The following is a 71,412-nucleotide window of genomic DNA, read 5'->3' as shown; positions in this document are numbered from 1 at the left end:
GGCGGAGGCAGGGAATAAACTTGGGGAGCGCAGATAGCGGTGATTACATTAAAATTAAAGCACATACAATTGTTTTAATTAAGCTAACAGAAGGAGTTGTGCATTCTCAGCAAATTTCAAGAACAAGGGCTGCAGTAGCTTCTCTCTAACTCCATAAACCCATCGGGATCTCTGTAGTTTTCACGCTCAAGTTTGGCCTGAGTTGTACAGAAACAATTAAACCTTTCAAACCTCTCATCTGCTCCTGCTAAAGCCCCCAGTAAAACCGAGCAGGATCAGCTGAGTGCCCTCCTAACACCTTTAGGAGCCTCCCCAGCCCCTTCCCCTCAGGAGCCCGAGGCAGCCCCTTCCATCTCCAGCAGGTCACAGCCCTGAGGGTCCCGTGAGTCTGAAATGTCACCAATCAAGACTCAGCAGAAAAGCTACAAAATCTCCTTCCTGCGGGGAGAAGGCACCAAAAACTTGTTTCAGGGAGGTCTGGCTTAGACCCAGGTCTAGCTTTTAACAAGTGCGTCATCCATTAAGTCATGTACTGCATATCAGGAAATGGAATTGAAATACTGCAGAGGAGAAGAGATGCATTAAAGCAACTTCTGCAGCCACACATGGCCCACGGAGGGAATAAAGCTGAACCCGGGTGGGGAGGAATGTCTGCTGTCCCTTTGGCACGGCACGGGAGGCTCCAGTACCATTTACAGTAGCAGGAGATTAAATCACGGCACTCTTCCTAAATTAATGTTATCAAAACTCATCTGAGCCTGTCCAAAAGCCAACAAAACTGCAGCCACTGCGGAGCACAACCCCTGCCCGGCAGGACCTCTGCTCCTCTCTGCCTGGAATCTCACAACAGCTGGAGATGTTATCTCCTTTCCCAACAACAGCAGCCCCTCAAGCCCAGCTGATGTGCTCCAAACACTCCAGCGATTTCAAACAACTCCTCAAGCCCTCCCACATCCTTCAGCCACATTACAGAGGCTTGAGCTCAGCAAACACTTGTTAGGAAAAGAGCAGGTGACAAACAGCAACATCATCAGCTGTGTGTGTGTGCAGGCTGCTTTTCCCTCCAGGATCTCCTCAGGGTTTACTTTCACCTCCTCTTTCCCCCTCGCTCCTGTTTGTTGTGCAAGAATGTGTCCCGCTGCCTCCTTGCCAAAGATTAGTCATCTGTGACTTCAGCTCAGACAAGACATTTTGGCAGCTCCTGGGTTCTGTAATGCCCCTTTGAGTGCAGCTCTCAGCACTGAACACTTCTGCCCTCGTGCTTATTCTGGGTGCTTATTCTTACTTTTACAATCTCACTGTGTAAGGATCCGCTTTTCCTCCCCTTACACCTTTCTGTTCCCAGGGTTTCTCATTCCCACCAGGATATCGTGCTCAAAAATACAAAAGAATTCTTTAAACGCTCACTTAAATGATTTGTTTTGGCGAAAACCCCGCTTTTATTAGAAACCTGAACACGGCGGGGAAGTGAAATTACTGTTAATACATCCCACATAAAAAAACTTCTTGAAAAGCCATTGCACTGCTCTGCAAATCGATCACTTTCACAAACCACATCCTATAATCACAGTCATGTTCGACTTCCACAGTCAAAGCCTGGTTTGTTCCAGGCTGATGGAAACACACAGCCTAGGAAACAGTTTACTCTGGAGTTTGCTTTTTTTTTTTTCCTTTTCTTTCCTGGATTTTCGATGAAAACTTTTGGTGGAGTGAAAGATAAGCTGCAACATTTAAAGTGTCTGAATACTCAGCTTCTCCTACAAAAGTCTCGACCTGAGGACACTTGTTTGGATCCCACAAATCCCTGAAATCCTAACACCAGTGTCCTGTGGCTGCATTTAGAAGTTTGGGAAGTGAATTTGTCGCATTCTCCCCTGCAGGACCGAGCACCTCTCCCCTCCTGTCCCTTGTCCGGATCCCTCCTCTCTGGCCGTGCTGTGGGAGTGCAGCTGCACCCTTTGGCTCCAAGGACCCCAAAACCTGGGGCTGAGCCTGGGGGCAGCTCTGGAGCCTGCTGGAAGCTCCCAGCACAAAGTTCTGGCACGCTGCAGGGCAGCAGAGCTGTGTGCCTGCTTTTCCAGCACAAACTGCCTCCCTTCCTGTGAGTGCTGGGGCAGGCAGGATGGCATGGGAGCAGGAGCAGCACCACGCACAGGGATCAGCCAGAGGGGCTGATTTAATTCCTGCCCGTGGAAATACAGGTCCTGTGAAATGCCCTGTGCATGCACTGGCTGCCCCAGCACCTGCTCCGTGCTCACCCTGACCCTCAACAGCAAAAGTTCCCCAAAAAATCCCAGGAACAAAGCAGCAGGAAAACCAAATGCTACTTCTCCTTGTGCCAATCCACCTGCTGCTCAAAGGCTGCTGCTCCTCATTCCACCCCAGCATCAGCTGCTGGTGGCACCAAAAACTCCAGGCTGGCGTGGGAGCAGCCCTGCAACCCTCACTGGGCAGAGGGAGCCAACCCAGCCCAGGATTCCCAGTATTTGCCCAACTGGGCCCAGTGCAGTGCAGCCAGACACAGAGCTGTAAATTCAATCCTCACCAGGCGTGTTGTCATTATTATTATTACTATATTCAGCTTGGAATTACCAGCAGTGGCGGGGACACGGGATTGCGGGGCAGGGATGAGATGAGATGAGATGGGAGAGCCTGGCTGGCTCTGCTGGGAAGGGATGGGATGGGATGGGATGGGATGGGATGGGATGGGATGGGATGGGATGGGATGGGATGGGAGAGCCTGGCTGGCTCTGCTGGGAAGGGATGCCTGGGGAAGGGAGGAAAACAACGGGGCTGTGCTGCATCTGCAGCATTTGGGGCAATGCCACCACGAGGAGCCCAAACCTTCCCATTCCGCTGAGCATCCCCTGCAGACCTTCCCGGGGAAAGGACGCGCACATCGCAAGGCACAGCAGGAGGGGAATTCGGGCAGAGGTTAAAGACCTTCGGAGGGATAACTGCGGAGCGCAGAAGGGTCGGGAGGAGCAGCAGGCAGCGCTCGGAGCGGTTATTCATTCCCCGGCTGACGCCACCGAGCCCAGCCGGGCACACGTTGCCAAGAGAGCACCAGCAGCACCTCAGCCAAGCATACCCTGCTGCCCTCGGAAAGCAGAACAAAGCGGCGGCCGAGCCTGTTCCCACATTCCTGCTCCCTCGCAGCCCCTCTGTAACCTTTTCTCCTTAAAAGTCATTCCCCAGGGCTCCTCCGCTGCTCCGGCCGCGACTCAAGTTACGCGGAGCTGCCTTGGGGAGAAGGATCTGACCTTCAGCGGCAGGCAGCGAGCAAGGGAGGGGAGAAAAAATTTAAAAAGAGCACACGATGCGGGGAAATGAGTGCGAAGAAATAGGAGAAAGGGAAGGACAAGTGGCGCTCGCATCTGCTGTCCTGCCAAGGAGACGGGAGCGGGCACAAAGCAGCTCCGAGCGGAGCAGCCATCACCAGGGGGTGTACGCGGAGCACCGGCGGCGGGGATGGAAAAGCAAACAAGTGTAAAGGTAAGGCTGAGCCACGGAGACAAGTGTGGGGTGGGGACGGAGCTGCGGGGACAGAGCTGCGGCACCTGCGGGTCCCCTGTGGGTCCCCAGCGGCACCTGCGGGTCCCCAGCGCCCCCGCCCCGCTCACTGACCCCCCAAACCCATCTACATTCGCTTATCAGTATTTTTTCCTTTCACTGTCATGAGCTAAGCTGAAACAATGCAGCTCTTCGCTGCCTTTCCAAATGCTTTTTTTTCCCCTGCTTCGCATTTTTTTGGCAGGACGCTCAGGAAGAAAAAAGCCCTCCCGCTTGCACCGTGCCGATGAATGAAGCTACAGGTTCATCTCGCACCCCTCCAAACCATCCCGGGCGCTCAAACCCACGCACCCGAGCCGAGATTCGCCGCTTCGGCAGGAAACAACAGGCGAGAAGAAGGCGAAGGGATGGAGCGGTGCGCTTTGTGCGACGCGGAGTTGTCATGCGAACTTCCAGCCCTTCCCCAGGATAAAATATCCCGAGGGGGGAGGAAAAAAAAGGGGGGGAGCAGCTGGTGCATGGAAAGTTATGAGCACAAACAGATGCTGCAAGCAGATGCTCGGGCGCTCCAGCCATACCTATCGAATTATTTTAGGCGCTGAGAATAGCTCCGTGAGAAACGCAGGAGTTCCCCCTCTTCTCCAAGCCGACGCTTTTATCGCGGGGGTATCGCGACAGCGCCCGTGCCGCGCATCGCCTCCGCTGGTCGGGGAGAGACGCGGGGAAGGAGGCGAGCCTTACCTGCGGCGGCCGCGAGGGAGGTGCCGATGCGGAGAAGGGGTGAGAAAGATCCGTGGCGAGGCCGTGCCCGGTGCCCGCTCCGCTCGCACTGCGCTCCCGCCCGCCCGCGGCCCCTTTTTGCGGGCGGCCATGGCACGTTTAATACGGCCCCGCCGGACACGCCCCCCGCGCGGAGACAGCCAATCACAGCGCGGGGCGGGGCTCGGGGGGCGGGGCCTCGCAGCGGGACCGGGCAGCGGGACCGGGAGCGGCGGGGCCGGAGCGGAGCGGGGATGCGGTCGGGATGCTCCGGAGCGCTGCACGGAGCCGCCGTTCCCGCTGCTAAGAAGGCTCTGGGTCTCCCGGTGCCCGCTGCGGAGGATCCTGGGATAAAGCACCGGCTCCCTGGATCTCCGGGTCCCTGGGAGAAGGCACCGGCTCCCGGGATCCCCGGGAGAAGGCAGCAGGTCCCTGGATTCCCGGGACCCCGGTGCGGAGGGTCCCTGGATCCTCGGGGCAAAGGGTGCCAGGAGAAGGCGCTGGGTCCCTGAATCCTGGTATCCCCGGTGCGGAGGGTACCGGGAAGAAGGCACCGGGTCCCCGGGTCCCCTCTACGGAGGGTCCCGGGAGAAGGCACCGGGTCCCCGGCTCCGCGATGCAGAGGATCCGCGGGTGCCCGGTGCAGAGTGTGCCAGGAGAAGGCACCGGGCCCCCGCTGCGGAGGGTCCCCGGCTCTTCGGGTACTCGGCGCAGAGGGTGGCGGGAGAAGGCGCCGGGTCCCTGGATCCCCATGCGGAGGGTCTCCGCCCAGTCCCAGGACCCCCGGTGTCCGGTGTAAAGGGTCCCGGGAGAAGGCGGCGCGTTCCCCGCTGCAGAGGGGGCAGGAGAAGGCTCCAGCCCCGCGGGTTCCCGGTGCGGAGGCTCCCGGAGAAGCGGCGGTGCCGAACGGGCACGGCCGCGCTGCGGGCAGGCAGCGCCGCTGCGGGTTCGTTCCCCGGCTCTGGGACGCTCCGGTTGCGCTCCCGAGCACCCGGCACCTGCCGCCGGCATGGCCTCACTCTCCCCTGGCAGGGATAAAGGGACTTTATTTTTGAGGGACTTCAGCGGGAGTTTGGGATGGTCCCGTTGGGAGCCGGCTGCCCGCTCGCTGCCGTTCCCGGCTGGTGGCCGAGGCCCCGGGTAGTGAGGAAAAAGAGCGGAGACAGAAAAGTTTTGTTCCTTTTGTCCCTTTCTTTATTTTAGTGAAGGGAAATAAAATACTAAGGTGCAGGGGTGTCCAATCCCAAACTCCTTAGCAGGCAGAAGCCAAGCAAGCAGAGCACAACACCTCTCCTAAACCGAAAATCCTTCTCTTTAACTAAACGAAACATCCCTTCCAAAACAAGAGCTTTGATCCCCGGACTAAGATCTTTTGGAGCAAGGGAAGGACGAGGCTGGCTGCAGTGCGTGGGATCCACGGCTCTGCTCCCTGAGTCACCTGTGGCAGCTCGGTCAGGCTGGCCAGGCTTGAAATATGCAGAAATCCAAATGGTTTTTAACAGCTTGTCCTCCCTACGGTGGACGTGGCCTAAGACAAAGAAAATAAGGATGAAATGCCTGGCCGGGAGCCTTGCAGGAACAAAAACAGCCCTGTAAGCACAGCCTGAAGTTTGGCAAGCCCCGGCTCTGCTGGACAGTGCAGGGTGTTGGGTTCCAGGGCAGGTGTCCGCAGCAGGACACTGTCCCTGCCCTGGGGAGGGACAGCAGCTGAAATCCACGGGTGGTGTGCTGGAAAAACAAGGTGACCGCTGAGTGCAGCGGGGCAGAGCCCCCCAGGCTTTAGGAATTGCCACAAACACCTTGAGTTGCACCCAGCACTGCGACAACACCCAGAAATGAGAGCTGGGGATGCTCCTGGGACAGGCAGCGGCCACCAGCAGCAGGGATGGACTGCTCCAGGCAGCTCGGCCTCCAGAGAGCTCCTCACAATGTCCAGAGCAGGCTGTAAAGATGATTCCTTACTTTCCACAGCAATGCCAGCACCCTGCAGTCACTCCTCGTTGTTTAAACTCTCCTCCTCCTCCTCCTCGTCCTCATTTGTTTGCTGAGTTTCCAAATCTGCCATGAGCTCTGGGTGGAAAGCTTTGCCCAGATGCTCTCTCCTGGCCTGGCAGAGGTGCAGGATCAGCCTCCCCGCGCTGCTGCTGCTCCATCCCAGCGATGCCGCCCCCGGCAGCGCCGGTGTTTGCCGAGCTCCCGCAGCCCCGGTGAGGAAGTGCCGCATTGTTGCAGCAATAAACACAACGGCCGAGGGCAGCTGGTTCAGCAGAGCCACGTTTGTGAGGGCAGGAGGAGCAGAATTGGCGTGCTGGGGAGGGGGAAGCAGGGACAAGGCTTCTGCTCCTTGGGCAATCTGGAGAGTTGGGCAATCGCTGGTTGTGACTTGTGCTTGGGTGGTTTTGTTCGTGTGAAGGGGGAAGAGAAGCCCAAAACTTATGGGTGATGGGTATGTGTCACAGACGTCTTTTATGAAGGATTTTTCCTCCTGAGAATCTGAGAGGCCTCAGGAACAAAATGTAAACATTGATTATCTGCTGCTGTGGAAAGCAACAGATGCATCTGTGATTGGTCTCATGTGGTTGTTTCTAATTAATGGCCAGTCACAGTCAGCTGGCTCAGACTCTCTGTCCCAGACAAAAACCTTTATCATTCTTTCTTTTTCTATTCTTAGCCAGCCTTCTGATGAAATCCTTTCTTCTATTCTTTTAGTATGGTTTTTATATAATATATATCATAAAATAATAAATCAGCCTTCTGAAACATGGAGTCAGATCCTCACCTCTTCCCTCATCCTCGGACCGCTGTGAACATGGTCACAGGTATGGGAAGTGAAATCTATAAGGGGGATGACTGCAATTAATTTATCCATTTGGTAGAGGAAGATAATTAAATCCACAGGGTTTGAAAGACACGGGCACAGTTCATGTACCTGTGCCAGAGAAAAAATATCCCTCATGTTTCTCTTTGTGTACATCCCATGAACTGCTAAAACAGCAACAATTTGAAGTAGTGTTTTTATTTATTATTCCTGTTGGAATACCAGGAGTTGGAACTAGAGTTCCACCATTTGCCCATCTATGTGTCAGTGAAACAACGAGCTGTGATGCACTCCTGCTAAGAGATGCTCTGCTGGGGGGTGGGTGCAGCAATTCCCTGTGCAAAACCTCCGAGATATTCCAGATTGCAGCACGGCTTTGGAGCCTCTTACTCAGCCTTTACTCATGATAAAAAACGCAGCCCTACTACAGATTTATCTGCCCAGATGAGTAAGGCTTACTCAGCCATTCAGCATTTCACACCAGGCAGGGCAGAGCAGATCCATCACCACATTTTCACAGCCTTCTCAGAGTCAGGGCAGAGAGCTCTTCTTTGAATGAAATATCGATTCCCAACCTATTGCACAGATAATGAAAACCATAACGGAGCTGCCTGCCTTCCAAACTCCCAAACAGGGAAGCTGAAGTTACAAGAGAAGTTTCTAAAAAACCCTTTCCTGTTGTAACAAGCCAGGACAAAGAGGGTGAGACAGCTGAAAACTTAACCCTCAGTGCTGAGCGAGGGGTTCCTTTTCCTTCTCTCTGTGAATGGTTTTCCACTCTGAGCCTTGCCTCAGAAATCTCTCACTGAAACATTGGAAAAGCCACATGAAATGGTCATGGGCTGAGAGATTTTCAAGGCAAGACTCTTTATCTGCAGGGGAAAATGAGGGAGAGGAAGGGCTCTGGGAGGGAAGAACATTCAAGAATTTTCTCCTCTTTTTCTGTCACAGTTCTCCCCTTGTTTGTCACCACAGCGAGGGGTTCCTTTTCCTTGTCTCCATGAATGGTTTTCCACTCTGACCCAGCCTTGCCTTGGAAATCTCTCATTGAAATATTAGAAAAGCCACATGAAATGGTCATGGGCTGAGAGATTTTCAAGGCAAGACCCTTTATCTACAGGAAAAATTAGGGAGAGGAAGGGGTCTAGGAGGGAAGAATATTCGAGAATTTTTCTCCCCTTTTTTCCGTCACAGTTCCCACCACAGCCACCCCTGTCCCTCATCCTGCAGATTCCCCCTGGAAGGAAATTTGGGAGTTGTGCTGCAGGCCCAGAGCTTGGAGCAGAGGCTTCAGCCCCTGTCTCACTCCAGTTATTAAATTGCTTTTTCTGTCTTGGCGCTGAAAGGACCTAATTATCAGATTGCATTAGTCCTCATCTCTTCAAGTGGCCAAATCTGCTTTGGTTCTCAAGGATTTTATTGCCAGCTGAAAATGGCTTAATTGTACTGTGCTTGCAAAGAAAACACGGGCTGGGGGAATCAAAGCTTTCCACAAGAGGAGAAGAAACGCCATAAATAACACGCTGGGGTTTTGTTTTTTTGGGTCTCACCATTTCCATGCATGTAAACTGGCATGGGTTTGCCTTTCTTCCCTAAGCATGAAGTCAACTGGAAAAAATTCCTCAGGAAAAGGTGGTTTCCCCATTCCCAGTAAGCTCCTGGGGTTTGGGCATGAACTGGATCTTTATAGGTCTGATGCTGGGATCTCCAAGGGAAAATGAACCCACCTTGGTAACAGAGAAAATGGGCAAATCCAGGGGAAATTCCACTGAGAGAAGCTTGCACGTTTGATAAGGCTTGAGAGAGCAAATAAAGAGATTTGCAAGAAAAGGGGATCTACAGATGTGTAATTCTGCTGGGATAAAAATGGGTTTGTCCATGGGAGGGGTGAATTGGACATAGGAAATTGAATTTAGGCTTTATGTACCTGAGAAGAGCGGAACTCACACCCCCCCCAACCTCATTTGTAAGTGTATATTTTGTGTTCAAAATCTTCATTTAAGATTTCAGGCTGTCATAGTTGGGTTTATCCTAAAGGCAAATCACCAGCCAGTCACTGTATATTTTGTGTCCACATTTTTAACTGTATATTTTGTGTCCAAAATCTTAATTTAGGATTTCAGGGTGCCTTAGTTAGGCTTATCCTAAAGGCAAGTCACCAGTCAGTCACCACATATTTTGTGTCCACATTTGTAACTGTATATTTTGTGTCCAAAATCTTAATTTAGGATTTCAGGCTGCTTTAGTTGGGTTTATCCTGAAGACAAATCACCAGCCAGTCACTATATTTTGGGAAAAAATAAATATATTTTCATATATATATGAAATGCTTGCTGCTGCAGGAGGGGGATGTGGGGAGCAAGGTGAAGAAATCCTGAATTACTGAATCCCAAACAGAAATCCACTTCTAGCAGGAGCTGTGTCGACCTCCCAATCCAACAGAAACCCACAAATTCTGCCAAGGAAAACTCCTTTCCAAGGCCAGATTCCATGTGGCTCAATTCTCACCAAATTAAGGTGCCTAATTTAAAGCATCCTTAGCTCCCAGCTGAACTCTCAGACCCAATAAAATGTGGTGTTGGTAAAAAGGGAGCTCTGAGCTCTCAGAGCAGGGTCAAAGGCCTTCAAATGTTCAGGAAATGTTTCTGATATTCCATGTACACCTGGCACATTCCCTGGTTTCTCCAGGCAGACAGGTCCAGCACCACGCAGAGACCCAGGATTGGGGATAATCTTGCAGAAATTATTAAATTAATATGCAAGGACCCAGGACTGGGGATAATCTTGCAGAAATTATTAAATTAATATGCAGGGACCCAGGATTGGGGATAATCTTGCAGAAATTATTAAATTAATATGCAAGGACCCAGGACTGGGGATAATCTTCCAGAAATGTCAGGGACATCAATCTGCCGTTGTCTGGGACACGGCAATATTCCAGATTTTTCCTTCTCAAGACATCAGTCAGCTTTGTGCTCAAAGACAGCAGTGGGGACGTGGTTTCAAATTAATGAGGAGGAATTTTCAGGTTCATGAGGAAGAATTTTCAGATTATTGAGAAGGAATTTTCAGATTAATGAGGAGAAATTTTCAGATTAATGGGAAGGAATGTTTAGATTAATGAGGAGGAATTTTCAGATTAACAAGGCGGAATTTTCATATTAACAAGAAGGAATTTTCAGATTAATGAGGAAGAATTTTCAGATGAACAAGGAGGAATTTTCAGATTATTGAGAAGGAATTTTCGGATTATTGAGGAGGAATTTTCATATTAGCAAGGAGAAATTTTCAGATGAACAAGGAAGAATTTTCAAATTAATGGGAAGGAATTTGCAGATTAATGAGGAGGAATTTTCAGATGAACAAGGAGGAGTTTTCAGACTTATGGGAAGGAATTTGCAGATTAGCAAGAAGGAATTTTCAGATTAATGAAGAGGAATTTGCAGATTAACAAGGAGGAATTTTCAAATTAACGAGGAGGAATTTTCAGATTAATGAGAAGGAATTAGTGTGAGTGATCAAAGTGACCAAACAATGACATATTCATCAAGATTTTCCTATTAATTTCCCACTTATCCGCTGCTCTCCCACAGCTGCCATTCTTTGGCTGTCTCCAGGGACAGGGAGTTAATGGTTAATAAAACTCACCAGAGGTGTGAGAACTTGTGGAGCTGCCATGGGGACGTTGACAATTCCTGGAAGGAAAAGGGTTAAGAGCCAGCAGCTCTCACCCACACACAAATGTGGGGCTGCGCTTTCATTCTCTCCCTTTCAGCTCCAGCTGCTCAGTGCCAAATTTCCCAAAATCGGGATGAACGCAGCAGGGTGAGGAGATCTTGGTGGTTTTAAACCTGGTTTAGAACATCTGGGTTTTTTTAAAACCAAGTTTAAAACCTCTGGGTTTTTTTTTTTTTAAACCAAGGTTAAATCCTCTTCTGGTTTTAAAACCTTTATGGATTTTGCCCACGAGCGGGAGCCTGTCAAGAACATCCTTTGGTGTTTTTACTGGGCAGTCAGATCAAAGGGATAAAATCCAAGAATTTGGGTTGAAAGGGACCTCAAAATCCCATCCCACCCCTGCCATGGGACACCTTTCACTGTCCCAAGGTTCTCCAGGCCCTGCCCAACCTGGCCTTGGACATTCCAGGGATCCACAGGTTCTCTGGGAATTCCATCCCAGCCCTTCCCTACCCTCATATTGGGAAGGATTTCCCCCAATATTCCATTTATCTCTGCCCTTCATCAGTATTATTCCATTCCCCTTGTCCAAAATCTCCATCCCTTGTCCAAAATCTCTCTCCATCTCTCCTGTCACCTCCCTCAGACCCTGTTCAGCCAATTTTAGGAGAAAAGGCAATGAGAATTGTGATTGTTCAATTTCAGGAGAAAAGGCAACAAGAATTGGGATTCTTCAGCCAGTTTTAGGAGGAAAGGCAACAAGAATTGGGATTTTTTCAGGCAATTTTAGGAGAAAAGGCAATGAGAATTGGAATTGTTCAGCCAATTTTAGGAGAAAAGGCAAAGAGAATTGGGATTTTTCAGATAATTTTAGGTGCAAAGGCAACGAGAATTGGGATTGTTTAATATTAGGAGAAAAGGCAACGAGAATTGGGATGGTTGAGCCAATTTTAGGAGAAAAGGCAAAGAGAATTGGGATTTTTCAACATTAGGAGAAAAGGCAAGGAGGATTGGGATTTTTCAATTTAAGAGGAAAGGCGAAGGGAATTGGGATTGCTCAGCCAAGCCAAGTCACCTGCTCACCCCAAAGCCCTCGTGGGGCTCAGACAAGTCCCAGCTTTGCCCTGCAGAGCCCGGGGGGCTCAGGGACAGGGGCTGGGCTGTGTTTTGTGCTTTCCTGGCTGCAGCACACAGGGATAAAGCAGAGCCCTGAGAGTGGCACCAGGGGCAGAGCCGTGGAAAGCTTCCAATGGGAAAGGGAGTGGCAAGAGAGAGAACAAGAACTCAGTGGCAGCAGAAAGAGCTGGAAGGATTCTGGAATGGTTTCCGGAAGATTTCTGGAAGGTTTCTGGAAGATTTCTGGAATGGTTTCTATCTTTCCTGAGCAATATGATTGCAAATCTCCCGCCCTTTCTGCCCCTCTCCTCCTGAGCTGTTTGCACCCACACCTCAGGCTCCAAGGACTGGAGCAGCTTCGCCTTCCCAGGTGGGGTTTGGTGGCTCCTGAGGGATTTGCTGTGGGATTTGTGGGCACAGGATGGAGCCTCTGGCAAACCCTGAGTGGGTTTTGCCTTCGCTGGGTCCCTCCCCTCTGGTCTGGGATCCAAAATCCCACTGCAGCTCTGTGGCTCCAAGGAAGCCAAGGCTGATCCCAGAAGTTCCCACCCCTCCTCAGAGCACAAACCTCTGCTCAGAGCTGTGCTTTGGTAAATATTGAATTTTAATTTCATTTCATTTTTGTTTTGGGGGCCAAATGCCTCCTGAGGGACACCCAGCACCCTGAGTGGTTTCCCTGCTGCATTTCTGCTGCTGAGCATTTATTACCACAGCAATTTATTCCCTATCAGGGCAGCCACTCCAGTGAAAACTGCATTTATAAACCTGAAAGAATCTGATTTCTGCTAACACCACATAAATGACTGCTCCCCTCCGTTTCTCACACTTTTTCTCCCACTAGATTAGCTGAGATCAAATGTCCTCAGTGTTTTCCATCACTTTGTACCAGAGCCTGGAGTCTGTGGCCACAACATAAATGACAATATCAGAGTTTATTTTCTCTCCTGGAAAGCAAATAAACTGTGCTAAAAACAGAGAGAATTAGATCACTGGCCATTGTGGAAGGAAAACCACAGCAGCAAACAGGCTGGAGTTTCCTGAGGAGGCAGCTCTGGGCTTCTTGCATCCACTGGGAACTTAAATCCCCATCCCTGACAGGGCTCTGGGCGGCTTTGGATGTGTTTGTGCTGCATCTGCCCATCAAAAATGACTGGATTTCTCCACCAGGTGCACCAGGGATGGTCCTGGAGATGCTGGGGCTGGTGGGGAGCAGTCCCAGCCTTTTTGGGAGCTTTTTTGGGAGCCTTCCCAGCATCTTTTCCCTGCTCAAGAAGCTGAGGAGATGCTGGCACAGGTGGGGCTCAGCCCTTCCCAGAACTCCTGCAGGGCTGGGAAAGAGGAGCACGGATTAAATCAGCTGGCACCTCTCATAATGTAAAACTGAACAGATGAGTACAAACCAAACCAACTCAAGCTCAGAAGTGTTGCTTAAGCTTCCTGAGATTGTTTTGGGCTGATTACTTGGACCAGCCCTCCAAGGCCCACCCGTTCAAACACCTCTGCCACTTGAAAAATCTGTCGTCAGAGGGGAAATTATCCTCAGCCAGCAAAGGCCACGGCTTCCTCTGCCCTGCTATCACCATCTTGCGCTGCTTATTTTGCTTTTCTGGTGCCATTTTGTGCCTCCAGGCCCTGCTCTGCCCTTCACTTACGCACCGGGGAAGGATTCCCCACCCAGCCCGGGCATCCTGAGCTGGAATTGGGGCCAGACTGAATGTCCTGTGCTCTGTCCTGGTGCCAGGAGGGGAAGGATGGTGGCAGGAGGAGGAGGAGGCTCTCTCCTGGTTTTTCACACTGGGAAATGCTGTGCCTCAGCGTGAGTTTCTTTGTAATCTCCCTAATTCTTCAGGAGTTGGCTTTGATCCCCTGGTGTTATTTGAGCTGGTGCCCAAACCCTATTAAAGAGCCTTGTGACAGGGGCTGGAGGGGGAAAGGTTGTGCTTTTTCCCATCAGATGTTGAGCAATCAGCCTGGAAAGCTGATCGGTGTCGCAGCTGGTGGCACTGAGGCCTGGTGACATCGCGCTGCTGTGGCGGCAGCCAGGCCCCAGGGTTCCTGTGGGCCCACAGGGCTGGGGTGGCTCCCCACAGGTGGGATGGGAGCTGCAGGAGCATCCTGGGTCCCTTCCCTGATCCCTTCACTGGTTTCCTTCCTGGATCCTTTCCCTGAGTCCTTCTCTGGATCCCTTCACTGGGTCCCTTCCCTGGATCTCTTTTCTGGTTGCCTTCCTGGATCCTTTCCCTGAGTCCTTCTCTGGATCCCTTCTCTGGATCCTTTCCCTGGTTCCCTCCTTCGATCATTTCCTTGACTCCTTTTCCTGGATCCCCTCCCTGAATCACTTCCCAGGATCCCTTCCCTGAGTCCTTTCCCTGAATCCCTTCTCTGGATCCCCTCTCTGGATCCCTCCACTGAATCCCCTCCTGGTTCCCTTCCCTGATTCCTTCTCTGGATCCTCTCTCTGGGTCCTTTCCCTGAATCCCCTCCCTGGATCCCTTCCCTGATTCCTTACCCAGATCCCCTTCCTGGATCCCTTTTATGGATCCCTCCTTGGATCCCTTCCCTTGATCCCTTCCCTGATTCCTTCCCTGGATCCTTTCCCTGAGTCCTTTCCCTGATCCCTCCCCTGGATCCCTTCTCTGGATCCCCTCCCTGGTTCCCTTCCCTGATTCCTTCCCTGGTTCCCTCCCTGGATCCTTTCCCTGAATCCCTTTCCTGACCCCTTTCCCTGATCCCTTCCTGGTTCCCTTCCCTGATCCCTCCCCTGGATCCCCTCCCTGGATCCTTTCCCTGATCTCTCCCTGTTCCCCTCCCTGGGTCCCTGGATCCCCAATTTCAGGCAGCTGTTCAGGGTCCCCCCACTGCTCTGTGGCTCCAAGGAAGCCCAGGCTGATCCCAGAGGTTCCTGTCCCTCCTCAGAGCACAAACTCTGCTCACAGCTCTGCTTTGGTAGATACTGCATTTTAATTTAATTTCATTTTCATTTTTAAATGCCTCCTGAGGTCACCTGTGGCAGCAGAGGGGACACCCAGCACCCAGCCCGGGCCTGTCTTGATGTGACAAAGGGCAGGGATCACATGTGGGGACAGTCAGAGGGGCAGACAAAGGGACAGAGAGAATGAGCAGGGGCTCAGCCCGTCACCTGTGACTGCACTGGAAGGTGCCTGTGCTCTCTGCCACCAAGGGTGACACAAAAAAACCTGTGCAGAACAGCCCAGAGCAGGGGACAACGGGCTGGCTTTGTGCCCCTGGCGTGGTGGGGTGACCCCAGAGCTGGGGATCGAGTGCCAGCAGTGCCAATCAATTCTGGCTTTTTTGGAAAAAAAAAAATCAACAAAAAACAAACAAAAAACAAAAACAAAAACAAAACAAAAACAAAACAAAAACCAAAACCAAAACCAAAACCAAAACCAAAAACAAAAACAAAAACAAAAACCCCAAAACAAAACAAAAATACAAATCCAAAACAAAAAAAATCCAATCAAGCACAAAAAACCCAAAAAACCCCCAAAAAACACACAAAACATAAAACAAAAAAAAAACCAAAACAAAAAATGCAAACAAAACCCAAATTAAAAAAACTCAAACCCAACCCCCCCAAAAAATCTAAACAAAAACTAAAGAAAAACAAACAAAAATACCGCAAAAAAAAAAAAAAAAAACAAACCAAAAAACCCCAAAACCAAAACCCACAAAACCAAACCAACCCACAAATCCACCCTGCAGCTTTCCAGAACCTTCCCAGCCCAGCTTTCCTCCCTCCCCACGTGTGCTGGGCTCCAGGGAGGGCAGGGGGGTGCCCCGGGCAGGTTTCACCCTGCACAGAGCTCTTTGCTTTGCATTATTCACACTCACATTGCTTCCCCTCTGACCCTTCCCCGCTGTAATTTTTTCAAGCTGAAGAAGTGTCTGCTCTGAATCTCCATCTGAAATGGCAAATTGGCTTTGAATCTTTTTTGGAAGGGCCAGAAAGGAATGAAAGGTTTCCAAGCACCTTTTGTGCTGTTTGGTGTCTGGAAGTGGCTCCTCTCGGGGGGGAGCAAAGAGAAGAAGCAGATCTGGGAGAGTAATTGAATCTGCAGCAGGTAATTTTCTGTCAGGCAGCATCTCAGCCCTCAAAGCTTTTGGTTTCCCAGCACAGAACATCCCTGAGCGGGCTCCGCTCTGCCCTCAGTGTGCTGCAGGTAACTCTGGGAAGGAGAAACCTCCCCAAGGAGCAAATCCCTGAGTAAAATCCCTGATCAAACAAGGCTCAGGAGGATGGGGCAGGGTGTGGATCCTCCCTTGATGTGGAGAGGCTGCTTTCATCATCATCATCTCAGGTAAAATTAGCACTGTGCTAATTACCCCAGCTGGGGGAAGTGCAGATGTTTCAGAGGGTGAGCGTGGAGCTGGACCATCCCCTTTTATCAATGTGAGGAAAGGGATGGAGCTGTTCCAGCCCAAATCCACGTGGATTCACATGTGGCACCTCCTTCTGGAGCTGCTCACCCCAAATCCTGAGCATTTCTCTCCCCAGAGCTTTTCCAAACCATTCTCCCACTTTTTTGTTCCATAGCAAAGGAATTCTGTGGGTTTGGGGTTCTGTACTATCAGGGTTTGCTGGAGGGTGTAAGAACCACTGCTTTACTTCTCCAAAAAGAAGGATAAAATGGGAGGAAAGACAAAAAAGCACCTTCTGACAGAGTGGCTCCCTGTGGAAAAAGGGAGAGAAGTTTAATCAGTGCGGTGAGTAATTGCAGGAACTGCCATAAAACACTTCCCAAATTTCATTTCCCACTTCACACCCCACCACAGGTCACTCTGGAAAGCCTCCCATGGAATTGCTGAAATCACATTTACTTGTTATGAGTAAGGGCAGGGAAGTTTTCCCCCTGGAGACACTCCCTGGGCTCTTTCTGATTTCCCCTTGGAATTCTGAAAGCCTGGGTGCAGAATTCCTATTTTTCCTGCCCCACTCAGAGCATGGCTACCCCAAGGAGGCATTTCCCAGGCAAAACTCCTGCTGGAAAACCCAGCACAGCCACTCCAGAGCAGAGCAGCAGGACTGGGGGTGCTCAGCCTGGAGAAAAGGAGGCTCAGGGGTGCCCCCATCGCTCTCACAGCTCCTGAAAGGTGCCCGTGCTCAGCTGGGGCTGGGCTCTGTCTGCAGCAGCACTGACACAGCCAGAGCACACAGCTCCAGCTGCACCAAGGGAAATACAGGCTGGAGAGCAGGGAAAAGTGTTTGACAGAAAGGGGGATAAAGTTCTGGAATGTTCTGCCCGGGGAGGTGGTGCAGTCCCCATCCCTGGGTGTGTTTGACAAAGCCTGGATGGGCACTGGGGGCCAGGGCTTGGGTGAGGGGCTGGGGCTGGGCTGGGCTCGATGGGCTTGGAGGGCTCTGACAACCTGGGGATTCTGTGATTCTGTGATTCTGTGATTAATTCTATGAATTCTGTGATTGATTGTAGGATTCTGTGAATTCTGGGATTCTGTGATTGATTCTGTGCATTCTGCGGATTCTGGGATTCTGTGATTCTGTGACTCTGGGATTCTGTGAACTCTGTGATTCTGTGATTCTGAATTCTGTGATTCTGTGAATTCTGTGATTCTGTGAATTCTGTGATTCTTGAATTTTGTGAATTCTGTAGATTCTGGGATTGATTCTGTAGATTCTGTGATTCTGTGATTGATTCTGTGAATTCTATGGATTCTGTGATTCTTTGAATTCTCTGAGTTCTGTGATTCTGGGATGCTGTGTATTCTGGGATTCTGTGATTGATTCTGTGAATTCTGTCAATTCTGTGGATTCTGAGATTGATTCTGTGGGTTTTGTGATTCTGTGCTTCTGTGAGTCTGTGAATTCTGTAAATTCTGTGGATTCTGGGATTGATTCTGTGACTCTGTGGATTCTGGGATTCTGTGAATTCTGTGATTGATTCTGTGATTCTGTAAATTCTGTGAATTCTGTGATTGATTCTGTGATTCTGTAAATTCTGTGAATTCTGTTACTTCTGTGCCTGGGGAGGCTCTGGGGCAGCCTCCTCCCTGCCGCTGCTCTGCACCACGGTCACCCAGAGGCCACCAGCAGCTCCTTTCGGCACCTGGGCCAAGCCGGGATCGTGACAGACCAAAAATATCCCGTGCTGCCCTGTCAGGCGAGGCGGGGAGACACCCTGTGATCAAAGATGGGGAAGCAGAGCAACCAAAGCACTGCCCAGTAGCCGCAGCAGAGCAGCTGCCTGACACTTGTGGAGCTTCCTAGAGCCCCGAGAAAGGATGTGAAGGAGGAGGAGGAGGATGATACGGAGGGCTCAGCAGATGTTTCATTGGAGCTGCTCCCGTGCGTGAGAGAACGCACGGAGCCTCTCCACGGAAAATGTGCATGCAGAAGTGGACATGGCACTGGAGATGAGATAATTATTAAGGCATTTCTATCCTGGAGCTTTTCTGTGTGGAGTTTTACACAAGAATAAACGCTAGCCTTGCCTTTCTACACGCACACGCGTTCCCTGGCTCTTGGTCACTGATATGTCCCCAAGTCTGTCCCTTTGGCCACAAATAGCTCATTGCCCTATTTGAAAGGTTCCTGGTGGAGTGCAGCCAGGTTTGCCCGGCTATATTTACCTAAGCTGGCAAATTGGGCCACGGCCCTCCCAGCTCTGCTGCTATATATAAAGGGGAACGACACAAAATAAACCAGCAAACACCCGATCCATTCAAAACCAAAATGTGTTCTGCACTGCCTGACGGTGCTGAGTGTGAGAGCTGTGCCCAGGTTGTCTGGGGATGGTCAGGAAATAAACTGGGAGCACTGGGAATTCACTGGGGATACTGGGAACTCACTGGCAACAGGTTGCCGGGTTATAACCCCGCTGGTTTTGGGGTGACACTTCGGGACGGGCCCCGGGAGGTGCAGAGCGGCCCCGAGGGGCGGCGGGGGCTGAGCGTGGCGCGTCCCGGGCCGCTGTCGCCGCTGTCGCCGCCGTCGCCGCTGTCGCCGCTGTCCCGCGGATGCTCCGGGGACCGCTCGGCGCTGCCGCAGCTCCGGGCGCTGCCGCCAGGTGGCGGCCGAGGGACCGGGACCGGGACCGGGATCGGGATCGGGATCGGGATCGGGATCGGGATCGGGATCGGGATCGGGATCGGGATAGGATTGATCAGGATCGGGATCGGGATCGGGATCGGGATAGGATTGATCGGGATGGGGATGGGATCGGGATGGGGATGGGGATGGGATCGGGATGGGGATCGGGATGAGGATGGGATCGGGAGTGGGACTGATCGGGATCAGGATCGGGATGGGATCGAGATCGGGATGGGATAGGATCAGGATCGGGATCAGCACCTGGATCAAGATTGGGATTGGGATCGGGACCGGGATCAGGATCGGGATTGGGATCATCATGGGGATCGGGATCAGGATCAGAATCGGGATTAGGATCAGGACTGGGATCAGGACTGGGATCGGGATTGGGACCGGGATCAGGATTGGGATCAGCTCTGGGATCGGGATCAGGATCGGGATAGAGATGGGGATCCGGAACAGCACAGGGATAGGGACCAGGACTGGGACTGGGACAGGGATTGGGATGTATTTCGGATTGAGATAGGTCCAGACTGTAAAGGGAGATGGTGATAAATAGGGAGAGTTGCTTGTAGCACGGGAAGACAGTGATAGGAAAAGCGGTAAAGGTTTAAAACTGAAAGAGGGGAGATTTAGATGAGATATTTGGGACAAACCCCCCATGAGCTGCAGCTGCCCCATCCCTGGAAGTGCCCAATAGTAGCACCAGTCCCACCCTGCTTGTTTTTCTCTCTCCAGCCCACGGGGTTTGTGCTCCTGGGCTGAGATTTGGATCATTTGTCCTTGGTGCCCAGCTGGAGCAGGAATTGTTTTGTCTCCCTGCTCTGTGCACAGAGCTCAGCATGCCCTGATGTGAGCCCAGCCCCACACACTGAAGAAGCACAGAACCTGGAACATAGAAAAGATCAAACCTGAGGCACCAAAACCACCAATCCACATTTTTCAGGTCAGATGAAAACTTTCAACTTCTTGTTTCAGCCTGGTTCTGTCACTTCCCCTTGTCTGCCTGGAAGTGACTCTGTTGTCAGATGCTTCTTCCTTTTCCCTGCTTTGGGCCTCTCCTGCCCACCACAGCCACCAACTCCTTCTGTTTGCAGGTTCCCAGTTCCAACCAGCAAAGATTACAGAGACAAAAAAAGCTTACAAACCATATTTTTTCCACTCCTACACAACATTTCTGATGCCCTGAAAGGTACCTGCTATTTCCTGAAGTGAGCTCAGACCTCCTGCACAGCGTGTGAGAAACAAGGGATAAACAAGGGGATATATCCTGTCCCACATCTGAAACCCAACTTCACAAAAACCATGCACTAAATGACACATGATAATGGGGAAGGAGATGCCAGCTGCCCTAATGAATGGTGGTGAGCAAGGCTGGAAAAATAAATGATATAATAATCTCTTATTATACCCCCTTTGACATAAATGAATCTTGACCTGGAACAACGGCGCTGCTTTCCAAGGGAAAATAACCAGGGTGAAGTTTTAATCATGAGTCAGGAGGCCACTGCAGGGTGGTTTGTTGGAATTTTGCTTCAGCTGGTAAATTTTGTGGAAAGTCGGGGATGGGGTGAGCGACTTTCACACAGAAACTCCAATTCCTGCCTCTTAGGCGTGGCTGGGAAGGAGCTGCTGAAGCTCAGCTTCAGGAATTGGCTTTTGGAAGAAGCCCCAAGGAGATGTTCAAGGCTCTGGAAGAGCTGGAAGGTCGTGTTGTTGTTTCACCATGGAACTGCCCAAAATATATCCAGGTTATTCCCTTTGGGCTGGTGGGAACTTTCCTCCAGTTTATTCGGAATGACTGGAGGCTCAGGTTCCTGCTGGGGATGCACTTTCTGTTCCTTTGGTTGGGTTTTTGGGAGTCTTCTTTGCTTTTTTATTGCTCAGCCCTACAATGGGCATGGAAAAAAAATCCCTGGGTAATCCTCATTGAGAAAGAGGAGATGGGGGAGGAAGAGCCTCCCTCTCATTGATCCTACTTATCTATTTATCCCATTTTTCCTTTGTTTCCAGTGTCCTGCAGGAACCATTTTAGGGAGGAAGGGTTGAGGACTGGCTCTACCAGAACACAGAGCCCACCTAAAAATAAACCTGGAGAGGAGAAGCTTCCAGAGAAACCTCAGAGCCCCTTCCAGGGCCTAAAGGGGCTCCAGGAGAGCTGGAGAGGGATTTGGGACCAGGGATGGAGGGACAGGACAAAGGGAATGGCTCCCGCTGACAGAGGGCAGGGATGGATGAGGAATTATGGAGAAATTACTCCCTGTGAAGTTGATGAGCTCCTGTCACAGGTTGCCCAGAGAAACTGGATATGGAAGCTTAAAACTTGTAGCTGAAGAGAAGAAAAGCCCAATGTGCTCTCACAAGGTGTGTGGCAGAGGAATGTTCTTTATTTTGATGTCTTTATTCATAAAAAAACAAAAAGGAAGAACTGCATGCATTGCTATTCATCATTATTATACATTGTGTTTGTAGTGGGATAAATGAAATTAAAGTAACAAACAGGAAAAAAAAAAAGCCAGGCTGGTTGGGAGCAGCATGGGCTGGGATCAGAGGCTGGAGATAAAAGTGGAAGAAGATATAAAATGTTTTTTTATGAATTAACATGCCTGGGAGAGAAGTTTCTTCCTGACCCAGGCACACCTTACCAGCCACACTCCCGTGTTTGTATTTATCATTTGCATCTCTCTGTGCCAGAACACACAGGACAAATCCCTAAATCAGGCTCCTGGTGCTTCCACTTCCAGCAAAGCCATTCCAAAGGAAGATTTTTATTTTCCAGAGGATCAAAGGGAAGAGAACTTGGGGAGGGAAAGGCAGCTGAGCTCCTGAGCTTCACAGGGGGAGCTGCACCTGGAATTGGCACCTTGGGAAGGAATGGGGGCATTTGGGTCACAATTGGCACCTTGGGAAGGAATTGGGGCGTTTTGGTCACAGTTGGCACTTTGGGAAGGAATTGGGGTGTTTTGGTCAAGTTGGCACCTTGGGAAGGAATGGGGGTGTTTTGGTCACAATTGGCACTTTGGGAAGGAATGGGGGTGTTTTGGTCACAATTGGTACCTTGGGAAGGAATGGGGGCGTTTTGATCACAATTGGCACCTTGGGAAGGAATGGGGGCATTTGGGTCACAGTTGGCACCTTGGGAAGGAGCAATTGCTCCCCATCTTTCCCAAAAATGGGAAAGCATTAAATAAAAGCATCCCAGTCAGGATCTGAGGGCAGTGGAAGGGTTAATTCCCATGTCTGGAAGGTGATATTCTATTTTACTCAATCCCAATGGTGTTTTTTTCCAACACCACAGAAAAGTACAGAGACCCTTCCACATTTTCCTACATTTTCCTACATTCCTTTCCATTTTTTCCTAGACTATTTCCCCCATGTCTGCCAGTGTTTAAATCCAGGATACAAGAAGTTGGTTTTTACTGCACTTATAAGTGGTTGCTGCTGATGAATCAGCACATAAAAGAGGCTAATTAATGACTGTTGGAATAACTAACACCCCCCAGGCTTCAGTTTTACCTAAAGGGATCATATTTATCCAGAGACAAGTGCTAGCAAAAGAGAAATACATTAAAATAATCCAGCAATCCTACTACTACACGGAGTAAATTGCAGGGGGAAAAAAAACCCAACAAAACACTTAGCAAGCTATTTTTTCTTCATTAAACGTGATGAGCTCATAAAAACCCAATTAATTAGTCAGAGTGATGTGAGTGACTCGTCAGAGCTAATTTTAGCAGCCTAAAGTTAGCCAGCATTTCCACAGCAGCCGTTTCATCTCCTTCAGCAATAAATGGAGAGGGATGAACACTTCCAGGAAAAACTCATCCTGCTGCCCTCAACTCCCCAAAAACCTGGGGAAGGAGGAGTGAAGTCCCCTGTGTAGACAGAAGAGCTCCAGGAGCCACAGAGAGCAGCCAAACACTGAATTTCTTGGCTGCTAAGAGCAGGTGAGACCAACCCCCCAAGCTCCTGATTATTTTACGTTTGCAGGGTAATTAAACACAATGCAAATGAACTGCAATCATCAGGGGGCAAAAAGCATGATGAGGCATTGCTCACTGGATAATTACAGAGATGTGCAGAGCAGGAACTTCCACGTCACAGACACCTTCAGAGCGTTTTCCTTTTTTTCCCAGTTTGAGCCCACAGAGGAGTTGCTGGATTTCTCCGTGAAGGATCATTTTCACACAGCCAGCTGAGACAAGCCTTTTTCATTTTGACAAAATTACCCTGTTTGCTCTCCAGATTGATCCTTGTCTTTGCAAGGAAGTGCAATACGCTAAAAAGAAAAGCGAAATGAAATGAAAGAAGATTTGATACAAAATATTGCACAGCTCACTCCAGGCATGATCTTCTCCTCAAGGCTCAACCTGATTTGGCTGATTTAAAACTGGAGGTCTTGTTTTGATTTAATTTTTTTTTTCTGACCTCCTGCATCCCTCCAGCTGCTGAGGGAGCAGCACCTCAGGGAATGGCTCATGATTAGGGAATGAAAGCTCTCCAGGGTTTTATTGTGGATCCCACAGGACTGGGCAGGGTGTGAACACAGGGTGTCCAAAGCCTCCCAGGAGCACTGGGGTCACTTATTCCCTTGTCCTACAAAGAACACCCCCATAGATTCCACAGAGGAGCTCTGGGATTCCTACACCTGAGGAATCATTTGTTGGGATAATGGAGCTTCAGAGCTTCCTGGAGAAACTGGGAATGGGCTTTCCAAACCTGTGAGGCAGCTTTGAAACCCCTACCCAGAGGGCCCAGGGCATGGTTTGTGTGCCCTGCTGAGGTCATTCTGGGCATGGCCAACCCTGGTCCCTGCAGGGGAAGAAAGTTCACAGAGGGTTTGCTCGAGGGGCTCTCTTGGTATCCCAAGTGGCAGCTGCTCCCTTGTGCCCACAGCTGTCCCTGGGGCGTCACTTATTCCCTTGTCTTACAAAAAACAGCCCCATAGATTCCTCAGAGAAGCTCTGGGATGAGGCTCCACCTGAGGAATCGTTTGTTGGGATAATGGAGCTTCAGAACTTCCTGGAGGGACTGGGAATGGACTTTCCAAACCAATGAAGACCCAGGGCATGGTTTGTGTGCCCTGCCGAGGTCATTCTGTGTCCCTGGACGTGGCCAGTCCTGTGAAGAAAGTTCACAGAGGGTTTGCTCGAGGGGCTCTCTGGGCATCCCAAGTGGCAGCTGCTCCCTTGTGCCCACAGCTGTCCCTGGCAGCCCAGCCCATTGTGACAGGGTGTGACAATGTGTGACAGTGTGGGCATGCTGTCAGCAAGGTCTGGGATACAAATACTGCTGCACACGAGTTCATTGTTTGCATCCAAGGAGCTACGAGGGGACAGTTTGTTGGGAGGGGTTCCAAGGGCAGGAAAAGTCAGATTTGGGACTCTATGGAGAGCCTGCTCAAGGTCACAGCTGCTTTCCTGTAGGAAACATCTCCAGGAGGCTCGCTGGGAGCTGTCACCGGCTCTTCAGGCTCCTCACAGCTGGTGACGAGAGCAACAGCGCTGTGGGACTTTTGGCTGTACTTGATCTCCAGGGCTGACTTCTCCGCTTGCTTCTCCTGCGTCTTCTCGGCGCGGTTCCACTCCTGCTCCTTCTGCTCCAGCTGCATGGCGCTGCAGTGAGGGGCGTACACCTCTGTGGTCTCCTCGAACTGCAAGCAGTCCACCTTGTAGTACTTCTTCTTGACGTGCAGCACGTCGTTGAACCTGTGGCCCCACAGGATCTCCCTGGGCACGTAGGAGCTGCGCGACTGGTGGGAGGTGCCCGTGGAGTCGCCCGTGTAGACGAACGTCACCAAGATCTCAAAGTTGTCCTTGGCCAGAGCTTTGCGGTCCAGGCCGTACAAGGGGCTGTCGCTGTCGATCTCGTGGACGACGGTGACGGGCGTGACCAGGATGATCTGGTCGTTGAGCAGCTTCAGGTCGCGGTACTCCATGGTCATCCTGCCCTCCTTGTCCTCCCTGTAGCGCAGCAGCTGCGCGCGCACCGAGCCCTCCACCATGTGGTTGGGCCGGAAGTCCCCGATGCGCCACATCAGGCAGAATTTGTCATCCCTCAGCCCGACCACGGCGTAGTAGCTGAAACGGATGGTCTGGGCCCTCTTGCGGGCCGTGGCCATCTTGGCCAAGGCCGCCCCGATGATGAAGGTGTCGATGATGCAGCTCAGCACCGACTGCAGGATCACCATGAGGATGGCAAGCGAGCACTCCTCGGTCACGCAGCGGTAGCCGTACCTGTGGGGGCACATTCAAGTTAAATGGTGGTCTTTGTAACCTTTGGAAACCAATGGAAACCTTTGTAACCTTTGGAAACCAATGGAAACCTCTGTAAAGGTTTCTTTTTAAGTGAACCGAGGGGGGGAATTGTGGGAATCCATAAAATTAGTGGAGTTTGGGAAAGCTGCAAAAGGCACGCCTCAGAGACAGCAGAACTGTGATTGGAGCTAAGCAGTAGCTATGAGATTGGTCAGCAGAAAAATTATGTAAGAAGTAGAAAAGGACAAATCAAATGGTAGAAAAAATATGTAAGAAGTAGAGAAGTAAGGACAAATATTCTGTATATTAATGCTTGTCTAGAATAACTAGACAAGTGAACCAAGAGGGGGAATTGTGGGAATCCATAAAATCAGAGGGGTTTGTGTCACAGACATGTTTTATGAAAAATCCTTTCCTTAGGTTTTTTTTCTCCTGAGAAGCTGAGAGGCCTCAGGAACAAAATGTAAATAATAATTATCTGCTGCTGTGGAATGCAACAGGTGCATCCTTGATTGGTCCATGTTGGTTGTTTCTAATTAATGGCCAATCAGTTATCTGGCTCGGACTCTCTGAGATGGCATCTTCCCATTGTCATAACCATGTAATGAGACTAATGCTGGACAATAAAACATCTCAAGGTTGTTCCTAGCAGTCCCATCCCATTTGTGATTTGTACAGAGCCCCCAGCCAGCAATGGAAAATGTACAATTTATTCCAAGCCTGCAATCCTCCCCTGAAGTATCATCCATCTGTAATCCCATTGGCCCAAGTCTTATTCCGTGCCCACTTTGAATCTCCCTGTCAAGCTGTGGGAGGCAGACCAGGGTCTCTTGGCCCTTTTCTCCCTCTCTCCCCCTCCCTCCCCTTCCCCTCTCCACCCTCAGAAACCCCAATATTGGGGATGGGACCCCCAATAAACCCCCATTTAATGAGCCCCCTCAGAAGCCGTGTGGAGCCTCCTTGCCAGCCTGCTGCTACCAGCGAACAAACAGCTTATGGGGACTCCTCGGGGACACTCCAACGAACAACAGCTCATACCCAATGGTGGTCTGGGTCTCCAGGGAGAACAGGAAGGCTCCTGTGAAGCTGTGCACATTTGCCACACAGGGGGTGACCTCCTCCTCATCGCTGAACAGGTCCCCGTGCTGGACGGCGATCAGCCAGAACACCAGGCCGAAGAACAGCCACGAGAGCACGTAGGACAGGGAGAAAATCACAAACATGTGGCGCCACTTGATGTCCACCAGCGTGGTGAAAATGTCCACCACGTAGCTCTCCCACTCCCCGAAGATGTGCTTGAAGTAGACGTTGCAGCTGCCATCCTTGTGCAGGAATCTCCTCTGCTGCCTTTTCACCTCCTTTTCCGCGCTGTCCCCGCAGCTGCCGCGGTAACTGACCTTGTTCCCCTGGATATTTACGGGCCTGTAGCAGCCACTTTGGTCATTCATCTTCCTCATCTCTGCCTCAGCTTACAGAAGGTCCCAGGGGTTGTTTGCTTTGTTCATTGGAAATCTGTGAAATAAAGGAGAAAGTCTGTTTTTAGTTGGATTTCCAGATCTGATTCCATTTACACCTGGAGGTGGATGGAGCAAAAAAGAACCACTGCAGACGCAAGGACTGCTCCCAGGACTTAAGTTAACCTCTCTTAGTTTTGTTAAAACTTGTATTTCTCAGAGCCATTTGGCATTGCTCAGTGGACACTGCCCCAGGTGAGCTTAAAATCACCATCACAGGTAAGTTTTGGAAGGGTACAGGCTGTGACATCCATCACACAATTTTGCTCAAAACCAGGCCTGGAAATGTGGCACAGCTACAAATTCAACCAGTTAGAAATGTCCTTATCAACCCTAAAATTTGGTCTGTAGATGAAAAGAGAAATCCAATCCTTTGTGGTGACCCTGTTGTGAGTAACTCCTTTAATGATCCCACGAAGCAACATTAAAAGCATGACAAGCTCCCCTGAGAAGTCACAAATGGCACAAAACCACTTAAATTTGGCCAAATATTGGAGATAATTAATTGCTTTTTGCAATTTTCCTTGTTTTCCTCCACTGAGAAAAAAAATATAGGGAAATCCTCTTATTTAGAGGTAAAACTTCAATCACATAGGCAGGGAAATTCAGTGCTGGTGTGTTTTAACCAAAAAATGTATCAAACACACGATCATCCATCATTATTTATGTTCCAGAAAAACCTGCTCTTGTGAAGTGAACTTGACTGAGCTGGTGCTACAGAGACATGTTTGTTCAATTTGGAGAAAATTATTTACATTTCAAATGAAAAAAAGAAACCCCTCTGAGGTCCTGGAAAGCCTCTGAAATCCTTCGTCAAGGCAAACAAAAAATATCCGGCTGCCAAAAATATTTAAATCTTGATTAATGAGTTTGGAACAAACAGGGAGGGTGTTCATGGAAGTTGTGGGTGACACAAATTTAGGAAGTGATGTGGATTAGGAGATTCCTCTGTCAGAGCAGAGAGAAACTGAGCAATGCCAGTCCTGGGCCATATTCAGTGACCAAGAACAAGAATTATGTTAGAAATTGAGATCTCATCACCTGAAATCCAATAAAAACTATGACATTTAAAAAGGCAAATCCTTTTTCTTCAAGTCTCCAGCTCATTTCATGACATCCCAGCCATTAACACACAAACCAGCCAGAAGTGATGGGGACACAGCAGAAAAATTCCAATTTTTTGCTAGTTTCATGCCTCTAACTCATATTCTTAAAGGAAAACAAAATAAAAAAAAAAAAAAAAAAAGAAAAACCAAATCTAATATTTTTGTGGGAAACCTGTCATTATTCTTCCAGAAACTGCAAGTTTTTGATGGAAAAATGACAAGCCCTTTTCCCATCTTTAAGATGGTTTCAGAGTTCGGATGTAGGTTTTCAGTGGAGCCAAGAAACCCATGGAAAATGAATTTAAGAAGAGCAAATTTCAGAAAAACCAACTTTCCTAGGGGAATTCTTTTCCTCAGGTCCTCACTCCCTTCAGCTGAGCAGAAATGACTGCACACACTTTCAGGCAGAGGAGAGTCAGGCCCAGGAGTGTAAAATATATTGGATGGACTGGATTAACAACCCAAAAACTCTCCCCTCATCCAAGGAACAATGACAAGCATGCAGAGACATTCATCCAAAAACACTTAAAAGCCAAACATAGTTTCCATTTCTTTTTTTTTTTCTCTTTTTTTTTTCCAGTCTAGAAATGAATGTGACATATGGTGTCGTAGCCTCAGAATGTGGCCTTCATTAAAAAACACAACATTAATGTTTCCAAAAATACTTCTTGGAATAGGGTCTTTGGAAACATTCATATGACTTGCTTTGCTCGGAGTTTTAAACAAACACTGCAGCCTGCTCTGTTGAAGACCCAACATTTTCAAACTTGTCTTTAACAACAAACAAAAACTGGAAACTGTTGAGGGTTTGGTTCTTTGGTTGTTTTTTTTTTTTTTAAGGGACCTCATAATGTGAGGTGTGAAAATGAAGGGAACTGCAATCAGGAGCCAATGCGACCTTGAATAAAAATATTTGTGGGGCTTTGTGTTGAGGGGCAGCTCCAACCTCTCTTGTCTGACAGGGGCAGGACCCAGGGAATGCTGGAGTTGGGTCAGGGGAGGTTTTGTTGGATTTTGGGAACAGGTTCTTCTCCCAGAGAGTCCCCAAGGAATGGGCACAACCCCGAGGATGCCAGAGCTCCAGGAGGGTTTGGACACCTCTGCCAATGATGCCCAGGGAATGGGCACATCCACAAGGGTGCCAGAGCTCCAGGAATGTTTGGACACCACTCCTAAGGGTGCCCAGGGTGGGATTTTGGGGTATCAGGGCCCCAAAATTGTCACTAGATGATCTTTCATCCTCCCAACTCAATATCCCATGATTGTTGTGCTTTTCTTATTGATTGCTTCAAACTAGAGTTCATTGAAAATACTCCTAAACGCCCCAGGACTCTAAAAGGGACTCAAATTTAGGAGTCAAATACTCCTAAATGGATCCCACTCTCTGTTGTCACCATCAGAAAATCTTCACATTTGCAAAATTGTGTTTCACTTTGGATTTTGGTGGGGAGAACCTTGGGTGGTGGCACACACAGCAATGGGGTAAAGGCCACTCTGATTTTCTGGTCATCTGCCACAACCAGGAGACAATTTTGATGTGGAGATGACTTTTGGGAATTCTGACTTTACACAGGGTTTGTCCTAAGCACAAGTTGTAGCTATTGAAATACTCCAGTGGATGTCTGAGATGAGTTTTTGGCTGGTACAGGAAGCCAGGGAACAGGTTGGGACTTCCCAAAACAATCCAAAGTAAATCTGCAATAAGAAAGGGAATGTGATGTAGAGCTCCCTAAAGCAAAATCAAAAATCGAGCCCTGGAGATGGATGGAGCAAAAAAGAACCAGTGCAGAGCAGGGCTACCAGACAAGGATTGCTCCCAGGACCTGGGTTAAGCTTTCTTGGTTTTGTTAAAACTTGGATTTCTCAGAGGCATTTGGCATTGCATAGTGGGGACTGCCCCACTAAAACCTTAAATTACACAGTGGGGACTGCTCCAGGTGACCCAAAATCCCAAATTACACAGTGGACACTGCCCCAGGGGATCTAAAACCCCAAATTACACATTGAACACAGCCCCAGGTGACCCAAAATTCTAAATTACACAATGGACACTGCCCCAGGTGACCTAAAATCTCTGGAAAGAGCCTCCTCAGCCACTCCTGCCCAGTATTTTGGGTGTGTTTAAACATAATCCAAACCTGCACTTTTCCAGGCCACCTCTCCAAGTCCCTCAAGTGGAATAATAATAACAATAATAATTAATAATCATGTATCATAATTAATAACTCTCTGACACTGATGTAGCTCAGAACATTCATGTCCAGGCCCACCTTTGGGTGCTCCTGGATTATGTGAATCAAATTATTTTCCTGGATTATGTAAATCAGTTTTAGGGTCTGTCCCTTGTTCCTGGGGACACCATGGAGCAGAAATGTGATTTCCCTGTCCCAGAGCAGCCCAGGGAGTTTGGGAACCCAGCTGTTTGTCCCTCTGTTGCAGAACATTCACAAAAATCTGATTATCACCAAATTATTACCAAGGGCCACAGAGTCCCAGCCAGACTGATGACCTCCGACCTCAGAGTCGTTTCAAAAGCCTGATTTTCCAAACTGGGAAATATTTGACACATCCCTAAGAAAGCCCCACGATTCCATGAGAGGTCCTGTTACCTGGTAGAGATTAACAACGGGGGTGGGGAAGGGTTTAAAAGCATTCTCTACTCACTAAAGCCCAGGGATCTGCTGTTGCAAATGACTCAGATGTTGCCAGGAAGCGTTTTCACCTTCCTCTAACACTGACACTTAAACCCTCCCCCTTTTCTGCCTTGCTTTTACTTTCTGTGGGTTTTTTCCTGGATTTCTGGGCATGTTTGTGCACATCTTGAGCCTCCCCTTGCACTGCAGCACAGCTGAAATGGTTTTTTTTTTTTTTTTTGCTCTCTGTTCTTATAAATGTATTTCGCCCCTTCAAATGAAAGTTTTTCAGAGATAAAAATAAAGCAGCCAAGCCAGGCAGGGTGGTAGGAAGGCAGAAACAGAGAAAACTCAGAAGATTTATTTAAATGGCAGAAACAGAGAAATCTCAGATTTATTTAAATGGCAGAGAGTTGTTCTAAAGAATAAATGTATCAGAGTTCTGAAACCAGAATAATTGTTAATTATTTAAACCAAGGCCAGGGTTTTACTGTGCTGGATCCTGAAATGCTCAGGGAGATACAGAAGTGCTCCAGAGATCTGTGTTCAGGGGCCTCCACACTGAACGCCCAAACTGATAACACTTTAAAAACTTCACCCCAACCAGACACGGGAGGAAATTCCTGTATTTCAAAGGTCATAAAGGAGTGCAGTGGCACAACCAGGAACAAACCCAGCACCGACTTTTACCCATTGAAGAGCTGCCACAAAGCAAACACCAGCAGGAGCAGATTTTCTTATCACATTTCTATTTTCATGTGGTTCCTCTTGAGCTGTGCCAGAACAACTCCAACTCCTGATTGTCAGAACAGTCAATCCAAAGCCTCGAGCATCAAGCTGAGCCTTTCAAAGACTTCCACTGGATATAATTGTCAATTTAATCCCGATATGTGGAGTTCAGGGCTCAGTGTTTTGTGAGGATAATCCCTCTTGCACCGTAACCTAATACCTAACAAATTGCTGCTACACCCCTTTTATGACTCCCTTTTCCCATTGTGTAAACAATAGGGGTGAATTTTTGTTCGGTGACAACTTCACTCAACAGCCTGTTTGTAAAACATTAAGCAAAACAATGTGAAGATCTGGCTTCCAGGATAATTCTGTTCTGAGATCAAATCAAAAAGAAAACAACCCCAAACCTCCAAATTAAACTGGGTCTCTCTTAAATTGGTAATAATCCCTCTCACCCCACACTCAAAGTAGTGTTCCTCTCTCTCTTTGCAGTGTTGCTTTAGCAATCACCTCAGATTTCTGCTTCATTTTGGAAATGATCTGAAAGGTTTCCAGTTTTAGTCATTGTTGTGTAACCCTGGAAGGGTTTCAGCTCCGAGACCACAAATGTGACAAGTCAGAACCTTCAGGGCTGCTTTGGGATTGGCTCCAAGGCTTGTTCCTTAAAAAAAAATCCACCACCCACAAAACCTAAATAAACCCATTGTAGGACACCTTAAGGCCCTTCCTTCCTTCCTTCCTTCCTTCCTTCCTTCCTTCCTTCCTTCCTTCCTTCCTTCCTTCCTTCCTTCCTTCCTTCCTTCCTTCCTTCCTTCCTTCCTTCCTTCCTTCCTTCCTTCCTTCCTTCCTTCCTTCCTTCCTTCCTTCCTTCCTTCCTTCCTTCCTTCCGACACTTCCTTCCGACACTTCCTTCCGACACTTCCTTCCGACACTTCCTTCCTTCCTTCCTTCCTTCCTTCCTTCCTTCCTTCCTTCCTTCCTTCCTTCCTTCCTTCCTTCCTTCCTTCCTTCCTTCCTTCCTTCCTTCCTTCCTTCCTTCCTTCCTTCCTTCCTTCCTTCCTTCCTTCCTTCCTTCCTTCCTTCCTTCCTTCCTTCCTTCCTTCCTTCCTTCCTTCCTTCCTTCCTTCCTTCCTTCCTTCCTTCCTTCCTTCCTTCCTTCCTTCCTTCCTTCCTTCCTTCCTTCCTTCCTTCCTTCCTTCCTTCCTTCCTCTCACTCTTTTTGCTGCAAAGGGACTTTTCCTGCTGCTCACAGCCAATCCTTCTGCTTCCGATCTGCCCTCCCACTGTCTCAGGGTGCTCCAAATCCAGCCTGGCCTTGGACATTCCAGGGATCCAGGGGCAGCCACGGCTGCTCTGGGCACCTGTGTCAGGGCATCGTCATCCCACAGCCAGGAATTCCTTCCCCAAATCCCATCCAACCCTGCTCTTGGTCAGTTTGAGCCAACTGATTATCCCGGAATATTCCAACATTCCTGTGCCCCTTATCCTGGGATATTCCAATATTCCTATGCCACTTATTCAGGGATATTCCAACATTCCTGTGATCTTTATCCGTGAATATTGTAATATTCCCATGCACTTTATTCCAGGGATATTCCAATATTCCTGTGCCCAGTTATTCAGGGATGTTCCAGCATTTCTGTGCCCCTTATTCAGGGATCTTCCAATATTCCTGTGGCACTTATCCAGGAATTTATTATCAATTTATTATTATTATTATTATTATTATTATTATTATTATTATTATTATTATTATTATTTTATTGTTTTAAATTTATATTTTTATATGTATTTAATTTATATTTTTAAATGTATGTTTTAATTTATGTTTCAATGGATTTTGAATTATTAGATAGATGTACATAATATATTTTATTTTAAATGTTATATTTATGTTTATGTATCAGTAAAATAAAATTTGTTGGTTTTTTAGAGTTATTGTTTATATGTATTTTTATATATGTTATATTATATTTATATGTGTTATATATTATTTATACATGTTTTATATATGTTGTATTTATATATATTATATATTACTTATAGATAATCAGTAACCAACCTGTTCCTTAACTCTGCAGGCCCCTGGGCTTTAATGCAAATGAGCTGTGAGGCAATCAAACCCCAGTGCCAGCCTAATTAGCAATTCCTGCTCCCCTGGCTCAGGGTGTCTGTCCTGATGCCCATGGAAGCTCCATTCCCATCCTTCTGCAGGTTCCACCCCACACTGCACCTCAGGGATTTCTCTCATCCCCAGAAAATCCATCGAGGAACTTTCCCCCCCCTTTGTCCCAGGAGCGGGAGAACAGTTTGTGGCAGCTGTGAATAGCCATGATGTAATTAATGAATTAATGTAATCAGCAGTGGGTGAGTGGCAGGCCAGGAACAATGGCAGGGTGAGATCAGAGAGTGCTGAGCACTCATTTCACAGAGCCCCAGCTCTGGTGCTGCTGCCGTGTCCCTTCCCAGCACACAGCATTATTTATGGTTATTTGTGAATTATCTGGGATTGTGAGGGAGGGCAGGAGCCGATATTCCAGGAGGGATCTTCCAGGGACAGCTTCCCTAACGTCACCGAGCAGCTCTGCTTCCTGAGCTCTCACAGCAGCCCCTCTCCTTCCTGTTTGCTGCTCACTGGGCACACACGGCCTGGGGCCATGGCACTGCCAGCTGGGCCCTGAACAGGGGAATGCCAGCATCCCTGGGCACCATATCCAGCAATGTTCCAATGTTCCTGTGTCCCTGATCCAGCAATATTCCAGCATCCCTGGGACCCTTATCCAGGGGTATTGCAGCATTCCTGGGCCTGTTTTCCAGGAATAATCCAATATTCTTGTGCTGCTTACCCAGGGATATTCCAACATTCCCATGCCTGTTATCCAGGAATATTCAATATTCCTGTGCTCTTTATCCAGAAATACTCCAACATTCCTGCACCCTTTATTCAGGGATATTCCAATATTGCTGTGCCCCATAATCAGGAATATTCTAATATTCTCGTACCCCTTATCCAGGGATATTCCAAAATTTCTGTGCCCCTAATTCATGAATATTTCAATATTCCTGTGACACTTATCCATTAATATTCCAACATTTCCTGTGCCCTTTATCCAGAAATATTCCTGTGCCCTTTATCCAGGGATATGCCAACATTCCTGTGCCCCTTATCCATGAATATTTCAATATTCCCATGCCACTTATTCAGGGATATTCCAATATTCCTGTGTCCCTTATCCATGAATTTTCCAACATTCCTGTGCCCCTTATTGAGGTGTGTAGATGTGACCAATGTATATAGCTAGAAGAATCTAAAATAAATTAAGCATAGGGGTTGTTTTAAACAGGATTTTCCCTCCCTGTGACTCGCACAGAGGCCGATTTGTGCCCCTCAAGGCCTGGGACAGAGCTCTGAGTGTGACATTCCTGACTGGAATTCTTGGTGTGGAATTTTCCCCCAGCCCTGCTTGTGCAGGAGCTCCTGGATGGGAATCCTGAGCTGTTTGCCACCAGGCTGCTCAGCCAGCCGTGTTTTCCCCGTTCCACCTCTCCAGGCAAACAGGGTGAGAGAGGGAGCAGATCTTATCAGGGCCCATGTTAACAAAAATACATCAAATACAAACCTGCTACACTGCAAGTGTCAACACTCCACACGCACACACAAAAATGATATCTAAACTGCACTCGGGTTGATTTTATTGCCAAGGCAATTCCCAAAGATTGTTTTGAGAGACAACTTTTCTGTTTGGCCTCATAGGTGCTGTGGGCCTGTGAAATAAATCTCTCTCTTATTTATTCCACAATATCATTACAGGGGTGCTGTCACCAGAGAGAAGAGCGTGGCTAAAGAGAATTTCACCCTCTGGTTTGAAATTTACTGCCCTGATTCAGGGCAGTTGGATAAATGATCGGCCATCAAAATTAAATTAAATTCAAGAGTGATGTACACAGCCTCAGTGGGAGATTTATCTTATCCTGTTTTGTATCCTGTATTTTTCATGGGTTGTTTTTACTCCTCGCTGAATAAAATGGAATTACAGCATGACTTGCTCAGAGCCAGATTCAAACACAAATCCAGAGGTGATTAACGAAACCCCAAATCACTCCCAAGGCCTGCCCAGCCCCAAATCATGAGCTCAGGCTGGTGGCATTCCTCTTCTGGAACATTCCACGTGGTGCCAAGCTCCATCAGCTCAGGATGAGAGGAACCTTGGGAAGTGAAGTCTTTGAAAAACACAAAGTGGTCTTTCCCACAGGAAAAAAAAAAAAAAAAAAGAAAAAACCCCAAAACATCATTAGGGTGTCTTAATCTTAATTTGGGAGCAACCTCAAGGCTGATCAAGGGAGGGAAAGATTGAATTAAGGAGAATAAAAAGAGACCTCAGAGGTGCTGGAACAATGCCAGGAGTTCTGGAACAAAGGGAAAATGGTCTGAACAAAATAATGGCCCCAAAAAGCCCTGAGGATGGGCTGATGTCTGTTTGGGACTACCTAGAGCAGAGGTCAGACAAAATTAAAATAATAAAAAGTGGTTATAATTATTGAAGAGCCTTCAGGTACATTTAGGGCAGACAAAGCCCATACGAAATGGACAACAGGTCATGGGTTTTGACACTTTTATAAGTTCGGTCCATTTTGGGGGTTAATCTTCTAATTATAGCTCCAGGTAATGAAGTCATTTTCCCCAAGTTTGCTGCCCCCAAATTCACTTTTGTTTCCATCTCAGGGCCTGAGGCAGTGAGGTGTCCTTGATTGCCAGGCCTGGAGAGGAATTGTTGTGTCTGCCCCAAATGGGGAAGCAGCAGCTCCCACTGCACATGGAGTTTAGAGTTACATGCTGAAGAGCTGCAGGGTTACAAATATATAAAATATATTTTATATATAAAATATTTCTATGTATATAAATATATGTAGACATATATAAATATATATAAAATATAAATATATATAAAATACATAAAATTTTATATATAATATATATAAAAATATAAAATACATAAAATAGATGAAATATTTAATATTTATACATAAAATATATGTTTACATATATAAATATTATATATTTCATATATTTTATATATAAAATACAAAAATACAAAAATATATAAAATATATGAAATATATACAAATATTTTAAATATATATATAAAATATATAAATATTTTAAAATATATATATAAAATATATAAAATATATAAAATATATAAAATATATAAATATATATAAAATATATAAAATATATAAAATATATAAAATATATAAAATGTATAAAATATATAAAATATATAAAAGCCAAAATCCTGAGGAATCAGGGCCTCCAGCCCATCCCAGAGCCGCAGGGATGCAGGGATGTCCCTGCTGCTCTCTGCACTCCCCAGGACTCTGCTCCCGGTGTCTGCAGGAGCTGCCAGGGGCTCCTCCACGCCCTGACATGTGTTGATCATTCTGATCTTGTGCCCTGGCTTTGCTCTGGGGGTGTTTTTCCAATCAGGCTGGGAGATCTCTTTGTTGTGCCGTGTAAAACGCGGCTCTGAGGTCACTGCTCACCCTCCACACCCTTGGCTGTTTATGGACAGAGCTCCGAGCCCATTTCCCGCTGGGGAGGACGCAGAGCTGGCTGTGTCATTGTCAGCCTCGATTGTTCTCCAGGATAATTCCAAGGAATGGAGCAGCTCACCAGCCTGGGGATTTATTGTGGTAAAAGCATCTTATCAACAATGAAAGGATGTGCAGGGTACTAGAAGTGTGGCTGAGGACAAAAATCTGCTTTTCCTATTAAAGCATGAATGGGAACCAGCTCCATTGATTCAAAAGGAAAAACTGGTTAAATGTTCAGGGCCACCTAATTAAAATGTGTATTCCAACATTCCTGTGCTTCATATCCAGGAATATTCCATAATTCCTGTGCTCCTTATCCAGGAATAATCCAATATTCCTGTGTCCCTTATCCATGAATATTTCAATATTCCTGTGCCCTTTTTTCAGGGATATTCCAAAATTCCTGTGCCCTTTATCCAGGCATATTCCAAAATTCCTGTGTCTCTTATCCATGAATATTCCATAATTCCTGTGCTCCTTATCCAGAAATATTCCAACATTCCTGTGCCACTTATCCAGAAATATTCCAAAATTCCCATACCCCTTTATCCATGGATATTCTAATATTCCTGTGTGCCTTATCCAGGAATATTCCAGCATTCCTGTGTCCATTATCCAGGAATATTCCAATATTCCTCTGTCCCATATCCAGGAATATTCTAATCTTCCTGTGCCCCTTAACCATGAATATTACAATATTCCTGTGTCCCTTATTCAGGGATATCCCAACATTCCTGTGCCCCTTACCCATGAATATTTCAATATTCCTGTGTCTCTCATCCAGGAATATTCCAACATTCCTGTGTCCCTTATCCATCAATATTCGAATATTCCTGTGCCCTTTACCCATGGATATTCCAAAATTCCTGTGCCCTTTATCCAGGAATATTCCAATATTCCTGTGCCTCTTACCCATGAATATTCCAGCATTCCTGTGCCTCTCATCCATGAATATTCCAATTCTAAAGGCCGTTTCTGATGCCACCAAACCAGGTGGCTCTGGATTTCTGTGTGTGACAGAGGTCAGTAGGGGCATCCCAAGGGATGCCAACCTTTCTGTGTGTTTATATTAGGAGGTTGAATTATTTAAAATTGAAATTTTAAAATAATCGCCATTTAATAATTGAAAATTGAATTATTTAAAACCTGTGCTTTTGGTTCAGGGCAGATTTTGGCACTCTAATCTGCATTTCCTCAAGCTGCAGGCTGCACATTCTTCCTTCCCAGTCCTGGGCATTGTTATCTGTTTAGACAGAGCTCTGGGATCCTCCAGAATAAAAGAATCCTTATTGCAGGAATTGGAAAAAATATCCAGGAGGAGGGATATTTCTGTGTGCCCCTCCACACAGAACAGGGAACCTTTTCTTCCTGTGCTGCTTCAGGACCTGCTCCTGCAAGGTCTCATCTGTCAGCGGCTGCAATCAGCTCTAAGAGCCCGAATTACCATCCTGGAAATCGCTGGGATTGTTTTGGTGACACAAAACCCAGCCAGGGCGGAAGCTCTCGGGTAGGTTTGGGGCAGCACCCTGCAGAAAGGAGGGAGAGGAACGGCAGAGTTGTCTTTAAAACCCGCTGGGAGATAAAACCAGGACTTGGGGGATAAAAGAAACAATGGGAGGGATTCCACTGATTGATGAATGGTAAAAGATATTTGCTTTTACAAATAAATATTAGGTTGGCTGATAAATGAAATTGGATATTGAAAGATGAAAGAAACAATGGGGAAAACTCATAAATTCCATAAGAAAAATTAAAGGGGGAGTTGTGCATTAGAGGGGAGTCTCTGGTAGCAGGTGTTTTGGGAAGTCTGAACCTCTCAAGTACCTCAGGAATGGGGAAAGAGAGAGGAATACTGGGATGAAAAGGAGATCATCACCATCATCATCATCACCACCATCCTCATCATCAGACCCTCTTGCTTTGAGAGGAATGGCAGATTTGTCTTTCCAAACCAGCTCTGGGTCTGCTGGGAGATAAAACCAGCACTGGGAGACAAACAACGGGAAGGATTCCACTGATTGATAAATGGAAAAATATATTTGCTTTTACAAATAAACTTTAGGGTTGCTGATAAATGAAAAAAACATTGAAAGATGAAAGGAAGGGAAACCTGTAAGTTCTGTAAGAATTAAAACAATGAGGAAAGAAAAACCCACAAGTTCCATAAGAATTAAAAAGGAAAAGGGAGGGTTGTGCATTAGAGGGGAATCTCTGCGATCAGGTGTTTTGGGAAGTCTGAACTTCTCAAGTACCTCAGAAATGGGGAAAGAGAGAGGGAAATACAGCCAGGAAATTGGGATAAAAAGGAGGCTGCATCCTCCAAAAATTGGAGACACCCCAGGGATGCCCCATGGCCTCTGCCTTTATTAGAATAAAGTAAAAAAGACTCTTCTGTCTTCTTTTTGGACAGAAACCTTTGCTGTTTGTGGATGAATTTTCCTGACAGGATCCTTTCTCAGACCCATTCCTGGTGCCCAGCCTCTCCTTAGGGCTCTGTGCAGGGAGCTTGGATTTCACTCTATTCCCCCCAACCCCTGGGACACACAGCCTCAGCCCGATTTGGAAAACAAAAACATTTAACGGCGTTTTTTTAAGTTTTTCCACTGATTTCAGCGAGGTCTGTCCCAAGCTGAAGAATTTGCAGGAACGGTGTTAATCTGATGTCACAGGGGCAATAAATCCAATTGTGCTGGATCGCACTTTGCCCATTAAAACGCTGTGACCCATTGTCATCCAAGTGGAACCACATTCCACCGGCTGCTCCAAAGGTTCTGATTTCACTCCCGATTGTTGCCAGGGCAACTGCACCTCCATCCAAAACTGCCTCACCAACCTCTGAGCTCCACTGAACGGGCTGGGGATAAAGCAAAGCACTAATTACTTATTCCCATTGAAAAAATCCAAACCGAGCCTTTCTGTAATTACTTACTCCCACTGAAAAAGTTCAAATCAAACCTTTTTTTTGAGGCCTGAATACCAGAAACTCAAAGAACTCTTGGAGGGTCACTTGGGGGTTTTTTTGTTGGGTTTTTTTTTTTTTTTTTTGCCTCATTTCTTTGTGGAATAACTGGTTGTGGTGACAAAATACCATGAGAAGATTAATATTCTAAGGCTATCCAGAGCAAGACTGCACTGGAAATCTCACCACAGGCCGCTCCTGGAAAGAGTCCTCACTCAGTTGTGGAAAACTGAAAGGATTTTCATGAATAGCCAAACAGCTGGTGAAGGCTTGTGAGTGGAAATAGAAATATTTGAATTTCTCTGTTGAGATTTCTGGTGGAAAGTGGCCTCTGCTTTATAGCCTCTGCTTTCATGAAGTGAATATCATCTCTGTGGCTCAGATTTGTCCTAATCTGTATTTGAGAGGGACAAAGCCAGGTAGGAAATTGCTCTTTCTCCCAGGGCTGCCGGGGATCAGCATTTCCTGGAGAGCAAAAGGGGCCATCCAAAATCGGGTCTGGGGGCTCAGGAGTGAGCAGGGCCAGGTGCTGCAGGTTCTGCCACCCCAGAACAGTGCCCTGGTGCACAGAATTTAGTGCCAATTTCAAACCAGTTTGGGAGAGAATATTTTAAATGGAACTGGATGTTTTGTGAAGTTGTCTCAGGAATGGAGATGCCTTCATTAAACATGGAAATCTTCCAGTAAAATTTTACTCTTTTATCCAGGTGAGTCCTTTCACACAGCTCTGTGAGCCAGTCTTGGTTTTCCCCTGAAGAAAACTTGTCTGAAAAAAGGCCAAAATTACCTTTTTTTTCCAGTTTGTTTGCCAGACAAACTGAAATATCAACCCTTAGATCTTCTGTGGGAAGTGCTGACCCATTCTCCAAGGAGCAAGGAGAACTCCAAAATTCAATGGTTCTACTGCTGAACCTTTCCACAGCTTCCAATTCTCCCAATTCTCCCAGTTCTCCAGCTCACCATGTCACCACAAAGCTGGGAATTTGGAGAGTATCCTCCCCAGGATGCACCCTCAGAACATGAATTTATCTGCTTCAAAAAGAGGAACCAATGATGGAATCCTGACTAGAAAATGCAAGAAATGAACCAGTTCCTTGTGAAATTCATCACAGCCACTTCTTGAGTTCCAGCCTTGCCTCCTGCCAGGCAGGACAGACAAGTTCTCTTTTACAAGAGAAGATGAAAAATGAAGAATCAAATCAAGCCTTGTCCCTTGGTTTGAAAGCAAACAGAAATGGGAGGTGGTGTTTGCACGCTGGGCTCGTTTGTATTTATCACACAGTGGTTTCATTGCACAATGAATTACTGGGAACGGGAGTTCTCTTACCAAAGTTTCCCACCAGAAGCTCAGGGTGAGAATATTGGGCAAGAAAGGTGACTAAGAGCAGAAAAAGGGGCAGAGAATCTCCAGAATTTCAGTCATGCCAGGGAACACTGGGGCGAGGGAGCAGCAGCCTGGTGAAAGGTTTGTGCTGTCTTAAAAAGCCAAACCACCTCTAAAACATATCCCATAAAGTATTTTCCCTTAGATGGATTTAAGATAAAAAGATGACACTCCATTCAAGCCTCTCATTAGGACATCTTTGTCAAATATGTTAATTTGCAAGGTCTACAAAATCATCTATACAATCTACCTATGTGTGCATTTCAGTGTATTCCACCATAACAAATTGTTGCACCATAAAAACCCTTATCAAGAACTGAAATAAAAGCCCTTTACCCCTTAACTGTGTCTAGATCTTCATTTTGAAACTGCAACCAATTGTTGCACCATAAAATTCCTTATCAAACACTGAAATAAAACCCCTTTATCCCTTAACTGTGTCTAGATGTTAATTTTCAAACTGAGGTGAAGGAACAGCAGAAACTTCCTCAGTGTGGAGATTTCCCACCTGACTTTTCCAGGAGATGTTCAAAACCTCTGCTGGCAGAGGGGCTGCTCAGATTTCAACCTTTTTGTCTGGGAACCCATCTTTTGCTGAAGTTTTTGTTCTTTAGGAGAATCTCCCCAGGTAATGACCCATTCATCAGTCCCTAAGTGACAGGCACAGAACTCCTGGCGAGGATTTCGCTGGTAATTCCAACAATTCCAGCAGAGTTGTTGCTACACTCTTGGAGCCCATCTAACATATGGATTGCCTGGGTATCACCTGAATTTAGAGAATTTGCAGCTGGTTAACTCTGATTGATCAGCTGGCATTTGCTCAGCGCTGCCAAACCATCCATCAGCAAGAGCTGAAATAATTCTGGTTTTGTCAGAAATGAATCAACTGCCCCAGCTCTGCTGCACCCATCTCCTTATCTCACTGTATTCACACCTTATCAGAGCAGGAATTGGGAGAGAGCAGCAGAATGTGGGTCCAGAAAAACATCCTGGAGTTTGGCGAGAAGAGAAGAGAAGAGAAGAGAAGAGAAGAGAAGAGAAGAGAAGAGAAGAGAAGAGAAGAGAAGAGAAGAGAAGAGAAGAAGAGAAAGAAACAAAAAGATGCAAAACTGCTGTGAGGTTCATTAGTGTTTGCAGATCAGGAAAATTAATCTTCCTCCTTTCCTTCTTTCAGTGACTAATTTCTGTTACTGTAACAAGGAGCAAAAAAGTTGATCTCCACCAAAACTTAAATATTCACTTCCCCTTCTCCACCCACTCTGCTCACTTGATAAAGCACTTCCCTCTCCATTCCAGCTCCGGCAAGCAAGCTCACAACAATATTACAGCAAACACTCTAAAAAAAGGTTTTTCTGTCAATTAGATGTTTATAATCACACTCTGCATCACCATCCCCAGAGAATGAGTCAGGGCTCCCAGGGGAGCACGACCCCAAAAGGAAGGAAAATGATGTAACACCAGGACTTTGCAAAAGTTTTTATCCAGGCAGAGCGGCTCTGACAGTCTGGATCCCCTCTGGATTTCAGGCTCTCACAGCCTGGATCCCCTCTGGATTTCATCCCTCCCAACCTGGATCCCCTCTTGGTTTCAGGTTCTCCCACTCTTGATTCCCTCTGGGTTCCAGCCCTCCCACCCTGGCTCCTCTCTGGGTTCCAGCCTTGTGGTGGCCACTGCTTTGATCCCAGCACAGGCACAAGGATTTGAGGAAGTTTGGCAGCAAGGAAGGTGCAGGAGCCAGGACTGTGTAAGCAAAGCCCTGGCAGAGGCACCCCAAGCCTTCCAGGGACAGTGAATTGTCTCTGCCACCTCTCAGCTTGCCCAGGTGAGCTGCTCTGGACAGGTACCTGCCCCTTGCTGCAGCAGTGAAACCCCAGAGACAGCAAGGAGAGGAGAGGAAATCCTGCCCCCATTCAGCCTCAGGTGTGACATTCCCAGATCCTCAGCCTGCTCAGAAAGGGATCTCAGAATTTTCAGGACAGGTTAAAATGTTTGCTCAGGGTTTAGAAATAGAGGAATGGAGGGGTTTCTAAGGGGGATGAGCAGGATTCTTGCTCTCTCACATTTGTTTGTGGATTTTCATGGTGTAGGAGAGGGAAAAATCTCTCAGCAGGCTCCTTGCACAGGTAGAGATCACACAGGTGCTCAGGCACAGACCCTCAGATCCAACAAATTGTGACTATTCCTGTTTGTTCCTCAGCCCACACTCACGCAATCACCCCCACAAACCCTGAGCAGGGTTTTCAAAACTTTTATTCCGTTTTCAGTCTCATGTGAAGGGTGAGACAACACAGATGTTATAATTCACACTATCACAATCAGAAGCCAACTATTTCTTAATTACAATACACTACAAGTGTTTCTTGGCCTATTAACTTTAGCCACCCCATGCTGCAAATGCTTTAAATCCAATAATCTAAAATGATTGATGCAGATCCTACTACAATGCACCTTTCACAGTTCTATTTCTCTAAACTATTTAATCCTATTTGTAAGACCATCCTCTGAAACTTGTTTCTAGTTTCGCTTCTCTCTCACCAATGTCTGTCCTATCCCATGGCATTTCTAAGTCAGCATTTCTTATCTCAAAGTGTACATACAGATGCACACGATGTCAAGCTTTAAAAATTTCCTACAATTCCATTTCCCACATTCTCTGAGGAGTTCTCACCCTGACCCGCGGTGTTTAGAGCCTGGCTCAGCCCTGCAATTACCCAGCTCAGCACCCTCCCTAAGCATGGGCTCCAACAAGCTCTGCCTCTCTTTAATATTCAAATTAACGCGAATTCCAGCCGCTCAAACCGTGTTTCCAAACAACAACCATCGAGCTGCCAGGTTGCACTCAAAACTGAACCGTGAGCAGGTTATTCCCACCCGGGGTGTTTTGTTAGTTCAGAGCTCTCTAAGGCAACAGAATTTCTGTTTATGTGAACAAACACAGGGAAAATGGTAATTTAGGAAGTGAGGAATGGGCTTTACCTGGGTGTCCTGCTGAGGTTCCAAAGGATCCCTGCTTCACTCCCTCCTTTCTCTGGCTCTGTCTCTCTCTCCTTGCATGGCTGGACTGACAGGTTGGCAGGGCTGAGAACGACAGGTTGGGTTTGTTTTTTTAGACACAACTCCTCCCCCTCTCAAAGAAAAGGAAAAAAAAAAAAAAAAAAAAGAAGAAAAAAGAAGGCAAGACTGTTTGGGGAAAGTTCACAGAAAATCCTGTCCTTTCAGCACATTGGAGCTGGTGAGAAAAACGCTGCTTTGGGGAGCCCAGCAGTTTTCCAAGGGTTTTTCTCAAAAAGGTTCAAGGTTTGCTTTGCAAGAAGTGTGAAGCAGCCAAAGGATAGGTTCAAGGTTTGCTTTGCAAGAAGTGTGAAGCAGCCAAAGGATTTACACCAGGAGCAGACCTGACCCCAAACCTTCCCCATTTCCCTGAGAGCTGATCCAGCAGTGATTGCAGCCCTGACAAGAGGACAGGCTGGAAAGGGGCCTTGGATTTTATCCTTGCATCCCAGCACCATTATTTCTGGGGAATAAATGTCACCCAGAGGTGTCTAAAAACCTGATTTTTTTTTTCCCTCAGAACCCAGTGCTGCTCATCTGCCCTCACTGCGGGTTATTTTAAATTCCTGATTTGCTCTGTGTTGGTTGCACAAAGACCAGCTCAGCTTCTGTCCCTGTCCCCTGAGAGGGTCCCAGAGAGCTGGGGGAGGATTTTACACAGTTTTTCCACAGGTTTTTCACAGTGACCACAGAAAGGGGGTCAGTATGAAAAGCTTCCACTTCCAGAGGCTTTTCCAGGTGTTCTGGCTCAGGTGGGCAAAACTCATCCCTGGGAATGCTCTACTACAATTCTTTTAGAACCAAGATGCAGACACTGATTTTTCCCCCCGGTTTATCAATAAATTCTTAATTAGAGATGTGTCAAACTAATTCAGAGCTGCCTGTGCCCTGCTGGCCATGGAGTTTTGCTCCTGGCAACCCATGGCACGATTTTCTGCTAATAAATGCCAGAACAGAGCAGCCAAGGGGTTGGTGAAACAACTTCTACCCTCCCACTCCCCTGCGAACTCCAAAAGAACTGACAGTCAGCCTCCTTGGGTCTCTAAAGCTTTTTTAAGTTGACACTTTGGGCACAAATCTGCAATTTCCAGGCCTGCTCTCTGTAGAGTTGCTGCCTCTTCTTTACCCAGCAAGCAGGAAAACAAATGGACAGTAGAGTAACGACTGTCATCTGCATAAATTTGCACCACTGACTCCTTGAATAGAAACCCATCTCCTCTGGCTCAGATTTTCACCTGAATTGGAACAATGAGGATTCAGAGGCTTCCATTACCTGCCTCATGGTGCTGGTGTCACAGCTCTGCAAAGCCACAAGGGTTCCAAAACTTCTGGAAAAAATGCCCAGCAAGTTTAATTTAACATTATAACGAGCTAGATTACAGGTGAAACTAGCACATCTCATGATGCTGAGCTGGAGCAGAGGCTGGGCAGAGTTCCAGAATAAAGCAGGGATTTATTCAAAGCATCTCCTCCATGGATCCACCTTGGGCAGCACAAGAGCCCAGTCAGGGCTGCACCCAAGGTGAACCAAAATGGCCCCAAAATGAACCCAAGATGAACCAAAACGGCCCCAAAATGCACGGCCGGGCACGGGGTCTCTCCCTGGGATCAGCTCTGCTCCATTTGCACCTTGCAGTTCATTGTCCCATCCCAGCTTTAGCCCATCCAGTCCCACCCTGCTTGTTTTTCTCTCTCCAGCCCACGGGGTTTGTGCTCCTGGGCTGAGATTTGGATCATTTGTCCTTGGTGCCCAGCTGGAGCAGGAATTGTTTTGTCTCCCTGCTCTGTGCACAGAGCTCAGCATGCCCTGATGTGAGCCCAGCCCCACACACTGAAGCAGCACAGAACCTGGAACATAGAAAAGCCAAACCTGAGGCATCACTCACACAGAGTCAGTGCGACATAAGAGCTTTTTGCAAGCTCAGCTCTATCTCCTGCACCAGAGGAGAGCCACATCCATGGACTCCATCAATTCCATCTCTTCCAGGACTCATTTCCATCCCTCCTGCATTCCCACCCTGCCTCTCTCCTCAGGAGCTGCTCTCAGCCGTGCTCAGCTCCCCTCTGAAGATGGACACAGAGACAACACAAACAGCTCAGCAATCCCTGCTGCCAGCGGAACCAGTTCCTCGAATCCAGACAAAACCAAACCGGGCAAAGTTCAGAGCTCAGGGGTGGTGCTGGAGGCACCACTGCCTGTGAGGGAGGTGAGGAGCTGCTCTTCAGGTCTCAGCACGGTCACACACGGCTGCTTTCTGCATTTCCAGCCTGAATTCCCAGTGCAGGAGGATGGGGATAAGAATTTAGTGGCATTCAGCACATGCCAGTGCTGTATCAAGGGGAGATTTCCAGGCAGAGATCCAACTGCAGCTCCCCTGGGCACTGATTTGGGTTTTTCTCAGTCCTCCCTCCTCAGCATTATGATGTTGGAGATCCAGACTCTTCAAAAGATTTGCAGCTTGAAGAATCTTTAAGATCTTTTAGCAAAGGGGTTTGTTCTCTTTATTGATTACCCTGGCACCAAGAAATCCCTGAAAACCCGCCCAGCACGATGCTCTTGCTTTGCCTCTGGCATTTCCATCCCTCATGGGACTCCTGGAGGGGGAGAGAAGCTGAACAGCATCACCAGGAGAGGGAAATCTCCAGCTTCCATCCCAGTCCCAGCCCATGCCTGGAGTGTGACAGGTTTCTTTCTGCTAAGGGTGAATTAAAGCCAAGGGCCCTCATTTCTCAGCAAACACAGTTGCTAGAAGAGCTTCAAAGCAGTCAATAAATGCACTTCAATTAAGCACCGCAGTGAGGTCGGATTTCTTGTTTTTCCTGTTTCACCAGCAAGTTTCAAGACAGCCTCATAATGAACCCTGGGAGCACAGCTCGTTACAGCATCAGAGAAATTGCAAAATTGCAGCAAACTTTGGGTTGTTATGTTCTCTGGTGTTGTTGGGTTCCCAGGATGAGGTCAGAGATGAGAATCTAAGATTTCAGAAGGCTGATTTATTATTATATTATATTATATTATATTATATTATATTATATTATATTATATTATATTATATTATGTTGTATTATATTATATATTATATATTATATATTATATATTATATATTATATATTATATATTATATATTATATATTATATATTATATATTATATATTATATATTATATATTATATTGCCTTATATTGTATTATATTGCATTATATTATATTGTGTTATATTATATACTAAAATTATACTAAAACTATACTAAACTATAGAGAAAGGATACAGACAGAAGGCTAAAAAAGAAGAAAATAAAAACCCGTGACAGACTCAGAGAGTCCGGCACAGCTGGGCTGGGATTGGTCATTAATTAAAAACAATTCACATGGAGCCAATCAAAGATGCACCAGTTGGGGAGCAACCTCCAGCCCACATTCCAAGCTATCAGATAATTATTGTTTGCATTTCTTTTCTGAGGCTTCTCAGGAGAAAAATCCTGGCAAAAGTATTTTTCAGAAAATATCATAGTAGCAATGTTCTGGTAGCTGCACTCCCTAAAGGAAAAAAAATCAAAGAGGAAGGAACGTGTCTCAAAATGCAGGAATTTCATCCCAAATGCCTTGGTGCAGTGCCAGGACTCCCATGGTTTCAGAGGGCCGGGGATCAATGCTAATGTGTGGAAAATTAAATGACTCAAACTGCTGTCTGCAAATAGATGACAGAGGAAAAGAGGTGAAACAAATCTTCCCTTGTGAGGAAGGCACCTAGCAGAGTCGAGACCTCCCTGAAGAAACACAGATAAACAAACTATAAAAAATCCTCAGAGAGAAAACAAAAACAAAGAAATAAAAGGAAAAAAGCCCTCAAAAATCCCTAGAGACTAGTAAAACTAAAACCAAAACTGATAACTGCAAGTCAGTCACAGAACAGAGGAGCTGAAGAAGAGAAACCAACAACAAAAGTCAAATATATCTCAGAGTTAATCAAATATAGTTATAAGAAAAGTAATATCCAGACCACAAAGAGAAACCTTAGATCTCACTGATCAAGAATATCCCATGACTGCCCCAAAAGACCAACTAAAAAATCTTTTACACTAAGAACACAAACAATTTCCAAATACAGAGCCAAGGACTCTTTTCAATCCCTTTCTCTGAGACTCTGTGAATCGAAGATCATTTTAGATAGATATAGATATAGATATAGATATAGATATAGATATAGATATGTAGTTATCTATACATACATATATATGTGTATATATATAGATATATACCTCTCTCTATATATGATATATATGTGTGTGTGTGTATATCTGTCTATCTATCTACCTATCTACATTTATATATATGTATATATATAAGCAATTTCCAAATACAGAGCCAAGGACTCTTTCCAATCTAAGTTCATTTTATATATATATATTTTTACATCTATATCTATATCTATATCTATATCTATATCTATATCTATATCTATATCTATATCTATGTATGGACTGAACCCTCTGGTGTTTGTGGATTAATTTTCCTGACACTCAGATAAATCCCATGTTCCAAGGGGATCTGTGTTCCCTCATTCCCTCCCTCGGTGCCTGCACACATCCCTTTTCTCCACAGGTTCCTTGGGCTGCTCCAGGCACTGGAGCCATCTGTGTATTGCAAAGGGAGAAAGGGGGAAAACCACAATTAATTCCCCAAATTTTATCCTTTAGAGTGTGGATCCCTCAGCCCACCCTGCAGTGGCCACTGATCCCAACCCATCACCTCAAACCCCAGCAAACACCTGCAGAACCCTTTTTGTGACCTGGCTGAGGCTGTTGCTCTGAATTTCCACCCATTCCAATCCCAAACTCTCTTTCAATCCCATAAAATCTGCAGGTGCTGAGTGTTGGAGTGGGCAGGGAGAGCTCCCTGCAGAGAACAGCAGCTCACAGAGTGGTGGTCCCACAAAAATCAGCACAAAATCCCATTGTTGGTGGGCCTGGGGGTGTCACAGAGCCTCTGGCACATCTGAGAGGTTGTTCAGGGTGTTGGGAATGGCAGGAGTGCTCCAGTCCTTTTCCATGTGCACAGGGACTGAATAATTCACCAAGAAATCAGCTGGCCAGCGTGGAAATAATGTGAAATTACCTGAGCCCTTAGGTATTACATTAAGTGGATCTCTAGGGGAGGGTGTAGATTACTGCAGCTGAATAGAGCCCTTATTTATCAGCTGGAAAAGCTAAATGTCATTTCCTTTCCTTTCCTCCACGGTTTCCCTCCCCACATCCCCGTTTCTGGCGAGCAGGAGGTGCAGACAGTGTAGGAACATGTGCTTGATTGTTTAAATCACCAGAGCTGTTACTTGGGGCAGGGAGGGGGGAGAAGAAATTAAGATTTCTGCTGGTTTCCTGGGGAAGAATTACAGGGCTAGGAAACATAAAACACCGAGGAAAGGAAATGGGTTGTGGAGCACCTGGGCTCTGATTTGACATGCCAGAGTCCCAGCTCAGGGAGGGAATTTGTGCATTCTCATCTACTGTGGTGCTTAATAGGAACCAGGATCAAACTAATCTAATATTCTTATTCCATACTTTATAAAGCAAGACTGCATTAAGAAGGAGCTTTTTGTTTTTACTCCTTAATGAAGTTTGAATACTGTCAAATTAAGTTCTACTAATAAAGAGCCTTTGCTTTTTTACTAATTTGCCTCTGGAGTCTCAAGGGCTGTTAACCTAAAGATAAATATCAGAGCAGTTCAGCTATCTATTATGAGCTCTGCTAATGATGTCAACAAGTTAATTCTAATATCAACTGAGGAGAAAATTTTCATGCCAGGACTTAGCTTGGGCTAAGAGGGGGGAAAAAAGCTCTTTTTGTGGTAAAAAGCTCAAGACACTCAGGTGGTTTTCCCTGTCTCTGGCACAGGATAATTGTAGGGATATTCCTCCTCTGCAGTAACTGAGATGGATCTAAACCCTACTGAATTCAGACTTGAAGAGAAGGAGAAATGGTTCTGACCATTTGGGAACGTCAGAAAAAATGTTCCTCATCATTTGGGAATGTCAGGACAAATGTTCCTGACTGTTTGGGATGTCAGGATAGATGTTCCTCATCATTTGGGAATGTCAGGACAAATGTTCCTGACCCTTTGGGATGTCAGGATAAATGGTTGTATTTGGGAATATCAGGATTAATGGTTGTATTTGGGAATATCAGGATTAATGGTTGTATTTGGGAATGTCAGGATTCCCAGTGTCTGTCCATGAGGAAGGATGAGTGTGGCACTGGGCTTTGCTGCTGACCCCAGCTCTTCTCCCCCAGGTTCTGCAGGTGCTCTCTGGGCCTCTCCTGCACATTTCTGCTCACCTTGCCAGAGGTCAGGGATGCTCTGAGCTCCTCACCACCCTCTTTTTCCCAACCCTTTTAATTCCATTCCCTAATTCCAGCTAGGCCCCATCAAAAGGCACCTGAATGCAGCTGCTGGTCTCTGTGACCACACAAGATGTGAAATTCCCTCCCAGTTTCCAGCTCCAGGCTGGACAAACCCCAGGCAGGCTCCTTCCCCCTCTGCACATCCCACTGCCCATGGGGACAAAGCCAGACTGCAGGGACAGCGAGGACCAGGACTTTTGGGTGATTCTGAGGTCACCTCCCCAGCTTTCCATCCCTGACCTGAGTCTGTGCCTTTACCTTACCTTGCAGAGGTGCCTTGAGGACAAAAAATTCCATATCTCAGGGCATGGCAGCGGGGCTGGCTAATTCCAGCTCTGCAGGGAGCGGGGACAGAGCTGCCCATTGACTCATGTGGGATTTACAATGAGCCCTTATCCATTTTAGGGATTTACAATGAGCCCTTATTCATTTTACATTGGCCCTGAGCAGCCATCTGAGGATAGCAGGGCCTGACTATTAATTCCTCAGTGGGTAAACAATCAGCATCCCTGTTAGAGTGGAGTAAATTAATGGAGGTAACCAAGGCAACCCCAGTGTGGCTCCTGGGGTGCCTTCATGGGCTATTTGCAGGCTATGAAAAGAGCTGAGTGCATTTGCTCTCATTTTTCTTTTATTTTTTTTTTTTTTTTTTTGTGCTCCTCCATAAAGGAAAAGCTTTCCTGGACAACCAGGCAGCGAGGATAAAGTAAATAGCTTTTCCCAGAAAGCCAACCTTGACTTTGTTATAATTGCTGTGTAAATATAATCCCACTCATCAATTAAATGCTGCTCTCCAGGGCTGGAACATTATCCATGTTCATGGGGATGGAATCCCTGTCAACTCTGGCTCCCCATTCATGGGCATTAGCCTTGGCAAGGAGAATGTGATTGCTTGAATAAATTCAGCTGCCACCTCCAGCACCCCTGGATCAGCTGACAAGCCCCAGTCTGGTTGCAAGAGGGGCTCAGAAATATGTTAGCACGGAAATCCTAAATATTCAGCCCTCAGTGGGGAGTTCAGATGGGTTATTGATAAATAGAAATAGCCCAGCCCTTGCTGACCCCTTGGTCCTACAGGCGATACTGAAGAACAGAAAGTTGGGGTTTTTGAAAAGTGTTTGAGCAAGAAAAATTCTGAATTTTTACCAACAAATATTTTGCCATGGAAATCCCAGATATTCAACAGGGGATTGAAATGGGTTATTGATAAATAGAAATAGCTCAGACCTTGCCAGCCTCAGAGCTGACCCCTTGGTCATACAGGTATTAGAATCAGAAAGTTGCGTTTTTTTCCAAAAGTGTTTGAGTAAGAAAAATTCTGAAATTTTACCAACAAATATATTGGCTTGGAAATCCTAAATATTCAACAGGGGATTGAAATGGGATATTGATAAATAGAAATAGCCCAGCCCTTGCCAGCCTCAGAGCTGACCCCTGGGTCCTACTGAACCCCTGGTCCCTATTCTCAGGTGTTACTGAGGAACAGAATGTTGGGTTTTTTCCAAAAGCATTTGAGTAAGAAAAATTCTGAATTTTCCCCAACACCCACAATTCCAGGTCCTGCATTCCTTGCAGATCTCTCCCACAACCTCCCACTGCCCGTGCCCAGCTCTGCAGGTGGGGGTTACACGATTTTTGAGCTGTCTGGATGCAGGCGGTTGTACATGCCAGAGGGCAGTTGCTAATTAATAAAATGCTAATGAAGGTCTCAGCAGCAGCCCATGCCCTGGGGGTGCCCTGTGCCCCTGTCCCTGCCCAGCCAGCGCCTGACCCCTGCCTTTATGTCCTTGTTCTGTGTGACTGAACATGGTGAATAATTCAGAGCAGCTCCGTGGCTCTGCTGTTCCCCCAGCACGGTTGGAAACTTTACAACCCCAAACACAACGTGGGGGTGGATTTCCCTCTGGGGCAGCTGTTCAACAACAGCCAACACCCGCCTGCAGCAGGTCAGCACCAAGGCCAACGTGTGTCCCACCTCATTAGCTGAGGCAGTTCAGGTTGGACATGAATTCTTGGCAAAGGAGCTCAAGAGCGCAATTCTGGGGGCATGAAGAACTCCTGGTGTTTAAAAATGGGTTTAAAATCTCAGTGTTTTTCACAAGGGAGGAGAAACTGAGCTCCATGGAGCATAGTGGACATTGTCTGTGGACATTGTCTGTGCTGGGGGCATGAAGGACTCCTGGTGTTTAAAATCCGTGTTTTTCACAAGGGAGGAGAAGCTGAGCTCCATGGAGCACAGTGGATATTATCCATGGACATTGGGGTGCTGGAGTGACCCCAAAAAAGAACAATTGAGGTGGGGAAGGGTCTGGAGCACCAGGAGAGGCTGAGGGAGATGGCAAAGGAGCTGTTGGGTTAATGGTTGGGCTCAGAGGTTTCAGAGGTCTTTTCCAACCTCCACACTTCTGTAAGTCTATCCTAAAAGCAGCTTTGGGGCAGGAATGTTGTTCTGAACAACTTTTGTTCCAGAAAGCAGCGTTGGAGCACTTGGGCACTGCTTCCCTTGGTGGGAAATGACTGGGAAGTAGGGCAGGAGGTGGGGTCAGGTGTGGGGCAGGTGTGTGTTGGACACGGGATGGACACGGGATGGACATGGGATGGACATGGGTCAGACACAGGATGGACACAGGATGGACATGGGATGGACATAGATGGACACGGGATTGACATGGACGGACATGGATGGACAGGGATGGACGCGGATGGACACAGGATGGACATGAATGGACATAGATGGACACGGGCTGGAAATGGGATGGACATAGGATGGACACAGGATGGACACGGGTCACATATGGGATGGGACACAGATGGATACGGGATGGGCACAGATGGACCTGGGAAAGGTGTGGGATGGACACGGGATGGAGATGGATGGTCATAGGATGGACACAGGATGGACACGGGTCACATATGGGATGGGACACAGATGGATACAGGATGGGCACAGATGGATACGGGATGGACACAGATGGACATGGATGGATATGGGATGGACACAGATGGACCCGGGAAAGGTGTGGGATGGACACGGGATGGAGATGGATGGACAGAGATGGACAGAGATGGACAGAGATGGACAGAGATGGACATGGATGGACCCAGGATGGACACGGGTGGACACAGACAGGCACGGAATAGACACGGATGGACATAGATGGACAAAGATGGACAAAGGATGGACACGGACGGACACGGGACGGGTGCAGGATTGACACGGATCGACATGGATGGACATGAATGGAAACGGGATGGACATGAATGGAAACGGGATGGACACAGACAGACACAGATGGACACGAACGGACATGAATGGACACGGACAGACGCGGGACGGGCACGGGCGCTCCGGCGCTATCCCTTCAGCACCACGGCGGCTCCGCAGCCCCGAGCGGGAGCGGCTCCGGCAGCGCTGGAGCGAAACTCCGGCACCCCTGCATCCCCCGGCACCCCCCGGCATCCCCTGCATCCCCCGGCATCCCCCGGCATCCCCGGCATCCCCTGCATCCCCTGCATCCCCCGGCACCCCCCGGCATCCCCTGCATCCCCCGGCATCCCCCGGCATCCCCTGCATCCCCCGGCATCCCCCGGCATCCCCGGCATCCCCGGCATCCCCTGCACCCCCGGCATCCCCTGCACCCCCGGCATCCCCGGCACCCCCGGCATCCCCTGCATCCCCCGGCATCCCCTGCATCCCCCGGCATCCCCTGCATCCCCTGCATCCCCTGCATCCCCCGGCATCCCCTGCATCCCCCGGCATCCCCTGCATCCCCCGGCATCCCCGGCACCCCCGGCATCCCCGGCATCCCCTGCACCCCCTGCATCCCCCGGCACCCCCGGCATCCCCTGCATCCCCCGGCATCCCCTGCATCCCCCGGCATCCCCGGCATCCCCTGCATCCCCCGGCATCCCCGGCACCCCCGGCATCCCCGGCATCCCCCGGCATCCCCTGGCATCCCCTGCACCCCCTGCATCCCCCGGCATCCCCCGGCATCCCCGGCATCCCCCGGCACCCCCCGGCATCCCCTGCATCCCCTGCATCCCCTGCATCCCCCGGCACCCCCGGCATCCCCGGCATCCCCCGGCACCCCCCGGCATCCCCTGCATCCCCTGCATCCCCTGCATCCCCCGACACCCCCCGGCATCCCCTGCATCCCCTGCATCCCCGGCATCCCCCTGGATCCTCCTGCATCCCCTGCATCCCCCGGCATCCCCCGACATCCCCCGACATCCCCGGCATCCCCTGCACCCTCCTGCATCCCCTGCATCCCCCGGCATCCCCCGGCCCCAGGGAGCAGCTCAGCCCCCGCCCCGCAGAGCGACACAAAAAAAACAAAAAAAACCCTTCTCGCCGTTCAGGTTTCCTGTGGGCTGGGGCTGGAAAACAAATTAACCTAAGAGGATTTGGGGAATTCGAGCCGGCAATGAAAGACAAGGTGGAAGTGTCTGAGTTCTGAAAATGTGCCCAAGGCCCCGACTGGCAAATCCTCTCTCTGAATGCTCTTGCTAAGCCCTTTCATCAGCACTAAAGGAATACAGAGAAAAGGTAGAAAAGGTGCTCTTTTTTTTCTGCAGAAAAGATTACCTGGAAATTATTTCCAGTAAAGTATTGGTTAAAAAAATATTTTAAAAATATTTCTGTTCATTGAGTTATTTCAGAAGAAAACTTAGAAGACATTTAATCTGTGGATCTAATCTGGTAATTTAATAAAATCATTATTTGGTTTAATGAAGGCTGGAATTAATTTGTCCAAGACATATCTCTTGAACATTAATAATTATTTTGGGCTGAGACTGTTTCATAAAATCATGGAATGGTTTGGGTTGGAAGGGATCTTAAAGTTCATCCCAGGAGAGAGGGAACTTCTAAACATTGGTGGAAAAGATTGCTTAAAGGCCTGGATTTCTGTTCCTCTGGTAGTTTGTCATTTACTTTTGGCAACTTTCAAATCTTTGTGCCGAACAAAGCAAAGAATTGTGCAGAGTAGATTAAGAATTTAAAAGAAAACTCCAACAAGAAGGGCTGAGAAACAGGAGCAGGGAAATGTTCTTGCCACACAAAGCACCCTCACAGCATGAGCACAAAAACTCAACATTTCATGTGCTCCAATCCCATCTTGGTGCACTTTAAAACCCCTAATTTTTAAGATCTCTAAATGTTGTGTATTCAGTGTTGTGTATTCTGTGCATTGCAGTGGCTTCCAGAAGGGTGTGAGACAATCTTATCTACACCGATAATCTGCATTTTATTTATTCTGTGTTTCAAAACACAAGAATAATTTAATGCTTTGTCGGTTTGGTGATGGGATCTGATTTGGGCTATCAGATAAGGGCTGTAAAAGCCTCAGGTGCCTTCCCTGAGCACTCCAACAATCGCTGCCTGCTCACCCAGGAGTCCTGGGACCAAGGGCAGCCCGTCCTTGGTTGCACAGCCAGAAAACCAAACAGACACAGCTCAGGCTGCTCAATCCCTCACTAAAAGCTTTAATTCTCCTGCTTTCCACCACCCAGAAGTGCCAAGGGTGCTTCACCCTCGGACGGAGCGGGGAGCGCTCCTGGCTCTGAATTTCTGCAGGGATTTTTGGAGCTCCTGTGCACAGGGGAGAGCCAGAGACACAGAGCTGAGATTTCACCCAGTGCCCTCCCAACTCAGTGGGAATATCCTCAAAAAAAAAAACAAGGAAAACCTTCCCAGTAGAGTGACATTTTCCAGCTCCACAACCCCACCTCTCCTTGCTCTTTGTTGTAAAGCGTTTATCACTTTTTCTGAACAATTAAAAAAAAAACCCCAACCCTGCAAAAGGCCACATCTGGCCTGAGGAATCACAATGAAGAGGGGAAAAAAACCCTCCTGGAGCAGAACAGAAAGGCCCTGAGCAGCTCTGAGCAGAGGCTGCCACATGCCAGCCCTCATGCCCATAATAAATCTGCATTTGATCGAGAGTTCTAAGTCCTTAAGCACATTGTAGAAATGGGACAAATCCTCTTTGGGAATTTACTGACTTAAAAAAAAAAAAAGGAAAAGCAACGTAATTCCATTTATTTTAACATCATTAGATGCTGGAAAATAAACCCTGATCATATCATGGGATGTGTTTCTGTTATTATCTGTGTGTTTTAAGGCTGATTGCTGGGACACAAAGGAGGCTTGTGCCGTGGAATTATGTGGGAAATCAGCTGGAGTGAGGAATAAAAACCAGTTCCTACTTTGCACTTTTTTCTCTAAGAAAGTTAAAGCTATTTATTGTCAGGATAATGGCACTGAGCTTGGATGGGGCAGTGCTGCTGGAAAATGAGGTTTTTCTGCTCTCTGTTCCTATGTCCAGAAGGAAAATAAAGTAAAATCTGATATATCGTATCATTCAGTATCAGCAGCATGGTTTGGGGACTGGCTTGCCTAAAAAACAACTCAAAAAATCCCAAAAATCCAACCAAACAATGAACCAAAACCCCTCCACATCTCCAGTTCCTACTGGAGTGGGGAATTTTGCTGCTGGCTTTCAGACCCAGCCCAAAAACTCCCAAAAATCCCAACTAAACCCCAACCAACGAATGAACCAAACCCATCCACATCTCTAGGTCCTGCTGAATGGGGAATTTTTCTGCTGGATCTCACACCTGACCCAAAAAATCCCAGAAACCAACTAAACCCCAACCAACCAATAAACTAAACCCCCTCCACATCTCCAGCTCCTATTGGACTGGGAATCTTGCTGCTGGCTCTCACACACAACCCAAAAAATCCCAAAAACAGTGGAAAAACCCCAACCAACCGACAAACCAAAACTCCTCCACATCTCCAGATCCCGTTGGACTGGGAATTTTGCTCCCACACCATCCGAGCCAGAAGTTAACTCAGGCACAAGGGGCACGAGGAGTTTGTCTGCTTTTAATATGAGGAAAATAGGAATTAAACCACTTCTCCCTTCCCTCGTTTTTTCTCCAGAAGATCCCTCTGGGAAGCTCCTTTTTTTCACTTTTTTTTTGCTAAACCCCTTCAGCCGTGGAGCTGAGACGAGGCACAGGGCTGGCCTGAGGGATGACCCAGGAGAAAAGGCTTGTCCCTGTCCCTTGCTGGGGCGTGTGTGCTCTGCCCAGCGGGCAGTGTCCTCTCCTGAGGGTGCCAGTTCGGCTCCCTGGCTCCCTGACAAGGTCTGGATCATCAAAGCTCTCCTTGCCCTTTGGACGCCATCATCTGTATTTGCATTTCGTGGCACCCAGAACGAGCAAATTCCTTTAAAGTCCAATTTATGCTTTGTAGAATTGCCAGCTTGGGGAGAAAAAAACTCTCAGGAAATGGAGAAATCTCTGGGCTCTTAACAAACATTAAACTCCTGATAAAAAACCATGACAAATTCATTCTCCGCTGACCCAGGTCACCTTTGAACAGACACAAAGTTCTTTACCACTTTGCCAATTCCCCCATTCTTTCAGAGGCCAGGTTTGTGTTTTATTCTGTTTTTTGTTTTTTTTTTTTTGCTTGTTTATCTCCTAATCTTTGGGTAAATTGCAGCATCTGAATCTGGCCATTGTAGAAAGGGGTTCAAAGCTTCTCGCTTAATTCATAGCCAAGGTTTCCATTTCCTCAAATCAGGCAACTCTTCATTTATCTTTTCGGTGTTATGATTTAGATTTTCAGGGTCACTCGGACCTCTAGTGACAATATTCCAATAAATAATAATTTATACCACCAATGCTCCCATTCATTCCAGGATTTTGCAGTGGGGGACTGAACCTCTCTAGATGTGGTGGAAGGTTTGGAAATATCCATTGGCCACATTATCATCCCTTTGAAAATGGGGCCCTTAAATAAACAGCTGGGGCTGGACTCAAAAAAATCAGAATTTTCCTCACCAGACAGAGATAGAGAGGAGAATGCACCCAGGACTCCCCAAAGGGTGAATTGGGCTGAGATTTCTCTGCCTTCCTGGGGATCACACACATCCTACAGGATTTACTCACACAGAAAAATGGAATTCAGAGCAGCTGGAGACAGGAAAGATTTGGTCCTTTTACTAATTTTTTAAACTTTGTTTCTGTTAAAATTATGTATATCGTATAATATATATAGTATATACTAAAATATTTTTATATAATAATATACAATATATAAAACAATATGTAAAAATATAATATATAAAATATATAAAATATACAATATTTATATTTATAAATCTATATAAAATATTACATTATATAATATAGCATATTCTATATAAATTATATTCTATACAAAATGTTGTAGTTTTAGTTTATATACAATATTATCGTTTTCAAAAATGCATAATATTTGTCTGTTACACAACAAAATGATCACCAACATTCTGAATGAAATTTCTGCAAGTACCTGTTTAAACTTTCAATCATCATTCCAATTTCCTTCCTTGCTCTACTTCAGCTAAAGTTCCATTCTATTATTTTCCATGTAAATTTATGTCACAACAAATAAAAAATATACATTTTAGCATGTGAATCCTTCCCTCTGCAGACCAGTTTTGAGCCCCCACATAGCACACACATGAAATATTATTTAAAAATAAATATTCGTGATTTAAAAACAAATACTCATTATTTAAAAACAAGTTTTAAAACAAGTATTCCCCCCACATTGACACAGCAATCAGAGCCAATGTGAAATGAGTGTCCCTGTCCTTTTCTGGGCTGTGCCGAGGGAATTTGCCTCAGCAAGGAGTTTCCTGCTAGAATTCACTTTACCCAAGAGCAGAGAGAAAAAACCAAATGTGCTGGAGGGATGTAAATGGTGCAGCTGGGTGGGTGAGCTCAGTGAAAGGACTGATGGAAATGGAGATTTTCCCTAGTGCAGTCCTGCATCTCCACGGGGAGAAGAAGACAAGAATTTGAGTATAAAACATGAAAAGATAAAAATTCTTAGGAGAGAAAGAACCAGTTACGGAGACAAGGCTGTTGGTGTGGAGAAAAAAGCAATGGATGTTGCAATAGGACATGAAATAAAATGATGTGGGCGCTGGAATTCTAAGGTAAGAAGAAGGGAAGTTTATTTTCTGACTTTAACATTTATAGATTTTCAAAAGTGACAATGGATTGGAGGATGAAAGTGCCACCTCTCCAATGACACTGGACAAACTAAAAGTCTATTAAATTTCTCCTTCTCTAGAGAGGAATGTGAAACCAATAATTTTTTACGTAAAAGAGCGTAAGAAACTTCATTACGAAAATATAAACATCAGAAATCTTAGAAGAAATTAAAACAACACGGCAACAAATGGAAAAGAGTGTAACAAGGAATAAATAAATTCACAGTGCAAACTCTTTAACGATGGATACTGACACTTCAATCTGGGCCAAATTAGGATGAAATCAGCTGGATTTATGCAGGGATTTAATTTAAAAGACCCAACAAAGCCAAGCTGGCTGCTGCCAGGCTGTTCTGCCCCAAGAGAAGAGCAGACCCAGGAATGTGCAGCCGCCTTGCCCCGTGCAGGAATGGAAAGGACACAAAAGGAGCTTTACCTTTGCCACCAGGGAGTTTCTCTGGAGCCTCCTCTGTGTCTCCTGCCAGCAGCTGTGCAGGAAAACAGGGGCTGGGTTAATAATAAAGGAAGGCAGGAGCTGTGAGCTCCAGAGACTCGGGTTAAACATTGACTCAGGTCCTTGGGAGCGAGCGCCAAGGGGCATCTTGAGGAGGGAGCGGTGCCTTGGGGAGGCTGAGCTGGAACAGAGGCTGGACAGGGTTACAGAACAAAGCAGTGCCCTCGAGTGCCACCACAGAATGTACTGACAGCAGCCTGAGAGTGGCTGCACAGCTCTGGACTTCATCTGCAGGCAGTTCTGGGGCCTGGGGTGAACTCGGGATGAAAAATGGATTGATATGGATTTGATATCGGCAGCTGAGGGAAAGTGTCCCTGCCCATGGGAGGGGTTGGAATGAGATGAGTTTTAAGGTCCCTTCCAACCCAGTTCTGTGATTCTGTGAGTGCTGATTTAAGCTTCAGGTTGGGTGTTTTGGTGGAGAATTTTAAAGATCAGCTTTAAAAAGATCAGAGAGTGCAGGGAAGAGTCACTGACTTGATTTGTTGATTTGGGGTGTGGAACTCTGCTCCTGTGAGGAAAGGCTGAGAGAATTGGGGTTGTTCTGATGCCTTGAGAAGGCTGAGCTGGAACGGAGGCTGGGCAGAGTTACAGAATAAAGCAGGGATTTATTCAAAGCATCTCCTCCATGGATCCACCTTGGGCAGCACAAGAGCCCAGCCAGGGCTGCACCCAAGATGAACCAAAATGGTCCCAAAATGAACCAAAATGGCCCCAAAATGCACGGCCGGGCACGGGGTCTCTCCCTGGGATCAGCTCTGCTCCATTTGCACCTTGCAGTTCATTGTCCCATCCCAGCTTTAGCCCATCCAGTCCCACCCTGCTTGTTTTTCTCTCTCCAGCCCACGGGGTTTGTGCTCCTGGGCTGAGATTTGGATCATTTGTCCTTGGTGCCCAGCTGGAGCAGGAATTGTTTTGTCTCCCTGCTCTGTGCACAGAGCTCAGCATGCCCTGATGTGAGCCCAGCCCCACACACTGAAGCAGCACAGAACCTGGAACATAGAAAAGCTCAAACCTGAAGGCATCAGGAACACCCAACCTGGTCCTCAGCAGCCCCTTCCCAGCTGGGACACACAGGGCAGGCACCTGGGGCCACCCTGCACATCCAGGTGAGGCTCTCAAAGGCATGAAGCAGGAAATTCTCCTAGGTAATAAAAACCCTTCATCATTCAAATGGTTCTGCAAATATTTACCCATGAGATTGGATTTGGAGTTAGCCACTGATAGACAACTTCTGAATAAACAGGTTCAGATTTGTAGTAGAGTCTATTTTTTTTTTTTTCCTGTAAGTGTTTTGTTTCTAGATTAGCATGAAATGAAGGTAAGGACTTCCAGCCTTCACAAGAACTGCAATCTCATTTTCTGTGGAAGTCACAGACCGTGTCCTTTTCTGTGCTGGTGGAATTTGCCTGAGCAAGAAGTTTTCTCCTAGAATTCACTTTATCCAAGAGCAGAGAGAAAAAATCCGAGGTGCAGGATGAATGTAAATGGCACAGCTGGACTGGGTGAGCTCAGTGAAAGGACTGATGGAAATACACAACTTCCCAGGGAGGAAAAGATACCTGGAGGAAGGTGAGGGTGGAGCACAACCTTCATCCCTACCCAGGAGCTCTGCAGCATTGGAGAATGGTTTCTGAACCATTCAGGATGGTCCCACCTCCTGCTTTTCCCTTTTCCCATCATGTTCAGGCTGTTTATCGAGGATTAATTCAGGTACTTGAAGATGAATTTAAACCATTTGGATTTCTGGGTCTGGTTCCTGCAATCCCTGCACAGGGACCATGTCTGAAGTTGGATAAGAAAGTAGAGAACCCAAAATCTAAAGGATTGAACAGGAATGAGTTGGTCTGAGGTGAAATGTGCCTAAATCCAAGGTGGGTTTGTATTTAGCTAAAAAAAGGCAGGTTTGACTCTTTTCATGCCAGCTCTGCCCTGACCCGCGAGAGAGGAGAGGACAAAATTCCCTCTTGTGCCTGCCCTGGTGCCACTCTGGGTCCTGTGAGGTGACACCAGTCCCTGCCTGGGCACTTCACAGCCCCAGGTACCCTGGAAACCCAGCCCCACTCTGGTGGCTCTGCAATACAAATTAATAACAATAACTCCACTTGACTGCTTGACAAAAAGCAAACAGCACGGAAAAAGCTGTCTTAAATCTTTCTATCCCACTTCCCCAGACCAAAAAAAAAATCTCCAAATGTTATTTCTTTTGGCAGCTGAAACCTAATCCTACCTTGGTTAACAAAACAGAGAGCACAGGAAGCGCTCTGAAGGAATTTCGCATTCCCTGGGACGTCTTTGATCCCACTCCCCTCCCTTTTCCTATCAGGTAATTTTCAAATCTCGACGTTTCCAGTTAGTCTACGGATCTTCTTGTTTTGTCTGCTCCAGGCAAAGCCTTATTTAACTTCCATTTCGGGCATGAAAACCTGCCCTGCATCGAGGCTTTGCTGTTGTGTAAGCTGGAACCTGAGAACTCCAGAATCCAGCAGGGAACCCGACTAAAATTCACAAATTTTTGGGTGGAAAACCAACAATGGTTTTGCTTTTGCACAGGCAAGGGGCATTCAAGCATTACAGAAACCCCAAATAAACCCTTTAAGCATTTTCTCCTGCAGCCACCACTTTTTGTCACTGTTCAACTTTCCGAAATGCTGAGTGAATTTTTTTTTCACCATTCTCCATCTCGATTTTTGTCCATCTGAAATTTGCACAGCTCCAACCAAATTTATGTCTGATTAATATTTGGGGTTCTGGAGGAATGTGTCAACCCTTATTCCAGTCCTACATGGAATGCAAGGATGCATCTCTGATTTGGGAAAAAACCCCAATTAAACAAAATATAATTGAATAAAATGTGGTTTAAAAATTATTTCAAATAAAATACAATATAAATTAATTTAAATTAAATTAAATTAAATAAGTAAATAAATAAATAAATACAATGCAATAAAATAAAATAAAATAAAATAAAATAAAATAAAATAAAATAAAATAAAATAAAATAAAATAAAATAAAATAAAATAAAATAAAATAAAATAAAATTGATGATTCTGAAACAGCTTAATTACCACAGAGCAGCCTCCTGTTTGTGGCCAAGACAAATTTGGAGAACTCCAAAGCAGGAGGGGACATAAAAATCATAAAAATGTCACCAAGATCATCTCAGAGCAGATAACACAGCAGCCCCTCTGCCTGAAACTGACACTTCTAAAATAATGCAATATTTCTGTGGAAGGGAGAATATTTATATTTTTATTTGTACTTCTTACACTCTTCATCTCCACTTTTGCTGTTGTATTTCCACAGATCTCCATGAAATGATTAATGATTTTTTATTTTCAGTTCAATCTTTGTGCTTTCTTATGGAAACAGTCTATTTTGGGGTGAGAGTTCTTCATTAAATAATAATAAAAAAAGCAAGAACAATTAATGAAGTGAAACTGGAATGCCAAACTGTGCTGCATTGTCAGAGCCTTTTATGCAGCTCTTCCTGTAGCCATAATAATAATAATAGTAATAGTACTAGTACTAGTAATGATAATGATAATGATAATGATAATGATAATGATAATAATAATAATAATAATAATAATAATAACCACCACCTAAAATTAAAATTAAAACAAAAAATGAAATTAAATTAAATTAAAAATAAAAATAATGATAATGATAAAGATAAAAATAAAAATAAAAATAAAAATAAAAATAAAAATAAAAATAAAAATAAAAATAAAAATAAAAAAATAAAAAAAATAAAATAAAATAAAATAAAATAAAATAAAATAAAATAAAATAAATAAAAATAAAAATAAAAATAAAAATAAAATAAAAATAAGAATAAAAATAAAAATAAAAATAAAATAAAAATAAAAATAAAAATTAAAATTAAAAGTAAAATAAAAATAAAACTAAAACTAAAACTAAAACTAAAACTAAAACTAAAAATAAAAATAAAAATAAAAATAAAAATAAAAATAAAAATAAAAATAAAAATAAAAATAAAATAAGAATAAAAATAAAAATAAAATAAAAATAAAAATAAAAATTAAAATTAAAAGTAAAATAAAAATAAAACTAAAACTAAAACTAAAACTAAAACTACAACTAAAACTAAAAATAAAAATAAAAATAAAAATAAAAATAAAAATAAAAATAAAAATAAAAATAAAAATAAAAATAAAATAAAAATAAAATAAAAATGAAAATAAAAATATAGTTTTAGGCTGTGTTTTCCTGTGTGCCTTCCTGGCTTTCCAAGTGCCAGGGCAGGAGCTGTTATTTTGGAAAGCAGCACAATAAATTGACTTTATTGGGCAGACCAGGCTGGTTCTGTGCTGGCCCCGGGGCAGCTGTGGCTGGAGGAAGCCCCCGGCCAAGCACAACACGAGGGAAGCTCAGGAATGTGACCCTGGACTTGGCTCCAGTGCATTCCTCACCTTGCAAGGGAGATTTCACTCTGCAGGAAACTCTCCCTTCTCCTTCATTGACAGCTGCAAAATAAAATAAAAAATTGTTCATCCATCGCGGGTGGGATTCAAACCCAGCTCTGAACCGCAGCAAGAGCTCCCCTCACTGCTGCCCTGGCTCTGCGCTGCATTTTCTGATGCTTTGGTTAAAATTTCAAATATCCTGACACCTGTCACCCCTCTCATTTCTCTCTGCAGATTCTTGCAGCCCAAAAAATACTTTAAAAAGTTTTCACCCTCTCTGTTCATGCTCTCACCCCTTCACAAATAGTTGCTGAGATGTTTCCTTTCCCTTTCACCTGCCTGTTTTTAATTTTTCTAATTCTTTGGCATATCTGGTGGGTGGAAAATGTTATAAATTAGTAAATTCCTTTTCTGTACAGAGCTGAAAAAGGAGCCTGGGGTCAGCTCCAGGTTTCACACCACTGTGGCCAGCCCTGGTGCTCACCCACATATAAAAATGCAAATTATATTTACCTGCCATGAAGAGGCAACATTGAGTAGCCAAATTCCTTTTTATAAGTATTCATAAATGCTGTTTGCATAACACATCACCATAATCTGATTTTTTTTTAGTTGGGCTGTAATGAGATCTTGTAAATGGGCTGTTATCTAAAGGGTTTGTTTTTATTAAACAAGCAAATAGCACAAAGCAGCAACTTTCCTGTGGCCAGGCTGCCACGTCTTCACAAGCTTTATTTTCTTTTTTTATTTTCTTTTTTTTTTTTCCTTTAAACAACCTCATTTTGGTGCCTTTCTCCATAGGGAATTCCTGACTCTGTGCAAGGAGTTCAGACACCTTTCCCAGGAGAAAACACCAGTGGGTGAAACAACATAAATCCACATTTTTCAGGAGTCAATAACACATAAATCCATATTTTTCAGGAGTGGATAACACATAAATCCACATTTTCCAGGGACATCTGACACTGTTATCCCCAGGCTTGGCTTGATACCCACATTGGGATTTTTTCAGACCTTTGAGAGGAGGAGACAAAACCCTCAACTGGTGTCACTGAATGAATGTACCTCCCAGGAAATCACTCAGGGTGTTGATAAACCCACAAATAATTCTTCTAGGTGTCCTATATCCGGGCTGTTTGGTGCCAAAATGTTGCATCCAGCTGCCCCCAGATGATATCTATTCAGTGAGCAGCCATGTGCAGGACCTCGCACACCCCAAGGGATTAACAGCAGTGGAAACTATTTGAGGAATTGCAGGTGAGGCATTTTCACGGTGCCCAGGGGGATTTCTGACCTGCTTTTCATAATGAAGAAGTGTTTTTCACAAGGTCACCAACAGCATTCAAACCTGTCCCAAGAAATGCAGGCAGCAGAGAGCTGGGATCGAGGAAAGAAACAGCAGGAGTAATTTTATTGTGTGGATAAATCAGGCTGGGGCTCCAACTGCAAACATCCAAGGGAGGATTGAGGATCACAGGGATGCTGCAGGCCCAGCGGATCCCAACCCTTTATTTCAGGGTGCTGAGGTGGGAAGATTCTCCAGAAAAATTCATATTTGTCTTGTATGGTGCGTGTGTGTGATTTTAGAAATGTTTGGGCTGCTCAGCATCCTTCCTGTGCCTCAGCCCTGCAGGCAGGGAAAAGGTTTAGCAGCCACAGAGAAGTGAATAAATAGAGATTAAACAAGGCAGAGAGTTCCTCTGTTGGCAAATCATTTAATTAATGCCAAGACTTCAATCTCCCACACATCACAGACAGGGCTGAGCAGACAAACCCTGTGCAGGGTGACCTCCCTGAGAGCAAAGAGGAATTCTGTGTGCCACTGATGAGCTCTTTAAATACCCTGGGGTGTTTAAATATCCTGTCACTGCTTGTTCCCTTAGGTGCCAAGCAGTTGCAAAAATCAGCATTTAACAGAGTAATTATTTATTTGTGTCATTAAGCTGCACAGGCAGAGATCAGTTGGTTATTAACATATTCCCCTTCTTGGGTGGTTTGTGCTCTTCTTTTAGGATTTAATTTCTGCTAAACAGCACTGAGACCGGGCAAACCCTTGAGCTGATTCTAATAAAATAAAATTTAAAAAAAAAAGAACATGTTTAGAAACAAAACATCAGAAATGAAATCCTAAAAGAATAGCTGTAATTGTTGAATTTAATCTTTATTTTCAGCCATTCCCACTTTACATTATAATAACGAGTGGCTCGTTATCAGGAGTGAGGGAATCACCAAATCCGTGGTGTGGGGAGTGAGGGGCACTGGGGAACAGGGGAGTGCAGGGCATTCCCTGCTGCATTAGGGACTCCCAGCCAATAATCCCCAGCTCGGGCACGAGCTGCCATTTCCATCCCATAACTGCACCAGGAGACACCCCAGGCCTGCTTTTCCAGGGGATTATTGCACTGAGAGCTGCAGCCACTTGGCCTTTGGCCTCCCAGAACCACCCAACGCTCTCAATAATCTCCAGGGCTCTGCTCCCTGTTGTGCCTTTCTCAGACAAATGGAAAACACATTTTTCACTTCAAACTAATCCCCATTAAACAGCACTGAGATCAGGCAAACCCTTGAGCTGATTCTAATAAAATAAAATTTAAAAAAAAAGAAGAACATATTTAGAAACAAATTAGCCTTGTAAGTGAGGCACTGCAGGCTCATTCTGTGAAACCACCACTGGGCAGATTTGGGATTTGCTGCTCTGAGAGGTTTCCTGGGCCTGAGGGACTCCAACCACAGGAAATTCATGCACAGGGGTGGGCTGGGCTCTCACACCCAGCTCAGGTCGTGGTGTCAGGTGGAGTGGGGGGTTCCCAGTGCTGGGGTTTGGTAAAAGAGGAATTCTGGACAGGCTGGTGCAGAGGAGGGAGTTCTGAGTGGCTTCCCTGGGTGTGCCCAGCATGGGAAGGACTTGGAGGTGTTGGAGAAACCCCAGAGGAGGCACCAGGATCATCAGAGGGATGGAGGAAGGCTGAAAGAACTGAGATAGCTCAGCCTGGAGAGGAGAAGCTTTGGGGTGACCTCAGTGTGGCCCTGCAGGGCCTGAAGGAGCCACAGGAAAGGTGGAGAGAGATTTTTACAAGGGATGGAGGGACAGGACACAGTGTCACAATCTCAGTGCCATTTTTCCTGGGCCACCTTCACTGTTGCACCAACACTGCCCTGTCACACTCACATTCTCTGGAAATTCCCTTTGCCCGGGATTTTTCTCCTAGGAAGCTGCGAAGCCTCAGAGAAAAAGGAAAACAATTCTTACCTCATTTGCTTCTCCTGTGTTGTGCTCATATGTGGAGTGTGAAAAAGGAAAACAATTCTTACCTCATTTGCTTCTCCTGTGTTGTGCTCATATGTGGAGTGTGGAAAAGGAAGACAATTCTTACCTCATTTGCTTCTCCTGCGTTTTGCTCCTTTGGAATGTGTTTGGAGATTGTTTACCCACAGGTGATTGTTCCATTGGATTCTGATGTGAGTTGTTTTCACTCTTTGGCCAATCAGGGCCAAGCGGTGTCAGGGCTCTGGAGAGAGTCACGAGTTTTCATTATTATCTTTTTAGCCTTCTGTCTGTATCCTTTCTGTATTCTTTAGTATAGTTTAGTATGGTATTCTTTAATAAAATATAATATAAAATAATAAATTAGCCTTCTGAGAACATGAAGTCATCATTCCTTCCTTCATTGGGGATCCCTGCAAATCCAACCCTGCCCCAATAGAGGACAGCTCCTGGTGTGGAATCCACCCCCAGCGTCTCCCTGCTCCCCAGAGGTGAACATTCCTGCGCCTCACCTTTGCCAGGGTCCCCCTGTTCCTCAGGGAATTAATTTCCCCCCCGGTTCCCCCACTCAGGGAGCATTTTTGGGTTGGTGTCTGCAGCTGTGGCACTTGGAGCAGGGCTCTCCTTCCTCGCCAAGCATTGTTTTGAAGATCACTGCTGAGGGCTGGGCTGTGTTTGGGGCTGGCCTCTCTTCTGTTGCTGTTTTTGGGAGCTGAGGGCTGTGCATGGAAAATGGCTTGGTGAGCTCTCTGTTCTGCTCCCACTGCAGCTTGTTTTGAATTCTCCCTTCCCCACTCCAGGCACTGGTTACATCCAGAGATCATTTAGGATGTGCAAATGTCTTAGCAGCCCATTCCAAAGCCCACTGAGGCTTTCTCTTTCCTTCAATTGACTTTGATTGGGCCCAAGTAAACAACCAGGAAATCTGAGTTGTTTTAACCTTTGTTCTACCTTTCTCCTTTCCTGCACTGCCTGGTTACTTCATTTGTTACCTCACACCTATTTAAAGATAAAACTGCTTTCAGTTAAGAGCCATGCCTTGGATTTTTCTCCTTTTAACTTTTACCAATTTTGATTTATTACTTCTAACCACCTTCAAAGGCTTAGATTTGTTGAGTAAGTGCAAATGCTGACGGATTTCATTTTTGTCCCCATGCCTTTGCAGGAGACAGGAATGTGGAGGATAAATCTCGCTGGGGTTGGGTTTTATTTCCCCTGGCTCAGGAGATGGACAGCACATTCTCCCTGTTACCCCAGCCTCAGGGAGAGGAGGGTTTGTGCTCTCATTTCTGAGGAGGTGAGGAGCAATATCCACCTTTTCCACCTCCTTTCATCCATGGAAGATGTTTGGGAGGGCTCTTGCAGGTGAATTTTCCAGCTGGCCATGGGTGCCCACCTCCATTCCTGAACCTTCCCTGCCCATTCCTGCTGCTCCACTGGGCACCAATTCCCAGGACGATGCCACGAGGTGCTCAGCGAGCAGCAGTTGGAAAAAAAGGATCCAAAAGATGCCAAATTGGACAAAAGGATCCAAATATGCCCTGCCCCACCTGCCCTGCTCACCACGTTCAGCTTTGTGCTCTCTGTCCCTCTGCACAGGGAACTTTTCCACTCATCCAAACACTGGCTTGCATTGTCCCATATATTTTAGGAATTTGGTGCCAGACATTTGACAGTGTCTTCATTCATGCTGCAAATAGGAAAATGGATTACAGTGTGTCATGTTACCTGCAGGCCCTTCCCCGGGGCAAAGAAGAGTACTTTTATTCTTCTAGGCAATCCTTTCTGGAAAACAGAAAAGTTTCCAGCTCCCAAAGCTTGTGAGGGTCACAGGCTTTGCTTTGCAGTGGATAAATTCAGATCAGACTCAGTGCTGTAGCCTGCAGCTACACTGGGGCCACTTTACTTGGGATTTAATGGCTTTTATGATGGTCTTAGTTGGCTTGGACAGAAACAGTTAGCAAATGGTAGTTAAAATTCAAACAGCCATTAAAGTCTGGTCCTGACAAGATGCAACTACTCTGTTACTAATGGACTTTTCCCCACAAGGACACATTTGTTAGAGGAAAAAATGTTTGAAATATTTGGCCGCTTGACAGTGGAAAAAAAAAAGGAAAAAAAAAAAAAGGAGAGAGCAAATTCTAAAGTTCTGAGGAAGCTGTGGTGGCAGGATCAGGCTGCACACATCAGCAAGATCCCTGGTCAGGAGGGGCAGCAGTGCCCCAGGAACATTTTCCATGAGTTGTCTTTATTTAAAGAATCTGCATTCACACATCCCCGTTAGCTGGTGGGGGAAAAGCTCCTGGATGCTCAGAATTTTAAACTTTCTGTGCTGAAAGGCACAGACCCACAAGAGAATACTTTATTTGACCTGAAGCCATAAAGAAACAGCCTGGAACTCCAGCTGGGAGCTCCAGGAAAAATGTTTGACCACTCATTCAATCAAATAAAGCTTCTCGTTGCTGCTGGAGCCTGCAGCAGCTCAGCCCTGCTCTGGCACACAAAATTATCCATTTTGGGAGGAGAAATTGAGTCAGAAACACTCAGGGACCTAAAATTTGATGTCTAGAGGTGCATATGGTGTGGCTAACACCCTACCCTGAATTTGGGGCAAAATTTGGGAGGGTATAGGTTGGATATTAGGAAAAAGTTTTTCACCAAAAGAATAATAAAGTCCGGGAATGCTCTTCCCAGGGAGGTGGTGGAATCACCATCTCTGGATGTGTTTAAAAAAGACTGGACATGGCACTGGGTGCTACAGTCTGGTTGAGGTGTCAGGGCACAGGTTGGACTCGATGATCTTAGAGATCTTTTCCAACCTCATAATTCTGTGATTCTGTGATTCTGTGTGATTCTGTGTGAATCTGTGAATTCATGGAGGCAGAAACACCCGCACAAACTGCAATCCATAGGTAAAGATAATTTTGGTTTAATTCTTCATTTAGGAATACTGGAGCTGGAAAATTGGGTATTTTTCATCAGAACAGAGCTGATTTCTGGTTTTGCCATGGATTTACTCCCTGTTGTTCCATGTAAAGGTTTGGAACACAAAACTCCCTGAACGGATCAGCACCTGGAGGCCTCCCGTGCATGAGCAAAAGGGTTTAATGAATTTTCATTATTTTCCAGCACAAAGCCCTATCCTAGAGGTGGCAACACTGGGAATTTTCCATCTGACCCACCCAGCCACCCAGAGCTTCCAGCTGTTCCCAGAGCTTCCTTGGGTTGAGTGCACAAAGGGCTGGAGGCAAAGGTGTGGTTTGTACTCCGTGATATCACTTTGTTCGCACCAGTTAAAAGTGTGAATAATAGAAACAGCTTCTTTTAAAACTGCCATTAAAAATGAGGGGAAAAAATCTCCACTTTGGAGTAATTAAACTTAATTTTGTTTCTGATCAGCTGCTGGTTCTAGAAACCGCTGTTTTCATGGTTCTCTTTGCAAGTTCTCTTTAGCAAATGAGCTCTTGGAGTGACAAGTGGAGATCTAATAAACCTCCAGATCCTGCTCTCCTCCTGCAATTAAAGAGCTCCCAATGCCTGTGGTTTATTGATATTTTTAATTAAGT

The 71,412-nt window shown here is 46.3% G+C and overlaps 2 protein-coding genes across 3 annotated transcripts in view; both read right to left on the bottom strand.

Annotated features, from left to right (window-relative positions):
• Window positions 1–4,358, bottom strand: part of KCNJ2 (potassium inwardly rectifying channel subfamily J member 2) — a 10,166-nt gene extending 5,808 nt beyond the window's left edge. The window contains exon 1 of one of the 2 annotated variants that reach the window (XM_058817220.1): window positions 4,255–4,358. The gene's annotated coding sequence lies outside the window, so the exon portion shown is untranslated. Of the gene's footprint in view, window positions 1–4,091 lie in introns of both variants that reach the window. The other variant, XM_058817219.1, reaches the window with a different exon arrangement.
• Window positions 4,359–21,339: 16,981 nt separating this feature from the next.
• Window positions 21,340–44,210, bottom strand: KCNJ16 (potassium inwardly rectifying channel subfamily J member 16). Its single transcript, XM_058817209.1, has 3 exons — window positions 44,107–44,210; window positions 26,246–26,719; window positions 21,340–25,186 (listed from the first exon to the last, which is right to left on the bottom strand). Exons 2-3 carry the CDS (start codon window positions 26,662–26,664, stop codon window positions 24,322–24,324), a joined length of 1,284 nt encoding a protein of 427 aa, XP_058673192.1. The 5' UTR covers window positions 26,665–26,719; window positions 44,107–44,210; the 3' UTR covers window positions 21,340–24,321.
• Window positions 44,211–71,412: the final 27,202 nt, after the last annotated feature.

The sequence above is a fragment of the Ammospiza caudacuta genome, chromosome 19 (genome assembly GCF_027887145.1).
Source record: "Ammospiza caudacuta isolate bAmmCau1 chromosome 19, bAmmCau1.pri, whole genome shotgun sequence".
In the NCBI taxonomy this organism is placed as follows: domain Eukaryota; kingdom Metazoa; phylum Chordata; class Aves; order Passeriformes; family Passerellidae; genus Ammospiza; species Ammospiza caudacuta.
This window is presented reverse-complemented; position numbering and strand designations above follow the sequence as displayed.

Bases quoted from the DNA above. Each gene is read 5' to 3' on its own strand.
- KCNJ16 (XM_058817209.1), bottom strand. From the start codon at position 26,664: ATGAGGAAGATGAATGACCAAAGTGGCTGCTACAGGCCCGTAAATATC. The intron at 25,187-26,245 runs GTATGAGCTGTT...GTGCCCCCACAG, and splicing joins GAGACCCAGACCACCATTGG to GTACGGCTACCGCTGCGTGA.